At 46.6% G+C, this 72,089-nt stretch overlaps 1 protein-coding gene across 2 annotated transcripts; it reads left to right on the top strand.

The window, feature by feature from the left end:
- The first annotated feature begins 38,771 nt into the window (after positions 1–38,771).
- NAA30 (N-alpha-acetyltransferase 30, NatC catalytic subunit) lies at positions 38,772–58,650 on the top strand. Of its 2 annotated transcripts, XM_075329462.1 has the most exons (5): positions 38,772–38,853; positions 38,933–39,425; positions 49,144–49,267; positions 53,348–53,403; positions 57,699–58,650. In XM_075329462.1, the coding sequence occupies exons 2-5, from the start codon at positions 38,934–38,936 to the stop codon at positions 57,834–57,836; spliced, it is 810 nt and encodes a 269-aa protein (XP_075185577.1). In that variant the 5' UTR covers positions 38,772–38,853; position 38,933; the 3' UTR covers positions 57,837–58,650. The 2 variants fall into 2 exon arrangements, with proteins under 2 accessions (XP_075185577.1, XP_075185579.1); XM_075329464.1 differs by lacking the exon at positions 38,772–38,853 and having other exon boundaries at positions 38,860–39,425.
- The last annotated feature ends 13,439 nt before the right edge of the window (positions 58,651–72,089 follow it).

The raw sequence follows: 72,089 nt of genomic DNA, 5'->3' as shown, positions 1-72,089 counted from the left end.
TCAATAATTAGTCTGACTAACCTGCACGGGAGACCTAGTCCTTCAATGATAACATCCTGCTGATAAAACACTAACTACAGCAAGCTGCTATTTTCCTGTTTTCGTTGCTGTCGCAGTACTCTGAATGCTCAGCTGTGTATAACCCCACCCACATCACTGATTGGCTCCCTACTGTGCATTGTCAGCTGCCAGTCAGAGATGGGGGCGAGGTTAAACAATTAGTCAGACTAGCCTATATGTGAGACCTAGTCCTGCAATGATAATATCCTGCTGATAAAACGCTAAGTGTATTGAAAATACAGCAAGCTGCTGTTTTCCTGTTTCCTTTGCTGTAGCAGTGCTCAGAATGCTGAGCTGTGTATAACCCCACACACACCACTGATTGGCAGCTGACAATTCACAGTAAGCTACCAATCAAAGGTGGAGTTAAACAATTAGTTTGACTTGCTTGCAAGTGAGACCTAGTCCTTCAATGATAATATCCTGCTGATAAATCCCTTATTGTATTGAAACTACAGCAAGCTGCTGTTTTCTTTGCTGTAGCATGCTCAGAATGCTGAGCTGTGTATAACCCCATCCACACCACTGATTGGCAGCTTACTGTGCATTGTCAGCTGCCAATCAGAGGTGGGGGCAGGTCTGACTAGCCTTCACATGAGACCCAGTCCTGCAATGATAACATAGTGTTGATAAAACACAGATGATATTGAAACTACAGCCAGCTGCTGAGTATAAGTGACACATCACTGGAATCAGGCTCTCCGCCCCTATATTATGCCGCTCTCATATTACTTAGTAAAACCTGCTGACCGATTCCTTTTAAATCACATGTCTTAAGGCTGAGACGTTTTCACAGACAAAGAAAAAATATCCAGCAGATGTTTTCCACTTTTATCTCAGCGTTTGGCCAGCTATCACCAGGAAATAAAGATTTGGTCACTCCTTGTATTAGATGTAGCCCTACATGTCAATATTTTAGGTCCGAATTATCCTATGAAAGGTAAAGCTGAAGCTGTGTGCACGAGGCTGGAGGTCTAAACATGTCAAACCGTTCGTTGTACAGCACATATAGTGTTAATTAGATCCGTACAGCTGAGGTCTAAAAGAGCAAACTGGTTAAGTAGGAAATCATAATGAGAGATTTGCAGATAAGATGTAGATAAGGAGTTAATTTCCTTTGCACACTATCTCCATATATTAAGGAACCTTCATGTACCCTTACAACGGCTGATTAAAGCCTCATTCAGACGTACGTTTTTCACATACATGTTCTATCCATGTTTTCAACAGTTACGTGTTTTCATTATAGACTATGTGGCTGTTCATACATTTTTTTGTTTTTTTTAACAGAGTAGGTTTCTGCAAAAAAACAAAACTTTAATTTTTGACACTTTTTTGATGATGCAAGAAACTGCAATAATGCCGCAATATGTGAACACAGCCTAAAAGGTAGCATTCTATCAAAATCTTTATCTTATCATTTGGAGCCAAAATTGAACATTTTTCAAATCATGAATAATGCACCTTTTTGTTAGCTGCCCCATTCACTAACCTCCTATATATACTGGCTGTACTATTCCCTTGTAGCGTTGGATTACTACTTGCTTACTACGTGGCTGCGTCCTGTCTTTCCCCACTGTCGCGCGGTGGCCCACATGCTCTCTTGCCTCCCTCTCCTCCTGGGGCCTTTGCACACCGCACAGGATCCCCATGGATGCGCTTAGTGTGTGTGCATGCACACTTGTCCTCCTCTCAAAGGGATGGTACACTATTTGCAGAAAATGGCACTATGTATTTAAGGCATCCTCCCAATAGGGAAGGTGCCTGCGCAACACTTTCAGTTAGTCAATGTCTAGCTAGTTGTCAGGTCCTGTGCTCCTGCCCTGCATCCACTACCTATACTTGTACCTGTGATCGTCTTCCCATACTAGTCTGTCCCTACCATTCCTGTTAGTACCCGTTCTCCTGCCTGCCTCAGCCATCCTGGCTGCACTCACCTCACAGGTAAGACTGTACCTGCATCTACCTATGTCCATACCAGTGTCAATACCTGCCCTGAGGGAGTCAGCTGCCACAGACCTGGGCACTGTCCTGGGAGTGGTACCTGACATCCGCCTCTCACTAAAGGTTAAGCCCGGGTTCCCCCTGTGGTCCAATGGGTCCACTACTCCCACTCGCTGCCTCTATACCGACCGCGAGCATGACATCCCTTAATGCCAGCTATAGCTTCTCTATACTGGTCTGGTTAGGTGTTGTGATCCAGACTTACTGATGGTTGTAGTATTGCATTGCTGTGAGCAGTTGTGATGTTAACCCTTGTTGTTCTTTTATTGCTGCCTTACTTCTCTTGCTTTTCTCCTTAGTTTCTTACTGTTTGTGCCTGTGAGTCTGCAGTGTGTCTGAGATTTGATTTTTCCCTGTCTGTCTTATCTGTATTGCCATCACACTCCTGCCCCTTCCTTCCTTCCTTGGGGGGGAATAGTTTAGTTCTGCTCAGGAGAATAGTAAGGCACGGTACTCCGGCATCTCCACCATCAGGGGTAATCTGGAGGTTAGGTATAGCCTATGGTCCTCTAGTTACACAAAGGCTAAATATGGGCATCTGAACCATATATTAACAAATGCAAATATACCCTAAAAATGCTAAGCACCCTGCAGCCTGTACAGTGGGAGGACAATTAGACGTCACACTAGAAATGTTTTCCATTGACTTATATTGTAATTAGTAAATGACCTTACATTTCTGCACAGGTCTTTACCATCTGCACTGGTGTTTTTCTGATAGAAATATTCTGATGTGTAATAAAAAAATCTAGTAAAAAATAAAAATTGTACAAATATATACAGAATGAAACATTCGGCTTTTAGAGTCGGCTTTTTATTAATCCCTATGCAGCACTGCCCTCTAGTGTTAGTTGCTGAGAAGACATATAAAAGGGGAAATTATTATTATTATTATTCTCATTATTATTTATTATTATAGCGCCATTTATTCCATGGCGCTTTACAAGTGAAAGAGGGTATACGTACAACAATCATTAACAGTACAAGACAGACTGGTATAGGAGGAGAGAGGACCCTGCCCGTGAGGACTCACAGTCTATAGGGAATGGGTGATGGTACAATAGGTGAGGACAGAGCTGGTTGCGCAGTGGTGTACTGGTCTGAGGGTTATTGTAGGTTGTAGGCTTGTTGGAAGAGGTGGGTCTTGAGGTTCCTCTTGAAGCTTTCCACGGTAGGGGAGAGTCTGATATGCTGGGGTAGAGCATTCCAGAGTATGGGGGAGGCACGGGAGAAATCTTGTACGCGATTGTGGAAAGAGGAGATAAGAGGGGAATAGAGAAGGAGATCTTGTGAGGATCTGAGGTTGCGTGCAGGTAGGTACCAGGAGACTAGGTCACAGATGTAAGGAGGAGACAGGTTGTGGATGGCTTTGTATGTCATGGTTAATGTTTTGAACTGCAGTCGTTGGGCGATGGGAAGCCAGTGGAGGGATTGGCAGAGTGTCGAGGCTGGGGAATAGCGAGGGGAGAGGTGGATTAAGCGGGCCGCAGAGTTCAGGATAGATTGGAGCGGTGCAAGAGTGTTGGAAGGGAGGCCACAGAGCAGGAGGTTGCAGTAGTCGAGGCGGGAGATGATGAGGGCATGCACTAATGTTTTTGCTGATTTTTGGTCAAGGATAGCACGGATCCGGGAGATATTTTTGAGTTGTAGTCTGCATGAGGTGAAGAGGGCTTGGATGTGTGGCTTGAAGGATAGAGCAAAGTCGAGGGTTACTCCAAGGCAACGAGCTTGAGAGACTGGGGAGAGTGAGTGATGGAAAGGCTTGTTGGAGGAGATGAATGAGGAGGAGGAAAGACAATGAACTCTGTTTTGTCCATGTTAAGCTTTAGGAATCGTGCAGAGAAGAAGGATGAAATAGCAGACAGACATTGTGGGATTCTGGTTAGTAAGGAGGTAATGTCAGGTCCAGAGAGGTAGATTTGTGTGTCATCGGCATAGAGATGATACTGAAAGCCGTGGGCCTCTATGAGCTGTCCCAGGCCGAAGGTGTAGATGGTGAACAGCAGGGGTCCAAGAACTGAGCCTTGGGCGACACCGACAGATAGGGGGCGAGATGAGGAAGTGGTGTGAGAATGGGAAACGCTGAAAGTTCGGTCGGTTAGGTATGAAGAGATCCAAGATAGCGCAAAGTCTGTGATGCCCAGAGAGGAGAGATTCTGTAATAGGAGGGAGTGGTCTACTGTGTCGAAGGCAGAGGACAGGTCCAGGAGGAGGATAGAGTAGTATCGCTTGGCTTTGGCAGTTAATAGATCATTGGTGACTTTGGTTAGGGCAGTTTCAGTAGAGTGATGTGGTCGGAAGCCAGAATGTAGCTGGTCAAAAAGGGAGCAGGAGGAGAGGTATGAGGACAATTCAAGATGGACATGCTGTTCCAGTAGCTTTGAGGCATATGGGAGAAGGGATATGGGGCGATAGTTTGACACAGAGGAAGGGTCAAGGGAGGGCTTTTTGAGGATGGGTGTAATGGAGGCATGTTTAAAACATGAAGGGAATACACCACTTGTTAGTGATAGGTTTAAGAGATGGGTTAGGGCTGGGATGAGGACTGCGGTGATGTTGGGGATCAGGTGCGATGGGAGCGGGTCCAGTGCACAGGTGGTTAGATGTGATCTTGAGAGTAGAGTGGAAAGATGATCTTCTGTCATGGGGGAGAAGCTGGATTTGGAGGAAGAGGGCTGAGTAGCTATGATGAGGGGCCATGGTGATTGTGCTCTGATGTTGTCAATCTTCTGCTTGAAGAAAGAGGCAAATTCTTCAGCTGAGATGAGAGGAGAGGGAGGTGGTGCTGGAGGACGGAGGAGTTAATTGAAAGTGTTGAATAGCTGTTTAGGGTTGTGAGAGAGAGAGGAAATGACGGATGAGAAGTAGGTTTGTTTTGCAGCAGTGAGTGTGGACTTGAAGGTGGTGAGGGACTCTTTATATGCAATGAAGTGCTCAGTGGAATGAGACCTCTTCCATCTGCGCTCAGCAATTCTGGAAGCCCATCTCAGTTCTTTAGTCTGACTGGTGTGCCAGGGTTGCCTGTTGATTGTGCGGGTTTTGGTGTGTGTGAGGGGGCAGCTGATTCGAGAGCTGCAGAGATTGTAGTGTTGTATAAAGTTGCAGCAGCATCTGCATCGTGTAAAAAAGCAATGTCTGTGAGAGGGAGAAGGGACTGAGAAAGTGCATGTAAATCAAGGTGATTGAGATTTCTGCGGGGGTGTGAAAGTTTGTGGAGGGGGGGTTGTGTACTTGGAGAAGAGAGGGAAGAAAATGTTAGTAGGTTGTGGTCAGACAGGGGGAGAGTTGAATTAGAGAGGTTAGATAGGGAACAGAGGCGAGTGAAGGTGAGGTCCAGTGTGTGGCCATCTTTGTGAGTAGCTGCAGAAGACCATTGGGTGAGGCCGAAGGAGGAAGCGAGTGTTAGAAGTTTGGAGACAGATGAGTGGGAAGTGTCAATGGGGATATTGAAATCACCCATGATGATGGTGGGGATGTCGGTGGAAAGGAAGTGTAGTAGCCAGGTGGTGAAATGGTCAAAAAAGGCAGTGGCTGGCCCTGGAGGGCGGTAAATGACAGCCAGTTGAAGGTTGGAGGGGGCATAGATGCGTACGGAGTGCACTTCAAAACAGGGGAGAGTAACAGAGGGTGGTAGTGGAATTGGTGAAAAGGAGCATTGGTCGGACAGAAGCAAACCAACTCCTCCACCATGCTTGTTGCTGGGGCGGGGGGTGTGAGAGAGTTGGAGACCGCCATAAGAAAGTGCAGCAGGAGAGGCAGTGTCAGAGGGGGTGAGCCAGGTTTCTGTGATGGCGAGGAAGGAAAGTTTAGTAGTGATGAAATGATCATGAATGTAGGAAAGTTTCTTGCAGATGGAGCGAGCGTTCCATAGAGCTCTTGTTAGTGGGACTAGGGGACATAATAGCTATGAAATACAGTATATCACGAAAGTGAGTACACCCCTCACAATTTTGTAAATATGTTATTACCTCTGACCCTGTGATACAATGTACAGTATCAGTGTGCAGCTTGTATAACAGTGTAAATTTGATGACTTCTAAATAGCGCAACACACAGCCATTTATGTCTTTTCTGGCAACAAAGCTGAGTGCACCCCTAAATGAAAATGGCCAAATTGTACCCAATTAGCCATTTTCCCTCCCCGGTGACATGTGACTCATTAGTGTTACAAGGTGTCAGGCGTGAATGGGGGGCAGGTGTGTTACATTTGGTGTTATCCCTCACACACACTCTCTCATACTGGTCACTAGAAGCTCAACATGGCTCCTCATGGCAAAGAATTGTCTGAGGATCTGATAAAAAGAATTTTTGCTCTACATAAAGATGGCTGAAGCTATAAGAAGATTGCCACCACTCTGACACTGAACTGCAGCACGGTGGCCAAGACCATACAGCGGTTTAACAAAACAGGTTCCACTCAGAACAGGCCTAACAATGGCAGAACAAAGAAGCTTAGTGCATGTGCCCAGCGTCATATCCAGAGGTCGTCTTTTCACAATAGACGTATGAACGCTGCCAGCATTGCTTCAGAGTTTACAGGGGTGGGGGGTCTGCCTGTCAGTGCACAAACCATACACCACACACTGCATCACATTGTGTAATACTATTGTATGTTTGAGGATTTCGATAGCGTTAGGGCAATGACAGCCAGAGACGAGTTTGTGGTACAAGATGTTTTTATGATATGTAACCACGGTAGATACACAACGGAAATACACAGTATAACAAACACAAACAAATACCTTTCTGAAACGGAGCGAAGGGGATTCCCGGGGCCACGCACCGGACTCCCCCAGGGAGACCACCAGAGCGAACCCCTATACAGGGACTGTCCGGCAATCAACCCCGGAAGGCCTAAATGCGGTGCAGCCGGGACACAAGGGGCAAGCGGTAAAGTCCAGAAGTGTCCGTACGGAATGAAAGTCCAGAATGGTTATGAACCGGAAGAAACCGGGCAGACGTGCTGACAAAAGACGGCAGACGGAGTCCGGGCACAGTTGAAGAAACCGGGTATGGTCCAGGAGTCGGTCGGTAGATTTCCAGGAGGATCCAAAGGTAATCAAGTAGCAGCAGCAGCAAAGCAGGAGCACACAGCAAGCAGTATACTCAGGCACTGGACTAAGCTTAGAGGCGGCCTTTTAAGCAGCTGGACAGGAAGTAGGGCAACAGAACACAAAACTCCATGTTAACCGAGGGCAAGCTTTTTCAAAAGAGGACTGGAAAACCCGGAAACCTGACATTACTCCCCCCCCCAGAAACGGCCTCAGGACGGGTCAGGGCCCGGCTTGTCCGGGTACCGTCGATGAAACTGAGCGATCTTCCGTGGTGCTCGAATGTTACCCACCGGTTCCCAGGAATCGTCCTCGGGGGCGTACCCCTGCCAACGTACCAGATACTGAAGCCGACGACGATGAAGCCGGGAGTCAATAATGTCCTCAACCACAAACTGCTCCTCGCCGTCGACCATCACAGGCGGAGGAGGAGGCACGACACGACCATGAAACGTATTGGGAGAGACGGATTTGAGGAGAGAAACATGAAAGACCGGGTGTACCTTTAGATGGTGCGGTAACCGCAGCCGACAGGCCACAGGGCTCACGATCCCGGTGATCTTGAACGGACCGATGAATTTTTGTCCCAGTTTCTGCGAAGGAACACCCAATCTCAGGTTCTTGGTGGACAACCATACAGAGTCCCCTACCTTATACATGGGTGCCGGTCTCCGGTGAGCGTCTGCCGACCTCTTGTAACGCTCCTGAGCTGTAGCCACAGTGTCCTTCAGAACCTCCAGATTTTGTCGTAGCTCTGTTAATCTGTCCTCCACCGCAGGCACTGAGACCGCAACCGGTGACCTAGGCAAAATAGTCGGATGGTAACCCAAGTTAGCAAAGAAGGGCGTTACCTTAGTGGAGCTGCTCTGAGTGTTGTTATACGAGAACTCCGCCAACGGAAGCATCTTCAACCAATCGTCCTGCAGATGGCTGACATAACAGCGAAGGTATTGTTCCAGTGTTTGATTGGTCCGTTCGGTTTGCCCATTTGTCTGAGGATGGTATGGAGAAGACAAACAGACATCAATCTGGAGTGCCGTACAAAACCCCTTCCAGAACCTAGACGTGAACTGCACGCCCCGGTCAGAGATGATCTCGTCTGGTACCCCATGCAATCGGAATACGTTCTGGATAACCAGATCCACTGTCTCTGCGGCTGAGGGAAGACCGGCACACGGAATAAAGTGAGCAGCTTTAGTCAACCGATCCACCACCACTAAAATGGTATTGTGACCGTCTGAGACGGGCAACTCCACAATAAAATCCATTGAGATAGACCCCCAAGGGCGAGATGGCACAGGTAACGGTTGGAGGAGTCCTGTAGGAGCCACACGAGGGACCTTGCACCGGGCACAAACCACACATGAGTGGACATAGTCCTTTACGTCCTTTAAACAGGTAGGCCACCAGAAAAAACGGTTCAGAAATTCCTGCGTCTTCTGTACCCCCCTATGACCAGCCAACACGGAGTCATGGACCAACTTGAGAACCCGAAGTCTTACGGCCTCCGGGACATAAATGCGTCGCTCTCTCAACCACACACCATTCCGAAGAACAAGAGTTACATCATTCGGGGGGGCAGCAAGAAATACGTCACCATCATAGGCCAGCTTGATGTCCTTCCACAAGTCCTGGTCCAGAGATTAACGGAGATCCGTCAACCGTCTCCATGGTAACCGGTGAGGATCTTTGCTGAGTCCGGATACCGTGTTTCCTGGCAAAAGAGGAGTCCATGAAATTTCCCCCTGCCCCAGAATCTATCATTGCAGAGGTAGGTATTAGCTGTCCCTCCCACCGGATCTGAATGGGGAGCGAGCAATGGGTATATTTCCCTTCCGAGTCCTTCGGTGAGGTTGACATTACAGTCAAGGGAAATACCGCATCCAGGTGTCCACTTGCCTCAGAGATATCGGACTCTGCGTCCGTGTTGTCACACTCTGCCATGGCTGCCAATACCTTATTTGGGCGATTCGGACGTTTCGGGCAGTCGATCAAGAAATGGTCCGATTGACCGCAATAGAAACACAAACGCTCACGGAGCCGGTGTTCGCGACGTTCATTGGTCTCTCGCTTTTGCAGAGAGTCCACTTGCATAGGAACGTCCTCGGCCTCCCGTGGCGTCCTGAGAGCGGGTTCTCTGGAAGGAAAGGCAAAGTTGTTTACACGGTTTATAGCTGCCCATTTTTCCTGTCTACGTTCGGTCAAGCGGGTATCAATACGCACACAGTGCTGGAGAAACTGTTCAAACTCCCCTGGAGATTCGGAACGAGCTAACTCGTCTTTGATGGTACCGGACAAACCCTTTCTGAAAACAGACAATAATGCATTGTTTCCCCAGTCGGTGTCTACCACTAACCTCTTAAATTCAGTGGCGTATTCAACGACAGAACGCTTTCCCTGACGTAAGGAAAGGAGAGCCGATTCAGCGGTAGCACGGCGATTCGGATCATCAAACATCTGCGCCATTGCGGTCAGAAAGTCCTCTAGGTGATTTAAACGGATGTCCCGGTTCTCTATCATAGGATTAGCCCAAGCCAGTGCTCGTGAGGTTAATAACATGATTATACATAACACTTTGGACCGGTCAGAACGGTAATAATCAGCATGTACATCAAAAAACAGTATACATTGGTTCACAAATCCACGAAACTGACTACGGTCACCATTGAAACGGAATGGGGGTAACCTAGGCATACCGGCAGCTGATACGGACGTAGTGGGGCCGGCTTCCTGAGCCTCCACTCTGACTTGCAAATCCTGTATAGCCGGACCCAGTACCTGGTGATCATGGCCCAGCTGTGTCTCCACATCTCTAAGTTTAGTCTGCACCACCTCCATCTCCTGCTGCAAGGAGTTAATCATAGAAAAGAGCTGATCTACTCGTGTCTCAGTCATTGCCCCAGCGAAATCCTCTTATGGGCCTGAGTATAATGTAATACTATTGTATGTTTGAGGATTTCGATAGCGTTAGGGCAATGACAGCCAGAGACGAGTTTGTGGTACAAGATGTTTTTATGATATGTAACCACGGTAGATACACAACGGAAATACACAGTATAACAAACACAAACAAATACCTTTCTGAAACGGAGCGAAGGGGATTCCCGGGGCCACGCACCGGACTCCCCCAGGGAGACCACCAGAGCGAACCCCTATACAGGGACTGTCCGGCAATCAACCCCGGAAGGCCTAAATGCGGTGCAGCCGGGACACAAGGGGCAAGCGGTAAAGTCCAGAAGTGTCCGTACGGAATGAAAGTCCAGAATGGTTATGAACCGGAAGAAACCGGGCAGACGTGCTGACAAAAGACGGCAGACGGAGTCCGGGCACAGTTGAAGAAACCGGGTATGGTCCAGGAGTCGGTCGGTAGATTTCCAGGAGGATCCAAAGGTAATCAAGTAGCAGCAGCAGCAAAGCAGGAGCACACAGCAAGCAGTATACTCAGGCACTGGACTAAGCTTAGAGGCGGCCTTTTAAGCAGCTGGACAGGAAGTAGGGCAACAGAACACAAAACTCCATGTTAACCGAGGGCAAGCTTTTTCAAAAGAGGACTGGAAAACCCGGAAACCTGACACATTGGTCTGCATGGCTGTTGTCCCAGAAGGAAGCCTCTTCTAAAGATGATGCACAAGAAAGCCTGAAAACAGTCTGCTGAAGACAAGGGACATGTATTACTGGAACCAAGTTCTGTGGTCTGATGACACGAAGATAAACTTATTTGGTTCAGATGGTGTCAAGTGTGTGTGGCGGCCACCAGGTGAGGACAAAGACAAGTATGTCCTGCCTACAGTCAGGCATGGTGGTGGAGGTTCATGGTTTGGGGCTGCATGAGTGCTGCCGGCTGTGGGGAGCTACAGTTCATTGAGGGAACCATAAATGGCAACATGTACAGCGCCATAGTGAGGCAGAACATGTGTCACGGTCACCTGACTGTTTTTAGAGGCTAGTGACAGCTTTACGACTGAAGCCTCTCATTTCCATCTAGGACTCTACATTTAAATGAAGTTTCCTTTCTTTTGGTGCTTAATGAGTTAATGTCAGTTTAGTTGTCAGCAGCTCATTTTCAGTGCATGTCAGCTGCAGCTGCTTTGTAGCCACGCCCCTTTAGGCTTAAGTAGTTGTGTTTCCCAGCAATCCTTGCTGATTATACAATCTAGTTGTATTCTGGCCGCCTTGGTGGAAGGTTCTGCTGAAGAATTCTCCTGCAATTGAACTTTATTCTTTTTGTTGCTGTCTCCCCTGTTTGTCTTACCTACCCTTGCATCGTATTAGTGCAGCAGTGGGGCTAGCGTCCCTCACCTAACAGCGTCTTAGCCATGGTCTACAGGGTTCCTCAGAGTTTCAGGGTTCTTCTCGGCGACAGTTGAGGAGACTGTATAGGGCCTGGCTCGGAGAGTAGGGACGGTTGCAGGTGATTGCAGGAGGTATCCCATCTACCCCGCTCACTAGCGCCAAGGCCCACCATTGTTATATTGTTCCCAGTGTCCCTATTTTGTTTGTGGTGTTATTTGTTATGCACCAGTCGCTCTTTGATCTGTATGCATGTGTCCCTCGTGTGTATTCGGTCGCTCTACTCCCGAAGCATGACAGCATGATCTTCACACCTTCGTATTCCAACAGGATAATGACCCCAAACACTTCTAAGACGACCACTGCCTTGCTAAAGAAACTGAGGTCAAAGGTGCTGGACTGGCCAACCGTCTCCAGACGTAAGCCCTATGTAGCATCTGTGGAGCCTCCTCAAACGGATAATGGAGGGGTGCAAGGTCTCTAACATCCACCAGCGCCGTGATGTTGTCACGGAGGATGGAAGCGGATCCAGCGGTCCCTGTGAAGCTCTAGTGACCTCCATGCCCAAGAGACTTAATGCAGTGCTGGAAAATAATGGTGACCATGCAAAATATTTACACTTTGGGCTCAATTTTGCCATTTTCACTTAGGGGTGTACTCACTTTTGTTGTCAGCAGTTTATACATTAATGGCTGTGTGTCGATTTATTTAAAGGACACCACATTTACAGTCATACAAGCTGCCCACTGGCTACATTACATTGTATCAAAGCGTCAGATCTTCAGTGTTGTCCCATGAAAAGATATAAAATATTTTCAAAAATGTGAAGGGGTGTACAAGAATGTTGTCCCCCTTAAATTATTTTTTGGTTGCACACCCTGTGGAATAAATAACTGCAATCAATCTCTTCCTATAACCATCCACAAGCTTCTTACACATCTCACCTGGAATTTTGGACTCTTCTTTATAAACGGCTCCAGGTCTCTCATATATGAAGGCGTCTTCTTCCAACAGGAATGTTAAGATCTCTCCACAGATGTTCAATGGAATTTATATTCGGACTCTTTGCTGCCACTTTAGAACTTTCCAGCACTTTGTGTCCATTCATTTCTGGTGGCTTCTTGAAGTATGTTTGGGGTCACTGTCCTGCTGGAAGACCCATGACCTAGGACACAAACCCATCTTTTTCATACTGCGCATTATATTGCGACCCAAAATCCATCGGTAATCTTCAGATTTCAAGATGTCTTGCACATAGTCAGGCCCCTAGTGCCAGAGGCAACAGAATAACCCCAAACCATCTTTGGACCGCCACAATATTTGACTTGTAGGTACTGTGTTCTTTTCCACCTGGACTGTCCTGCGTTGCAACCTTTCATCAACTTTTCTCTGCCGTCCACGTCCAAGGAGATTAACTACAGTGGCATGTGTTGTAAACTTCTTGATTATGTTGCTCACAACGTGGACAAAGGAACATCAAGATCTCTGGAGAGACAAATAACCTTGAGATTGTTGATATTTCTCAACGAGTTTGGTTCTCGAGTCCTCAGACAGTTCTCGTTTCCTCCTTTTTTTTTTTAAACTGTTTATTTATTAACAAGAATTTTCATTTAAACATCACAAAATTGTATAGATAGACAGTACTCGGGGAAGACACAGGGAATGAAGGGGACGGGAAGAGCGGGAAAGGACAATCAACATATGAGCCATGGAAAACACCTGTACGAATTATTAAAGTATGTGCATCTTTTGATCTGACAATTAGTTGCGACTGTCCATAAAAAAATCCCATGGTGTCCATATTTGTTGAAACTTTTGCAGCCGATTGCTTATACAAGCAGTAAGGTACTCCATCCGCTTTGTTTCTTGTATCCGCAATTCCAAGTCCTGGAAAGTGGGGGGAAGGGGTTTTTGCGAAAATGAGGCTATCAAACACTTTGCCGAATTCCGTATGTGGAGGAGCAACCCGGACGAGTTTTTTGAGGTCCCTAAAGGCGGGACATTGAGAAGGTAGTTAAATGGATCTAGAGCTACCTCAAACCCCAAAACTTCATGGATCAATCTCTCCACCCCTCTCCAGAAGGGGGCAAGAACTTCATAATCCCAGAAGATATGAGTGAGAGATCCCTTCCCCCCCCAGTTGATTTAATTGTGGATATGGCCAGGTGACGTATTCACGCATATGTATAGAAAGCATCTTTAGGGATTCCAAATGTCTCCCGCAAGTTTGAGAAGGGTAAGATCGCATGTGTGCAGGGATCCACACTGTGTGCAGAATTATTAGACAAGTTGTAATTTAGAGGATTTTTTTTATTATTGATCAAACACTGTTCTCAATCAACCCAAAAGACTCATAAATATCAAAGCTTAATATTTTTGGAAGTTGGAATGTTTTTTTTTTAGATTTGGCTATCTTAGGAGGATATCTGTTTGGGCAGGTAACTATTACTGTGCAAAATTATTAGGCAACTTAATAAAAACCAAATATATTCCCATCTCACTTGTTTATTTTCACCAGGTAAACCAATATAACTGCACAAAATATTGAAATAAACATTTCTGACATGCAAAAACAAAATCCCCCAAAAAATAGTGTCCAGTGTAGCCACCTTTCTTTATGATGACACTCAGCAGCCTACCATCCATAGATTCTGTCATTGCTTGATCTGTTTACGATCAACATTGCGTGCAGCAGCCTCCACAGCCTTCACACACTTCTCCGAGAGGTGTACTGTTTTCCCTCCCTGTAGATATCAAATTTTATGAGGGACCACAGAATCTCTATGGGGTTCAGATCAGGTGAACAAGGGGGCCATGTCATTATTTTTTTTCACCTTTTAGACCTTTATTGGCCAGCCACACTGTGGAGTAGTTGGATGCATGTGATGGAGCATTGTCCTGCATGAAAATCGTGTTTTTCTTGAACGATACCGACTTCTTCCTGTACCACTGCTTGAAGAAGTTGTCTTCCAGAAACTGGCAGTAGGTCTGGGAGTTGAGCTTCACTCCATCCTCAACCCAAAAAGGTCCCACAAGTTCATCTTTGATGATACCAGCCCATACCAGTGCCCACCTCCACCTTGCTGGCGTCTGAGTCGGAGTGGAGCTCTCTGCCCTTTACTGATCCAGCCTCTGGCCCATCCATCTGGCCCATCAAGAGTCACTCTCATTTCATCAGTCCATAAAACCTTTGAAAAATCAGTCTTCAGATATTTCTTGGCCCAGTCTCGACGTTTTATCTTATGATTCTTGTTCAGAGGTGGTCGTTTTTCAGCCTTCCTTACATTGTCCATTTCCCTGAGTATGGCACACCTTGTGCTTTTTGATACTCCAGTAATGTTGCAGCTCTGAAATATGGCCAAACTGCTGGCAAATGGCATCTTAGCAGCTTCACGCTTGATTTTCCTCAATTCATTGGGCAGTTATTTTGCGCCTTTTTTGCCCAACACGCTTCTTGCGACCCTGTTGGCTATTTGCCATGAAACTCTTGATTGTTCGGTGATCACGCTTCAAACGTTTGGCAATTGCAAGACTGCTGCATCCCTCTGCAAGACATCTCACAATATTGGACTTTTCAGAGCCCATCAAATGTTACTTCTGACCCATTTTGCCAAAGGAAAGGAAGTTGCCTAATAATTAAGCACACCTTATATAGGGTGTTGAGGTCATTACACCGCACCCCTCCTCATTACAGAGATGCACATCACCTGATTTACTTAATTGGTAGTTGGCTCTCAAGCCTATACAGCTTGGAGTAGGACAACATGTATAAAAAGTATCATGTGACCAAAATACTCATTTGCCTAATAATTCTGCATGCAGTGATATAATGAAAAAGCCGTGCATGAACACATGGGTCAACCACCTTATTTTCAGTACTGTCCTTCAAAGCTGGGGTATATAAAAATGTCCTCAATGAGGACTTGGTTGAGATGAGTGGAAAGAATTTGGCAGCCATCCGTCAAATACGCCTAGTGAACGCCATAGGTCCCAACAGGAGTGCGTCGGGGGTACACAAGGAGATCATCCATAACAAAGCAGCAGGATGAACAGGGGCCAACCAGACTAGTTTCCCTTCCATCCATTTACCCACCAAGGACAGGCCAGACCAGGCAGGAATACGTCTTAAATGCGTGGTTATGTAGTACTTCCACATGTTTGGAAAAGCTAGGTCACCCATCTTTCTAGAGGCCAACAGCACCGTCTGTGCGATTCGATGACGTTTATATGCCCAGACATATTCATTTATCCATCTATGGAATCTCCTGATCACCAACCTAGGAATCGGTACGGGAAGTGTCTCCCCTCTTCTCCTCTTTCTGTTCTCCAAGCTTAGTGTGGCCCACACAGACACACAATGCAAAGATTGAGTCAACTTCTCCCCTTTCTATCCCGTTTCAGGTGTGATTCTTCATATTGCCCACATCAGTTACTTGCCACAGGTGAGTTTGGCACAATTTTGGAAAGGTGGCAACAATTTTGTTTGGCCCATTTTTGGGGTTCAGTGTGAAATTATTTTCAATTTTTCTTTTTTTTTGTTTTGTTCCAATACACACCAACAAAATAAACATGGGTATAATGAAACGCGTAATTGCAAAAAGTTTCTGGGAGAAATACTTCATTCTCTGGAACAATCTCAAGCGTGCCAACATTTTCAAGCAAGACTGTATGTTTGCATAATGCTAGTCATGTTTGGATGTTCTCCTCTACAGGACTGTCTGGAGGTGGCAATGGCAACTTATGGAATTCTTCACTCCAGGTGGATCTTTGGCTGCCCCTCTAAAAAGCTCTTGGAGGGCTCTGATGAAGTCCTCCGTGTCTGCAATCCCCTTCCTTTGCATCATTCAGACTAAAGCAGCATTCACAAAATCTAGGGCTAAGAGCCCCCCAGTTTTTGGACTCATTTAAAAACTGCAGGTTTTTCAGGCAGGAAATCTTAAATCAAAGAAATACTCCTTTCTCAGGGAAGAATTTGGAACCTTTCTTTTCCTGAAATATTTTGAAAGAGTTTTATTTCCGGAAAAGTGATTTTGTGAAGCAATACAAGGGGCTGCTGATAAGTCTATGGCTTTGTGATCTTATTTTGTTTCTATGGTAACGAATGTTACATCACATGAAAGCCTTATGTGTCTAATATATGTTTTCCGTGTTTGTTGCTTATGGCAACAGTGATCTACGCACGCGGGAAAACAAAATGGCGGAGTCTAATGCGATATTCACAGCAACTGAGAGCAGAGGAGGGATAAAATTCTTGTTTCTGCAAGATAAGTCCGAGAAGGATATTCATGGTGATATGTCGCAGATATTGAGGGATCAATGCCCTTCATATTCCACAGTAAGAACTGAGTTGCCAAGTTTAAAACGGGCCACTTCAGCCCCAATGATGAGGAACGTCCTGGGTGACCGAGAGTGGTTGTTGTTCCGGAGATCGTCGATGCTGTGCACAACGTTATACTGAAGAATCAACGAATTTCAGCTAAACCAATAGCAGACATCATGGGGATTTCCCGTGAACGTGTTTGTGTCATTATCCATGAACTTTTGGACATGAGGAAGCTTCTGCAAAGTGGGTCCACAAATGTTTGACAACAGATCAGAGAAGCAGCGAGTGACAACTTCCCGGTCCATTTGTCAGCATTTCTGGACTGATAAGAACTTCCTGGATCGACTGGTCACTATGGATGAGACCTGGATTTATTTGTATGACTTTGAAAAGAAGCAGCAGTCAAAAGAGTGGAGGCACAGTGGTTCTCCTTGTCCAAAGAAGTTCAGGGTGCAAAAATCATCCACTAGGGTGATGGCGTCTGTGTTCTGGGTTAAGAAGGGTGTGCTGCTAGTGGACTACCTTGAAAAGGGTTCTACCATCAATGCAAGGTATTACACTGAACTTTTGGACCAATTGAAGGCAGCTCTGAAGGCCAAAAGGCGCGGCAAGCTGTCCAAAGAAATCTTGTTCCTGCAAGACAACACCTCTGCTCACACTGCACAAGCGACCACAGCTAAATTGGCAGAGCTGGACTTCCAGTTGGGTGACCACCCACCTTATTCACCAGATCTAGCTCCGTCTGAATATGATCTGTTTCCAAACCTGAAGAAACACCTCAAGGATACCAAATTTCACACCATTTCTGATACCATGGCTGCTACGGATCCTGGTTTGAGGCACAACCGAAATCCTTCGTTTTGCTAGGCTTACAGACATTGGAATACCGATGTAAGAAGTGTGTTGTCATCAGTGGAGAGTATGAGGAATAAATGTAAAGTTTCATCATCCTATCTCATTTCTTTATGGGTAAAGCCAAAGATTTATTATCAGACCCTCGTATGCATTGTGGGAGCGTTCACACCAACTGATGTCTGACGCATAATGAAAAACACACCACTATAACACCACAAACAAGGGGGACACCGGGAATACAATTACAATGGTGGGCCCTGGCTCTAGTGAAAGGGTAGATGAGACACCTCCTAACCTCACCTGTAGCTGTCCCTACTCTCCTAGCCAGGCCCTATACAGTCTCCTTAACTGTCGCCAAGCAGCACCCTGAGACCCTGGGAAACCCTATAGATGCCCTGACTAGTGAGAGGCGAGTGAGGTTAACTAAACCCACTGCTGCACTAATAAGACACGAGGGTAGATGAGACAAACATGGAAAATAACCAAAATGGCGAAGATAAGATACCAGGACGAATCCACAGCAGCTCCTTCCACCATGGTGGCCAGCATACAAGTGATTTTGTATAATCAGCAAGGATTGCTGGGAAAACCCTCTACTTAAACACAAAGGGGGTGTGGCTACAAAAATGCTACAGCTGACATGAACTGGAGGGAAGATGCTGACAGCAATACTGACATTAACTGTTTAAGCACCAAAAGAAATGAAACCAAGTTTAAATGCAGAGTCCAAGATGGAAATCAGGGATTCCAACCCTGAAACCGTCACTAGTCTCCAAAAATGGAGAGACAACCGCTACAGATTTGCAACTTTTGAATTTGACAATGCCCTGTTTGGAGAGATTTCCTTTTTTAACACTTTTTTTTAACACCAGTCATTTTCCAAACTATGTTCCCAGAAACTAAAAAATGCCATCTGTGTGCTGTACGTGTTTACACGGACCTATAAACTTCTGTTGGCCCTTGTCATCTGTGATGCCGGATATGTCTCCGTGTGGTTCACGCAGACACATGGTTCATGAGAAACAAGGACATATGAAGATCACCATAGGTTATAATGGATACATGTGGTATTTGTGAAAAGAAATGGATGCCACACGTACCGGAAACACAGCCATGGGATGGAGACATAAGGCATCAGATTATCTCCTATGGGAGGAACACGCATGTAAAATCCAACACCTGTCAGGAGAATCAGTGACCCCCATACACAATAGATGGCCGGCCAGGTTACTCAACTGAGGCTAGGTTGATATTTGTACATCTGCAGATGTATGGTGTGTGTGTGAGGCATACAGTGGACAAAATAAGTCTACACACCCCTGTTATAATGCCAGGTTTTTGTAAAGTAAAAATAAATCACACCAAAAAGAAAAATTTCAGAACTTTTTGAACCTTCAATGTCTCCCATAATCTGTGCAATTTAATTGAAAAATGAACTGAGGTGGAAAGAGAAAAATAAAGAACTAAGTAATGTGGTTGCGTAAATATGCACATTATTACACTAATAATACTTTGTTGAAGTGCCCTTGGAATTTATGACCGCATTCATCCTTATTAGTTTGGAGTCTATAGGGTGCTTTACACGCTGCGACATCGCTAACGATATATCGTCGGGGTCACGTCGTTAGTGACGCACATCCGGTGCCGTTAGCGACATCGCAGCGTGTGACACCAAGGAGCGACGTACAACGAGCACAAAAATGTGAAAAATCGTTGTTCGTTGACACGTCGCTCCTTTTACAAATATCGTTGATGTTGCAGGACGCAGGTTGTTCCTCGTTCCTGCGGCAGCACACATCGCTACGTGTGACACCTCAGGAACAACGAACTTCTCCTTACCTGCGTCCACCGGCAATGAGGAAGGAAGGAGGTGGGCGGCATGTTCCGGCCGCTCATCTCCGCCACTCCTCTGCTATTGGACGGCTGCCGTGTGACATCGCTGTGACGCCGCACGAGCTGCCCCCTACTTTCACACATCCGGTTTTTGCTCTGCGGCACAATACGGCACTCTGCAGAAAAACCGCAACCGTTTTTTTTTGCCGCCGGTTGCGTTTTTTTTGCATAGACTTACATTAGTGCCGTATTGTGCCGCATGGGCCTGCGTTCGGTACGGTTTTTGCCGCATGCGGCAGATTTAGCCGATGCCGCGGCCGGATGGAACGTTGCCTGCAGCGTTTTTTGCTCCGGCAAAAAAAAACGCATCGTGCCGCATCCGGCCGCTGCGGCGTATTTTCAATGCATGCCTATGGACGCCGGATGCGGCGCGATGCGGAAAAAAACGCATCTGGCCGTCGAAAGCGGTTTCTTCCACTGCGCATGCTCAGTAGCGTGCCGCAACTGGAAAAAAACGGACCGGCCGCATGTAAAAACTTATGCAAAGGATGCGGTGTTTTCGCCGCATCCGTTGCATAGGTTTCACAGCCGGATTGAGCCGCAGAGCTCAAACCGGATGTGTGAAAGTAGCCTTAGAAAGGAGGCGGATTGCCGGCCAGAGCGACGTCGCAGGGAAGGTAAGTCCGTGTGACCGGTGTTAGCGATGTTGTGCACCACGGGCAGCGTTTTGCCCGTGACGCACAACTGACGGGGGCGGGTACGCACGCTAGCGATATCGGTACCGATATCGCAGCGTGTAAAGTACCCTTATCAGCATGGCACATCTAGAATGGACAATCGTTGCCCACTCTTCCTTGCAGTACCTTAAAATCTGTCAGATTGTGATGGCATCTCCGGTCACACCAGATTTACACTTGGATTCAGGTTTGGGCTCTGGCTCGGCCATTCCAAATCTTTCATCATCTCCTGGCAAAGCCATTCTTTTGGTAATTTGGAGGCATGCTTAGGGTTATTGTGCTGATTTGAATTCCTCTTCAGCTTTTTATCAGAGGCTTGAAGGTTTTGTTGACAGATATTTGATCCTGTTCATAAATCCCACCACCTTGAGTAGAGCCCCGATCCAGCTGCCATAAAAAGCTCCAAAGCACAATATTCACCAAAATACACCATACCCACAGTGAAGCATGGTGGAGACACTATGATTCACTGTGGGTATGGTGATTTTTTTTGTGATGCGTAGGGTTGGCTTTACGCCATACTTTTTGAAATTATTGCAAAACAAGTTCAACTTTGCTCTCATCAGACAATATAATATGTTTTCCCACATGCTTTATTCAGACCTGATTTAGGTTTTGGCAAAAGAAAGCCAGGCTTGGATGTTTGTCTTTGTAAGAAAAAGCTTGCATCTTACCACCTTATCCCATGGGGCAGAGATATGAAGAATATAGAAGATTGTTGTCACATGCAGTACATAACCAGTACTTCCTAGAATTCCCGCAGCTCCTTTAATGTTGTTGTACACCTCTTGGTCGCCGCGCCAAAATTTTTGTTTTGTCTTTTTAGTGACCATTCCTAAATAATGTCATTGTTGTGACAAATTTATGACATTTTCAAAGTGCTCCATGATATATATATATAATGCAGTGTAAAAAATGTTTGTATCCATTCTGTCTAATAACTTTCAACAATGAAATCCCTTTGCTGTGTTGTCAGCTGTTTACAGACCATGGCTTCTGGTGTAAATGTAAGTAAGAAAATGTCAGGATATCCAACTGGAACAGCTAAACATGATATGGGGTTAATCAGAATTGATGTAAATGATAGCAGCCGTGTACTGATTACTATGTAACATGAGTTTAACACTAGAAGTCCCAGGAATTTTGAGCTCCATAGGATTCCAATGGTAGAAATGTCAAAAGACCCCTCTCTGGGACTTCTAGTGTTAAATGTTATAGACAAATTCTGTACACAACCACAACCCCAATTATGAGAGGGTGTTCACACTTATGCAGCCACATTAATTTAGTTGTGTTATTTTAATTTCCTCCTCAAAATAATTTGTTTCTTTCTGAATGGATTTACACAGATTATTTATGACATTAAAGTGTCATACGGAGTTTTGCACAAACTTCACCGACTGTTATGGCGACACTGGGCTCTGTCCAGATTTCAGATTCTGACACTACGCTTCTCTGGTGTCTGAAGGGGGAATCCGTTCAGGACTGGTCAGGAAGCTGGGCCAGGAAGGAGGCTCAGGCCTCTCCACCATCAGGAGTATCAAGTAAAGGGTCCCCTAGCTTGAGGGACAGTTTAGGAGCCCTGGTTCCCCGCTATCCCAAAGTGATCGTGACATAAAGGTGGACAAGGTTCTGAAATGATTCGTTTTGGTACGAGATTGTTTACATGACAAAAATCTGGCATTTTAACAGGGGTGTGTAGACTTTTTACATCCACTGTACATCTTTCCCATACTGATAATAAATCCCATCTCCACAGGATATACCATAAATGTCTGATCCTACCACCGGGACCTACAATTTTGAGAATGGGCTCTCATTACATACCTGTCAGTGCAGCGGAGGCATCACATGCTTGGCTAAATATATTCATTACACTAGGAGCGTCAAAACATGTCAAAAAGAGAAGCCGCCATGTTCCAATGGAAGTCTCCTGATGGACAGGTCCACCATGTAAGGAAGAAGGCTGGATCAAAACATCTACATGTGAGACATGATATGTCCACCTACATCTGTATATGGATTTTTTTCCAACTATTTGTTTCTTGTTTACACGGGCACCCTCCCCTCCCCCATTGATGGTCACGCCAACTCTATGGGGTGGTACAAAGGGCAGGTCCAGATCAAAGCAGATGGAAAATTTTATTTTTGCCCAAATAACCCCTTTATAGACCTTTTACACTGGTCAGTGGTCGGCTGAATGAAGATGTATAAGACTCCTTGTTCCAGATCATTGCTCCATGTGAACCCAACCATGTCTGTATGGAGCACTGTCATGGGGAACAAAAAAAGGACGTTCCCCAACCTGTCCCCACAAAGCTGGAAGCTACAGTCTCCCAAAATGCCTTGTGCTGAAGCATTAAAGTGAACCTGTTGGAGGCAATATGCACAGTACCACGAGCAGTTCTGGGTGTATATTGCTAATCCCTGCCTATCTGTCCCTGTATACACTAGTATTGATAAAGGGATCTATAGAAAAAATATTTCTAAACATCCTTTATGATATGCTAATGAGGCCAGGGACTAGTCACAAGTGCGTTACTTACTGCGCTCATTCCGCCCGCTTAACAATTTCATTACCCAGAGTCATCAGCTGTGACGCGCGTCCCTGTGTCCGTTGCCACCGCATCAGATGCCAAGGTTAGGGTCAGTGTGCATGATCATAAGTCCCCGGTACTTCCAATCATACGCACTAGACCTCTCTGAAGCCGGGAAGCATACACCCGGCTTCATAGTGCGCATGACCATAAGTGCTGGGACTTTGAATCATGCGCACTGATCCTAACCTTGGCATCTGAGGCGGTGACAACGGACACAGGGCCGCGCGTCACCGCTGATAACAATGGACATTGAATAGCATGTTAGTATGCCTTTAATGGTGTGCTAACATGTTAAGAGAGTGGAATGAGCACAGGAAGTAACACCCTTGTGACTAGTCCCTGCGCTCATTAGCATATCATAAAGGATCTTTAGAAATCCTTTTTCCAAAGATCTCTTTATCTATGCTACTAGATACAGGGATGGTTAGGCAGGCATTAGAGGTACGCAGCCAGAACTGCTCGTGGTTCTGGGTGTACATTGCACCTGACAGGTTCCTTTTAAGATTTCCATTCACTGGAACAAAGAAGGTGAGGTCGACCAAGGGTCGTTACAAAGGGGCACAATGCAGTCAAGGGGTAACGTTCTCCAAACCCAGGCTCCTCCATTAGACGCCAGGTAGACATGTGTGATCGCGCTTCTCTGTGGCCATCTAAGGGACGAGTCTGGTTTTGGCAAATGCAAAGTGTCCGACCACAAAGAAGATGGAGCCTCAGTGAAGGAAGATGGATGCTGGATACTAAAGGTGACGTAAAAAGCCGAGCAGGTCAGGGGCCAGAGGTTAGACCTCTGTGGCAATGGGACTAAATGGAAAAACCTGGATTCAGTGATAAGGCCTGCGTCCAGATACTTTACTCCATACACAGTACAGACCAAAAGTTTTGGACACACCTTCTCATTCAATGAGTTTTCTTTATTTTCATGACTCTGAAAATTGTAGATTCACATTGAAGGCATCAAAACTATGAATTAACGCATGTGGAATGAAATACTTAACAAAAAAGTGTGAAACAACTGAAAATATGTCTTATATTCTAGGTTCTTCACAGTAGCCACCTTTTGCTTTGATTACTGCTTTGCACACTCTTGGCATTCTCTTGATGAGCTTCAAGAGGTTGTCACCGGAAATGGTTTTTCAACAGTCTTGAAGGAGTTCCCAGAGATGCTTAGCACTTGTTGGCCCTTTTGCCTTCACTCTGTGGTCCAGCTCACCCCAAACCATCTCGATTGGGTTCAGGTCTGGTGACTGTGGAGGCCAGGTCATCTGGCGTAGCACCCCATCACTCTCCTTCTTAGTCAAATAGCCCTTACACAGCCTGGAGGTGTGTTTGGGGTCATTGTCCTGTTGAAAAAGAAATGATGGTCCAACTAAACGCAAACCGGATGGAATAGCATGCTGCTGCAAGATGCTGTGGTAGCCATGCTGGTTCAGTATGCCTTCAATTTTGAATAAATCCCAACAGTGTCACCAGCAAAGCACCCCCACACCATCACACCTCCTCCTCCATGCTTCACGGTGGGAACCAGCCATGTATAGTCCATCCGTTCACCTTTTCTGCGTCGCACAAAGACAAGGTGATTGGATCAAAGATCTCAAATTTGGACTCATCAGACCAAAGCACAGATTTCCACTGGTGTAAAGTCCATTCCTTGTGTTTTTTAGTCCAAACAAGTCTCTTCTGTTTGTTGCCTGTCCTTAGCAGTGGTTTCCTAGCAGCTATTTTACCATGAAGGCCTGCTGCACAAAGTCTCCTCTTAACAGTTGTTCTAGAGATGTGTCTGCTGCTAGAACTCTGTGTGGCATTGACCTGGTCTCTAATCTGAGCTGCTGTTAACCTGTGATTTCTGAGGCTGGTGACTCGGATAAACTTATCCTCCGCAGCAGAGGTGACTCTTGGTCTTCCTTTCCTGGGGCAGTCCTCATGTGAGCCAGTTTCTTTGTAGCGTTTGATGGTTTTTGCACTGCACTTGGGGACATTGTCAAAGTTTTCCCAATTTTTCGGACTGACCTTCATTCCTTAAAGTAATGATGGCCACTCGTTTTTCTTTACTTTGCTGCTTTTTTCTTGCCATAATACAAATTCTAACAGTCTATTCAGTAGGACTATCAGCTGTGTATCCACCAGACTTCTGCACAACACAACTGATGGTCCCAAACCCATTTATAAGGCAAGAAATCCCACTTATTAAACCTGACAGGGCACACCTGTGAAGTGAAGACCATTTCCGGTGACTACCTCTTGAAGCTCATCAAGAGAATGCCAAGAGTGTGCAAAGCAGTAATCAAAGCAAAAGGTGGCTACTGTGAAGAACCTAGAATATAAGACATATTTTCAGTTGTTTCACTTTTTTGTTAAGTATTTCATTCCACATGTTTTAATTCATAGTTTTGATGTCTTCAGTGTGAATCTATAATTTTCAGTGTCCTTAAAATAAAGAAAACTCTTTGAATGAGAAGGTGTGTCCAAACATTTGGTCTGTACTGTATGTCATATTAATGCGCTTTATTTATGGTTACCACTGAGTATAATCAGATTTTATTCTGCTCCTTGTCATTCCATAGACCGTCCAGTGGGGGCAGCAGAGAGTGAAGTGTGATGTCATCTGCATGGAATGCCGGGAAATGTAGTTCTAGTGAAGCAGCTGTCAGAGAAAGAGAGAAAAGCAGCCAATCAGTTGCAGTGGAATCCACAGCAGCTCCTTCCACCATGGTGGCCAGCATACAAGTGATTTTGTATAATCAGCAAGGATTGCTGGGAAAACCCTCTACTTAAACACAAAGGGGGTGTGGCTACAAAAATGCTACAGCTGACATGAACTGGAGGGAAGATGCTGGCAGCAAAACTGACATTAACTGTTTAAGCACCAAAAGAAATGAAACCAAGTTTAAATGCAGAGTCCAAGATGGAAATGAGGGATTCCAACCCTGAAACCGTCACTAGTCTCCAAAAATGGAGAGACAACCGCTACAGATTTGCAACTTTTGAATTTGACAATGCCCTGTTTGGAGAGATTTCCTTTTTTAACACTTTTTTTTAACACCAGTCATTTTCCAAACTATGTTCCCAGAAACTAAAAAATGCCATCTGTGTGCTGTACGTGTTTACACGGACCTATAAACTTCTGTTGGCCCTTGTCATCTGTGATGCCGGATATGTCTCCGTGTGGTTCACGCAGACACATGGTTCATGAGAAACAAGGACATATGAAGATCACCATAGGTTATAATGGATACATGTGGTATTTGTGAAAAGAAATGGATGCCACACGTACCGGAAACACAACCATGGGATGGAGGCATCAGATTATCTCCTATGGGAGGAACACGCATGTAAAATCCAACACCTGTCAGGAGAATCAGTGACCCCCATACACAATAGATGGCCGGCCAGGTTACTCAACTGAGGCTAGGTTGATATTTGTACATCTGCAGATGTATGGTGTGTGTGTGAGGCATACAGTGGACAAAATAAGTCTACACACCCCTGTTATAATGCCAGGTTTTTGTAAAGTAAAAATAAATCACACCAAAAAGAAAAATTTCAGAACTTTTTGAACCTTCAATGTCTCCCATAATCTGTGCAATTTAATTGAAAAATGAACTGAGGTGGAAAGAGAAAAATAAAGAACTAAGTAATGTGGTTGCGTAAATATGCACATTCTTACACTAATAATACTTTGTTGAAGTGCCCTTGGAATTTATGACCGCATTCATCCTTATTAGTTTGGAGTCTATAGGGTGCTTTACACGCTGCGACATCGCTAACGATATATCGTCGGGTCACGTCGTTAGTGACGCACATCCGGTGCCGTTAGCGACATCGCAGCGTGTGACACCAAGGAGCGACGTACAACGAGCACAAAAATGTGAAAAATCGTTGTTCGTTGACACGTCGCTCCTTTTACAAATATCGTTGATGTTGCAGGACGCAGGTTGTTCCTCGTTCCTGCGGCAGCACACATCGCTACGTGTGACACCTCAGGAACAACGAACTTCTCCTTACCTGCGTCCACCGGCAATGAGGAAGGAAGGAGGTGGGCGGCATGTTCCGGCCGCTCATCTCCGCCACTCCTCTGCTATTGGACGGCTGCCGTGTGACATCGCTGTGACGCCGCACGAGCTGCCCCCTACTTTCACACATCCGTTTTTTGCTCTGCGGCACAATACGGCACTCTGCAGAAAAACCGCAACCGTTTTTTTTGCCGCCGGTTGCGTTTTTTTTGCATAGACTTACATTAGTGCCGTATTGTGCCGCATGGGCCTGCGTTCGGCACGGTTTTTGCCGCATGCGGCAGATTTAGCCGATGCCGCGGCCGGATGGAACGTTGCCTGCAGCGTTTTTTGCTCCGGCAAAAAAAACCGCATCGTGCCGCATCCGGCCGCTGCGGCGTATTTTCAATGCATGCCTATGGACGCCGGATGCGGCGCGATGCGGAAAAAAACGCATCTGGCCGTCGAAAGCGGTTTCTTCCACTGCGCATGCTCAGTAGCGTGCCGCAACCGGAAAAAAACGGACCGGCCGCATGTAAAAACTTATGCAAAGGATGCGGTGTTTTCGCCGCATCCGTTGCATAGGTTTCACAGCCGGATTGAGCCGCAGTGCTCAAACCGGATGTGTGAAAGTAGCCTTAGAAAGGAGGCGGATTGCCGGCCAGAGCGACGTCGCAGGGAAGGTAAGTCCGTGTGACCGGTGTTAGCGATGTTGTGCACCACGGGCAGCGTTTTGCCCGTGACGCACAACTGACGGGGGCGGGTACGCACGCTAGCGATATCGGTACCGATATCGCAGCGTGTAAAGTACCCTTATCAGCATGGCACATCTAGAATGGACAATCGTTGCCCACTCTTCCTTGCAGTACCTTAAAATCTGTCAGATTGTGATGGCATCTCCGGTCACACCAGATTTACACTTGGATTCAGGTTTGGGCTCTGGCTCGGCCATTCCAAATCTTTCATCATCTCCTGGCAAAGCCATTCTTTTGGTAATTTGGAGGCAGGCTTAGGGTTATTGTGCTGATTTGAATTCCTCTTCAGCTTTTTATCAGAGGCTTGAAGGTTTTGTTGACAGATATTTGATCCTGTTCATAAATCCCACCACCTTGAGTAGAGCCCCGATCCAGCTGCCATAAAAAGCTCCAAAGCACAATATTCACCAAAATACACCATACCCACAGTGAAGCATGGTGGAGACACTATGATTCACTGTGGGTATGGTGATTTTTTTTTTGTGATGCGTAGGGTTGGCTTTACGCCATACTTTTTGAAATTATTGCAAAACAAGTTCAACTTTGCTCTCATCAGACAATATAATATGTTTTCCCACATGCTTTATTCAGACCTGATTTAGGTTTTGGCAAAAGAAAGGCTTGGATGTTTGTCTTTGTAAGAAAAAGCTTGCATCTTACCACCTTATCCCATGGGGCAGAGATATGAAGAATATAGAAGATTGTTGTCACATGCAGTACATAACCAGTACTTGCTAGAATTCCTGCAGCTCCTTTAACGTTGTTGTACGCCTCTTGGTCGCCGCTCCAAAATTTTTGTTTTGTCTTTTTAGTGACCATTCCTAAATAATGTCACTGTTGTGACAAATTTATGACATTTTCAAAGTGCTCCATGATATATATATAATGCAGTGTAAAAAATGTTTGTATCCATTGTCTAATAACTTTCAACAATGTGAGACTGTGACCGGGGTTATCTATGACGGCCGGTATGTCTCGCCCCGGTTGTGCTCACTCTATGATAATCCACTATAGGGTTAATGCTGTTTTCCCTACAGGCTGAAGGGAGGGATAAATAGATTCAGGAACAAGGGCAGGTGTGCCGGGTGTGAGGGAGTGATCACATCTCCCTGAGTTCTCTGCCGGAAAGGCACATATGTACTATTATGGACTTTTTCTTTGGAATAAACCGTGTGCTGTGAACCTTGGTGCCTGGATCCCGTGTCTTCTGCAGCGCAGCCGACGACGCTACCTCACATATGGTGGAGAATGCGGGCATGACAGCCGGTGAGGTGTAGCATTCATCCCTGGTGACCCAGCTGCGCATGTCCTGGATTCGAGCGGCTATACTACAGCCCAAACCCGGCGACGCCATGGAGGACATAATAAAGCATTTGGCTCAGGCTAATGCACAGCAACAACAGGCTAATGCACAGCAGCAACAGGCTAATGCACAGCAGCTACAAACCAATGCACACCTGCTCCAATCCTTGCAAGTGCAGGAAAAAAAATTCCAAGAACAGATGGATCAGGCCAATGCACGTCAGCAGCAAGCCTTGCAATTGCAGGAAAAAAGGCACCAAGAACAGATGGTTCTCCTGGCCAAGTCGATCCGTGCCGGACCGGCAGCAACAACCCAGGGACCGGGTAACGACGGCAGCGTCCGGAAAGCGGTGAGACAAGCGTTGCAAAAGATGACCCCGGGTGATGATGTGGAAGCGTTCCTGGCGGTGTTTGAACGGGTGGCCGAGCGGGAAAAGCTGCCGACCCCGCAGTGGGCTGAGGTATTGTCACCTTATCTAACGGGGGAACCCCAAAAAGCATACCTGGACCTCTGTACCGAGGACGCCATTGACTATGTGACCCTGAAAGCCGAAATACTGGCTCGGTTGGGGGTGAATACCTATGTACGGGCTCAGCGGGTAAATCAGTGGTTCTATGAGGAAGCCAAACCCGTACGCTCCCAGGCCTATGACTTGTTACATCTTGTAAAAAAGTGGTTGCAGCCTGACACTCTGAGCCCGGCGCAGATGGTGGAAAGGGTAGTAGTGGATCGTTTTGTGCGCACTTTACCCGTCACCGTTCAACGGTGGGTCGGACAGGGTGACCCGAGTACCCTGGACCAATTAGTGTCCCTAGTAGAGCGGCATGTGGCTACGCAGGACTTGATACGGGACACTGAGACTTTGCGTACCGCCCGTCGGTCCGGCCCCTCCAAGCCTAGGGCCAAGGACCCACCGCTGACACCGGTGAGGGAGTCCGCTACCGTCCCGTCTGAAGCCGCACCCTCCGTCCCTGAGGTCCGGAAAACTATGTACCCTAAACGACAACTCGTCAAGGGGGTGTCCTTCCCTATTAGATGTTGGCGGTGCCAGCGGGTGGGACATATGGAAGCCCAGTGTCCACTCACCACGGAGCCCATGGATTGTGGGGTTACCCGACGGGGTTCAATGTATGCTCAGGTGGTGTGTACCGCTGACCTGGTCTACCCAGAGACTGAGCCCCACTTGTGCCAAATTCAGGTGAATGGATGTCCGGTTACAGGCTTGTTGGATTCCGGAAGCTTAGTGACCCTCGTGCGATCAACCCTAAGGGCTAAAGTAAAGGCCACCGGACGTACCGTGGGGGTGGTTTGCATACATGGGGACCGCCGAGACTATCCCACGGGGATAGTCACCATCACAGCACCTTGCGGTCAGGTGCAACATGAGGTGGGACTTATTAATACTCTTCCCTATGATGTGATCCTAGGAAGGGATCTGCCCTATTTTTGGACTTTATGGAAGGGACCTCCTAAGTCCCCTCAGATATTGGTCAGTCCGGGACCTGAGCCCTACAATCCTGAATCCGGGACGCCTGCCGTAGGGGTCCCCATGATAGGGACAGGATGTGAACCTGATAGGTCGCCCCTAGAGGTATTGGCAGGAGAGGCTGAGACGGTCGAGCCCATCCCGGAGTTGGAGGCGTCCCCGGATACGTTTGGGACAGCCCAACTCCAGGACCCTACATTAATACATGCCCGGAGTCGGGTGACAGTAGTTGACGGGGTGGCACAGCTGCCTGGTGCCCAGGTAAGATACCCCCATTTCGCTCTTAAGCAGGATTTACTCTACCGGGTAGATGAAATACGGGGCGTAGGGGTAGAGCAGTTGGTGGTGCCCCAGCCGTATCACCGGCGGGTCCTCGACTTGGCTCATAAACACCTGATGAGTGGTCACCTAGGGGTCAAGAAAACGCAGGAGCGAATATTGCAAAGGTTCTATTGGCCCGGGGTCTTTGGGGAGGTAAAACGGTTCTGCGAAACCTGCCCGGAGTGTCAGCTTACCGCACCCCTGACCCACTTTCGCAGTCCGTTGGTACCGTTACCCATTATAGAAGTCCCTTTTGAACGGATAGGGATGGATCTGGTGGGGCCCCTCGTAAAGTCTGCTCGAGGGCACCAGCATATCCTAGTGATCGTTGACTATGCCACCCGGTATCCAGAGGCGATACCTCTCAGACATACTGCAGCCAAGCTTATAGCTCGGGAGTTGTTTGTTTGCTGTGTTCTGCCGGGTGGGGTTGCCCAAGGAGATCCTTACGGATCAGGGGACCCCATTCATGTCTAAAGTGACCAAAGAGCTATGCCGGCTACTCCAGATCAAGCAGTTGCGTACGACTGTGTATCATCCTCAGACGGATGGTTTAGTGGAACGATTCAATAAAACCCTGAAAACCATGCTCAAAAGGGTGATTTCCAAAGACGGGAAAGACTGGGATATGATGCTTCCCTATTTGATGTTTGCCATACGAGAGGTGCCACAGGCATCCACGGGGTTTTCGCCTTTTGAATTGTTGATTGTTGGACCTGGCAAAAGAAACCTGGGAGCAGGAGCCCACCCCCCATAAAAGTGTGATTGAACACATTTTGGGTATGCAGAACCGCATAAGCGCGGTCATGCCAATTGTGAAGGAGCATTTACAGGAGGCTCAGGCCGCGCAAAGCAGCCGCTACAATAGACAAGCCACCGTGCGGACCTTTAATCCCGGGGATCGGGTGTTGGTATTGATTCCCACGGCAGAGAGTAAATTCCTGGCTCAGTGGCAAGGCCCCTACGAGATAAAGGAAAAAGTCGGGGTGGTTAACTATAAAGTGTTGCAGCCCGGTAGGCGGAAACCTGAACAAATATACCATGTCAACCTATTAAAACCTTGGCAGGAACGGGAAAACCTGATGGCTGTTTTTTCCCCACCTCCCTCCTCTTCGGGTCGTTCACATCCGGCTCCAGCGACCTCCGGAGAGGACGAACCGGAAGTAAGGATTGGAGAAGCCCTCACCAAGACACAGAGGCGAGAGGCCAGACGGTTGGTTCAGCAGAACCCCGATGTCTTCTCCGAGCTGCCCGGTAGGACCAGTCTGATACGACATGATATTGTCACCGAGCCCCACCTGAAGGTACGCCTGAAGTCATACCGGGTACCGGAGGCTCGACGACAAGCCATATCAGAGGAAGTAAAGTCAATGTTACGCCTGGGGGTCATCGAAAAATCCCGGAGTGAATGGGCTAGTCCGATTGTCCTAATACCAAAACCCGATGGCTCCTTAAGGTTCTGCAATGACTTTAGGAGATTGAACGAAATATCCAAGTTTGATCTCTACCCCATGCCCCGGGTGGATGAGCTGATTGATAGGCTGGGACAGGCGCGATATTTTACCACGCTCGACCTGACCAAGGGGTACTGGCAGGTGCCACTAACGGAGTCCGCCAAGGAGAAAACCGCTTTTGTTACGCCGGAGGGTCTCTTCCACTATGTTGTCTTGCCTTTTGGGTTACATGGCGCTCCGGCCACGTTCCAGAGGTTGATGGACTTAGTGCTGGAACCGCACCAGGCGTATGCATCAGCGTACCTTGATGACATCATCATTTACAGCTCCGATTGGCAGACCCACTTGGAACAGGTACAAGCGGTGGTGGACGCGCTTCGAACAGCCGGATTGACAGCCAATCCCAAGAAATGTGCGTTGGGACTCACGGAAGCCCGCTACTTGGGCTACGTAATAGGCCAAGGAGTGATTAAGCCCCAAATTAACAAAGTTGAGGCGATCCAGAAGTGGCCTAGACCCCTGACCACGAAGCAGGTTAGGGCCTTCCTGGGTATCGTGGGGTACTACAGGAGGTTTGTAAAAGATTTTGCGGGACTATCAGCCCCCTTGACGGACCTTCTCAAAGGCAAGAAGTCCGTCATGGTGCACTGGACTCCGCAGGCCGAGGACTCCTTCCGGGCCCTGAAGGGGGTCCTGTGCGGACAGCCCGTTCTTGTAAACCCTGATTTCCGGAAAGAGTTCATAGTACAGACTGACGCCTCGGAGGTCGGCCTGGGGGCAGTGCTGTCTCAGGTGGTTCAGGGGGTGGAACACCCCGTCACCTTCTTAAGTAGGAAGCTCACCCCTCCCGAGCGGAATTATAGCGTAGTGGAGAAGGAGTGCCTGGCGATCAAGTGGGCCTTGGAGTCCCTACGCTATTACCTGCTGGGACGTCAGTTTCGCTTGGTGACTGATCACTCTCCACTGGTCTGGATGAGGTCCGCCAAGGAACGGAATGCCCGGGTTACCCGGTGGTTCCTTTCTCTGCAGAACTTCCGGTTTACGGTTGAACACCGGGCCGGTAGGTTGCAGGGCAACGCCGATGCCTTGTCCCGCGGCCCGTGTTTGATGGCAGGAGTTCAACCCCGCACGCTTGAACTGAGGGGGGGGGTATGTGAGACTGTGACCGGGGTTATCTATGACGGCCGGTATGTCTCGCCCCGGTTGTGCTCACTCTATGATAATCCACTATAGGGTTAATGCTGTTTTCCCTACAGGCTGAAGGGAGGGATAAATAGATTCAGGAACAAGGGCAGGTGTGCCGGGTGTGAGGGAGTGATCACATCTCCCTGAGTTCTCTGCCGGAAAGGCACATATGTACTATTATGGACTTTTTCTTTGGAATAAACCGCGTGCTGTGAACCTTGGTGCCTGGATCCCGTGTCTTCTGCAGCGCAGCCGACGACGCTACCTCACAACAATGAAATCCCTTTGCTGTGTTGTCAGCTGTTTACAGACCATGGCTTCTGGTGTAAATGTAAGTAAGAAAATGTCAGGATATCCAACTGGAACAGCTAAACATGATATGGGGTTAATCAGAATTGATGTAAATGATAGCAGCCGTGTACTGATTACTATGTAACATGAGTTTAACACTAGAAGTCCCAGGAATTTTGAGCTCCATAGGATTCCAATGGTAGAAATGTCAAATGACCCCTCTCAGGGACTTCTAGTGTTAAATGTTATAGACAAATTCTGTATACAACCACAACCCCAATTATGAGAGGGTGTTCACACTTATGCAGCCACATTAATTTAGTTTCGCTATTTTAATTTCCTCCTCAAAATAATTTCAGTCTCTTTCTGAATGGATTTACACAGATTATTTATGACATTAAAGTGTCATACGGAGTTTTGCACAAACTTCACCGACTGTTATGGCGACACTGGGCTCTGTCCAGATTTCAGATTCTGACACTACGCTTCTCTGGTGTCTGAAGGGGGAATCCGTTCAGGACTGGTCAGGAATCTGGGCCAGGAAGGAGGCTCAGGCCTCTCCACCATCAGGAGTATCAAGTAAAGGGTCCCCTAGCTTGAGGGACAGTTTAGGAGCCCTGGTTCCCCGCTATCCCAAAGTGATCGTGGCATAAAGGTGGACAAGGTTCTGAAATGATTCGTTTTGGTACGAGATTGTTTACATGACAAAAATCTGGCATTTTAACAGGGGTGTATAGACTTTTTACATCCACTGTACATCTTTCCCATACTGATAGTAAATCCCATCTCCACAGGATATACCATAAATGTCTGATCCTACCACCGGGACCTACAATTTTGAGAATGGGCTCTCATTACATACCTGTCAGTGGAGAGGAGGCATCACATGCTTGGCTAAATATATTCATTACACTAGGAACGTCAAAACATGTCAAAAAGAGAAGCCGCCATGTTCCAATGGAGGTCTCCTGATGGACAGGTCCACCATGTAAGGAAGAAGGCTAGATCAAAACATCTACATGTGAGACATGATACGTCCACCTACGTCTGTATATGGATTTTTTCCAACTATTTGTTTCTGGTTTAGAAGGGCACCCTCCCCTCCCCCATTGATGGTCACGCCAACTCTACGGGGTGGTACAAAGGCCAGGTCCAGATCAAAGCAGATGGAAACTTTTATTTTTGCCCAAATAACCCCTTTATAGAACTTTTACACTGGTCAGTGGTCGGCTGAATGAAGATGTCTAAGACTCCTTGATCCAGATCATTGCTCCATGTGAACCCAACCATGTCTGTATGGAGCACTGTCATGGGGAACAAAAAAAGGACGTTCCCCAACCTGTCCCCACAAAGCTGGAAGCTACAGTCTCCCAAAATGCCTTGTGCTGAAGCATTAAAGTGAACCTGTTGGAGGCAATATGCACAGTACCACGAGCAGTTCTGGGTGTATATTGCTAATCCCTGCCTATCTGTCCCTGTATACACTAGTATTGATAAAGGGATCTATAGAAAAAGTATTTCTAAAGATCCTTTATGATATGCTAATGAGGCCAGGGACTAGTCACAAGTGCGTTACTTACTGCGCTCATTCCGCCCGCTTAACAATTTCATTACCCAGAGTCATCAGCTGTGACGCGCGTCCCTGTGTCCGTTGCCACCGCATCAGATGCCAAGGTTAGGGTCAGTGTGCATGATCATAAGTCCCCGGTACTTCCAATCATACGCACTAGACCTCTCTGAAGCCGGGAAGCATACACCCGGCTTCATAGTGCGCATGACCATAAGTGCTGGGACTTTGAATCATGCGCACTGATCCTAACCTTGGCATCTGAGGCGGTGACAACGGACACAGGGCCGCGCGTCACCGCTGATAACAATGGACATTGAATAGCATGTTAGTATGCCTATAATGGTGTGCTAACATGTTAAGAGAGTGGAATGAGCACAGGAAGTAACACCCTTGTGACTAGTCCCTGCGCTCATTAGCATATCATAAAGGATCTTTAGAAATCCTTTTTCCAAAGATCTCTTTATCTATGCTACTAGATACAGGGATGGTTAGGCAGGCATTAGAGGTACGCAGCCAGAACTGCTCGTGGTTCTGGGTGTACATTGCACCTGACAGGTTCCTTTTAAGATTTCCATTCACTGGAACAAAGAAGGTGAGGTCGACCAAGGGTCGTTACAAAGGGGCACAATGCAGTCAAGGGGTAACGTTCTCCAAACCCAGGCTCCTCCATTAGACGCCAGGTAGACATGTGTGATCGCGCTTCTCTGTGGCCATCTAAGGGACGAGTCTGGTTTTGGCAAATGCAAAGTGTCCGACCACAAAGAAGATGGAGCCTCAGTGAAGGAAGATGGATGCTGGATACTAAAGGTGACGTAAAAAGCCGAGCAGGTCAGGGGCCAGAGGTTAGACCTCTGTGGCAATGGGACTAAATGGAAAAACCTGGATTCAGTGATAAGGCCTGCGTCCAGATACTTTACTCCATACACAGTACAGACCAAAAGTTTGGACACACCTTCTCATTCAATGAGTTTTCTTTATTTTCATGACTCTGAAAATTGTAGATTCACATTGAAGGCATCAAAACTATGAATTAACGCATGTGGAATGAAATACTTAACAAAAAAGTGTGAAACAACTGAAAATATGTCTTATATTCTAAGTTCTTCAAAGTAGCCACCTTTTGCTTTGATTACTGCTTTGCACACTCTTGGCATTCTCTGGATGAGCTTCAAGAGGTTGTCACCGGAAATGGTTTTTCAACAGTCTTGAAGGAGTTCCCAGAGATGCTTAGCACTTGTTGGCCCTTTTGCCTTCACTCTGTGGTCCAGCTCACCCCAAACCATCTCGATTGGGTTCAGGTCTGGTGACTGTGGAGGCCAGGTCATCTGGCGTAGCACCCCATCACTCTCCTTCTTAGTCAAATAGCCCTTACACAGCCTGGAGGTGTGTTTGGGGTCATTGTCCTGTTGAAAAAGAAATGATGGTCCAACTAAACGCAAACCGGATGGAATAGCACGCCGCTGCAAGATGCTGTGGTAGCCATGCTGGTTCAGTATGCCTTCAATTTTGAATAAATCCCAACAGTGTCACCAGCAAAGCACCCCCACACCATCACACCTCCTCCTCCATGCTTCACGGTGGGAACCAGCCATGTATAGTCCATCCGTTCACCTTTTCTGCGTCGCACAAAGACAAGGTGATTGGATCAAAGATCTCAAATTTGTACTCATCAGACCAAAGCACAGATTTCCACTGGTGTAAAGTCCATTCCTTGTGTTTTTTAGTCCAAACAAGTCTCTTCTGTTTGTTGCCTGTCCTTAGCAGTGGTTTCCTAGCAGCTATTTTACCATGAAGGCCTGCTGCACAAAGTCTCCTCTTAACAGTTGTTCTAGAGATGTGTCTGCTGCTAGAACTCTGTGTGGCATTGACCTGGTCTCTAATCTGAGCTGCTGTTAACCTGTGATTTCTGAGGCTGGTGACTCGGATAAACTTATCCTCCGCAGCAGAGGTGACTCTTGGTCTTCCTTTCCTGGGGCAGTCCTCATGTGAGCCAGTTTCTTTGTAGCGTTTGATGGTTTTTGCACTGCACTTGGGGACATTGTCAAAGTTTTCCCAATTTTTCGGACTGACCTTCATTCCTTAAAGTAATGATGGCCACTCGTTTTTCTTTACTTTGCTGCTTTTTTCTTGCCATAATACAAATTCTAACAGTCTATTCAGTAGGACTATCAGCTGTGTATCCACCAGACTTCTGTACAACACAACTGATGGTCCCAACCCCATTTATAAGGCAAGAAATCCCACTTATTAAACCTGACCGGACACACCTGTGAAGTGAGAACCATTTCCGGTGACTACTTCTTGAAGCTCATCAAGAGAATGCCAAGAGTGTGCAAAGCAGTAATCAAAGCAAAAGGTGGCTACTGTGAAGAACCTAGAATATAAGACATATTTTCAGTTGTTTCACTTTTTTGTTAAGTATTTCATTCCACATGTTTTAATTCATAGTTTTGATGTCTTCAGTGTGAATCTATAATTTTCAGTGTCATTAAAATAAAGAAAACTCTGTGAATGAGAAGGTGTGTCCAAACATTTGGTCTGTACTGTATGTCATATTAATGCGCTTTATTTATGGTTACCACTGAGTATAATCAGATTTTATTCTGCTCCTTGTCATTCCATAGACCGTCCAGTGGGGGCAGCAGAGAGTGAAGTGTGATGTCATCTGCATGGAATGCCGGGAAATGTAGTTCTAGTGAAGCAGCTGTCAGAGAAAGAGAGAAAAGCAGCCAATCAGTGCGCTGCTGTGCATGTGTCCCCGCCAGCACATGGTGGTTTACTGTGCAGATCCCTCGCCTCATTGCTCGCTGGGACTTGTAGTGCAGCTGCCATCAGACGGTGATCATCTGCTGTAGGACATTACAGGCACTACAAGTCTCAGCCAGCACATGGTGCAGGGTCATCTGACCCTTATCTCCCCTCTTCTGATAACCCATAGGGGTCTCAGCGGCCGGACCCCCCCCCCGCGATCAGACATTATCTCTTATTATACGGGGTTTCCCGTACACTGCAGGGGTCGGCCTCCACATTGTGACATTACATAACCCTGCACCCGGGGGGAGGGGGTCTCAAGGTCGTCAGGTCATCAGCAGCACCATCCGCGACCCCCGGAGCTCAGACAGCTGCTGTTAACCCTTTAGACGCCACGGTCAGCTGCAGGCGCGGAATCTAAGCGGTTAGGTAACAATCTGATGAGTATTTCAAGCAGGAAATGCTGATTTTTAGGGGGAGAGGTGTTTTTTTGCAGCCCTGTGATTGGTCAGTGCTTGGTTTGGGGCACATTCCACCATTAAGGCAGCTCCTGGTATAGACAGACCCGTAGAAATGGACTTATTGGGGGATTCCGCAGCGGATCCGCACCCCCGGAGTGTGAACGCCGCCTTGTACAGAAGGAGATCCTCGGTCTGGAGAGCAGCGGCATCGTACGACAGGCAGCCGCTTATCTCCGCTCTCTCAATGGCGGATGGACCCCACACTCCTGTAGAAGTCCCTGGAGCTGTGCGATATAACCTAGAATTGAAGCAGCCCAACCCAATTATGGGAAAATCGCCCGATCCAGTCCAATTAGATCGGCCGATATTCAGCCCCCGCCTTTGAGCGCACAGCTCGGCCTCACGGGCACTGACGCTCCGTCCCGATCACTTCCCCCCTCCACCCGGAGCTGCACTGCCGGAAGTGTCGTAAAAGCCAGGCGGAAACGCTGCGTCCTGACTGCCGGCGGCGGCGGCTTCCCTTTACGGCCGCGGGTGAGCGGAGCTCCGGGTGGGTGACGGGTCGGGCGGGTGTGCCGGGCCGGGGTGTAACGCCGCCGCTTTCTCTCCGCAGGATGGCTGACGCTCCGTCTGGGCCTAGCGTGCTCTCCCACTACCCCGGGGCCGGCCTCGCCCTGCCGCCCGGAGACGAGCAGGAGGACGGGGAGGAAGAAGAGGAGGAGGAGGAAGCTCGGTACGAACCGTGCCGCGGACACCACCATCACCACCGCCGCCGCCATCACCAGCAGCTCAACGGCCTGATCAGCCCCGACCTGCGGCACATCAAGGCCCTGAAGAGCAAGCTGCCCCCGCCGCTCAGCGATGGCCGGACCGCCGCCCCCAACGGACTGGAGCGGCTGCAGGAGGCGGAGGACGAGGCGCTGCCCTCCCGCATGGCGGCCGCCTGCTCCCTGCGCCCCGGGGACGGCGGCATCCGATACGTGCGCTACGAGTCCGAGCTGCAAATGCCGGAGATCATGAGACTGATCACCAAGGACCTGTCCGAGCCCTACTCCATATACACCTACCGATACTTCATCCACAACTGGCCGCAGCTCTGCTTCCTGGTGAGTGCCCGACCCCATCGTACGACCGACTCCTCAGTGCAGTGTGCTGCAGAGCGGCATTCACCGTGCTGCACTCTCCCAGCATCTGATCATACAATCTACACCGGCTAACTGCAGAACTGCATTCACTGTGCTGCAGAGCGGCATTCACCGTGCTGCACTCTCCCAGCATCTGATCATACAATCTACACCGGCTAACTGCAGAACTGCATTCACCGTGCTGCAGAGCTGCATTCACCGTGCTGCACTCTCCCAGCATGTGATCATACAATCTACACCAGCTAACTATAGAACTGCATTCAATGTGCTGCAGAGCAGCATTCACCGTGCTGCATCCTCCCAGCATCTGATCATACAATCTACACCGGCTAACTGCAGAACTGCATTCACTGTGCTGCAGAGCAGCATTCACCGTGCTGCATCCTCCCAGCATCTGATCATACAATCTACACCAGCTAACTATAGAACTGCATTCACTGTGCTGCAGAGCAGCATTCACCGTGCTGCATCCTCCCAGCATCTGATCATACAATCTACACCAGCTAACTGCAGAACTGCATTCACCGTGCTGCAGAGCGGCATTCACCGTGCTGCACTCTCCCAGCATCTGACCATACAATCTACACCAGCTAACTGCAGAACTGCATTCACCGTGCTGCAGAGCAGCATTCACCGTGCTGCATCCTCCCAGCATCTGATCATACAATCTACACCAGCTAACTGCAGAACTGCATTTACCGTGCTGCAGAGCTGCATTCACCGTGCTGCACTCTCCTAGCATCTGATCATACAATCTACACCAGCTAACTATAGAACTGCATTCAATGTGCTGCAGAGCGGCATTCACCGTACTGCACTCTCCTAGCATCTGATCATACAATCTACACCAGCTAACTATAGAACTGCATTCAATGTGCTGCAGAGCAGCATTCACCGTGCTGCATCCTCCCAGCATCTGATCATACAATCTACACCAGCTAACTGCAGAACTGCATTCACCGTGCTGCAGAGCAGCATTCACCGTGCTGCATCCTCCCAGCATCTGATCATACAATCTACACCAGCTAACTATAGAACTGCATTCAATGTGCTGCAGAGCAGCATTCACCGTACTGCACTCTCCTAGCATCTGATCATACAATCTACACCAGCTAACTATAGAACTGCATTCAATGTGCTGCAGAGCGGCATTCACCGTACTGCACTCTCCTAGCATCTGATCATACAATCTACACCAGCTAACTATAGAACTGCATTCAATGTGCTGCAGAGCGGCATTCACCGTGCTGCACTCTCCCAGCATCTGATCATACAATCTACACCGGCTAACTGCAGCACTGCATGCAATGTGCTGCAGAGCGGCATTCACCGTGCTGCACTCTCCCAGCATCTGACCATACAATCTACACCTGCTAACTGCAGCACTGCATGCAATGTGCTGCAGAGCGGCATTCACCGTGCTGCACTCTCCCAGCATCTGACCATACAATCTACACCAGCTAACTGCAGAACTGCATTCACCGTGCTGCAGAGCAGCATTCACCGTGCTGCATCCTCCCAGCATCTGATCATACAATCTACACCAGCTAACTGCAGAACTGCATTTACCGTGCTGCAGAGCTGCATTCACCGTGCTGCACTCTCCTAGCATCTGATCATACAATCTACACCAGCTAACTATAGAACTGCATTCAATGTGCTGCAGAGCGGCATTCACCGTACTGCACTCTCCTAGCATCTGATCATACAATCTACACCAGCTAACTATAGAACTGCATTCAATGTGCTGCAGAGCAGCATTCACCGTGCTGCATCCTCCCAGCATCTGATCATACAATCTACACCAGCTAACTGCAGAACTGCATTTACCGTGCTGCAGAGCTGCATTCACCGTGCTGCACTCTCCTAGCATCTGATCATACAATCTACACCAGCTAACTATAGAACTGCATTCAATGTGCTGCAGAGCGGCATTCACCGTACTGCACTCTCCTAGCATCTGATCATACAATCTACACCAGCTAACTATAGAACTGCATTCAATGTGCTGCAGAGCGGCATTCACCGTGCTGCACTCTCCCAGCATCTGATCATACAATCTACACCGGCTAACTGCAGCACTGCATGCAATGTGCTGCAGAGCGGCATTCACCGTGCTGCACTCTCCCAGCATCTGACCATACAATCTACACCTGCTAACTGCAGCACTGCATGCAATGTGCTGCAGAGCGGCATTCACCGTGCTGCACTCTCCCAGCATCTGACCATACAATCTACACCTGCTAACTGCAGCACTGCATTCACTGTGCTGCATCCTCCCAGCATCTGATCATACAATCTACACCAGCTAACTATAGAACTGCATTCACTGTGCTGCAGAGCGGCATTCACCGTGCTGCACTCTCCCAGCATCTGACCATACAATCTACACCAGCTAACTGCAGAACTGCATTCACTGTGCTGCATCCTCCCAGCATCTGATCATACAATCTACACCAGCTAACTGCAGAACTGCATTCACCGTGCTGGAGAGCGGCATTCACCGTGCTGCATCCTCCCAGCATCTGATCATACAATCTACACCTGCTAACTGCAGCACTGCATTCACTGTGCTGCATCCTCCCAGCATCTGATCATACAATCTACACCAGCTAACTATAGAACTGCATTCACTGTGCTGCAGAGCGGCATTCACCGTGCTGCACTCTCCCAGCATCTGACCATACAATCTACACCAGCTAACTGCAGAACTGCATTCACTGTGCTGCATCCTCCCAGCATCTGATCATACAATCTACACCAGCTAACTGCAGAACTGCATTCACCGTGCTGGAGAGCAGCATTCACCGTGCTGCATCCTCCCAGCATCTGATCATACAATCTACACCTGCTAACTGCGGCACTGCATTCAATGTGCTGCAGAGCGGCATTCACCGTGCTGCACTCTCCCAGCATCTGATCATACAATCTACACCAGCTAACGATAGAGCTGCACTCACTGTGCTGCAGAGCTGCATTCACCGTGCTACACACTCCCAGCATCTGATCAAACAATCTACACCAGCTAACTATAGAACTGCATTCACCGTGCTGCACTCTCCCAGCATCTGATCATACAAACTACACCACGTAACTGCAGAGCGGCATTCACCGTACTGCAGTCTGCCAAAATCTGATCTACACCACCTAACTGCAGAGCTGCATTCACTGTGCTGCACTCTCCCAGCATCTGATCATACAATCTACACCACCTAACTGCAGAGCTGCATTCACCGTGCTGCATCCTCCCAGCATCTGATCATACAATCTACACCTGCTAACTGCGGCACTGCATTCAATGTGCTGCAGAGTGGCATTCACTGTGCTGCACTCTCCTAGCATCTGATTGTAGGCACTACACCAAACTGCTATACGCTGTCTGCTGCAGAGCTGCATTCATTGTGCTGCAGAGCTGCACTCTCTCAGCATCTGATCATACAATGTACACCGCCTTGCTGCATAGAGCCTGTCTGATGCAGAGCGACTCTCCTTGCATCTGATCATACAATCCACACCACTTAACTTCAGAGCTGAATTCACAATGCTGCAGTTTCCCAGTATCTCATCATATCATCCACACCACCTAACTGCAGAGCGGCATTCACTGTGCTGCACTCTCCCAGCATCTGATCATACAATCTACACACCTCACACCGCACACGGACGGGGTCCAGCACCAACATACAACATATTAAAACTTCACTTTATTAACCATTTTAGAAGGTCCATGATAGCGAAATAGTATCTAAAATAATCCATGAATAAATGCAAGGTAAACTGACATGTTTCAGAAGGGCTCGTCCTTACTCATAGGCACCTACAAATAAGGAGGCACGTCCGAAACACGTTAGTAACCCTGCATTTATTCATGTATTATTTTAGATACTATTTCACGATCAGACCTTCTACAATGGTTAATAAAGTGAAGTTTAATATGTTGCTGCTGGACCCTGTCCCTGTGCCACTTACTTTACCATTTGTGGACCCCGGCCATGAAGAACCACGCACCTACCGTGAGAATTCAGGACTCCTTCAGTGATGCATTCATTTGGACAAGGTGGTGAGGGGATGCAAAAATTCTTATTTTCTTTACGGAGTACAGTCTGTCCGCCTCAGAGCTGCATTCACTGTGCTGCAGAGCTGCATTCACTGTGCTGCAGAGCTGCATTCACTGTGCTGCAGAGCTGCATTCACTGTGCTGCAGAGCTGCATTCACTGTGCTGCAGAGCTGCATTCACTGTGCTGCAGAGCTGCATTCACTGTGCTGCAGAGCTGCATTCACTGTGCTGCAGAGCTGCATTCACTGTGCTGCAGAGCTGCATTCACTGTGCTGCAGAGCTGCATTCACTGTGCTGCAGAGCTGCATTCACTGTGCTGCAGAGCTGCATTCACTGTGCTGCAGAGCTGCATTCACTGTGCTGCAGAGCTGCATTCACTGTGCTGCAGAGCTGCATTCACTGTGCTGCAGAGCTGCATTCACTGTGCTGCAGAGCATACAATCTACATGCCTCACTGAGTACAGCTGTCCATTGCAGAGCTGCATTCACTGTGCTGCAGAGCTACTCCCTCCCAGCATCCAATCGTACAATTTTCATGTCTCACTGAGTACAGCCTGTCCGCTGCAGAGCTGCACTCACAATTCTGCCGGCCTGAGAATGGTAATTGCTGACTCCAATATCTTAGACTGGCTTGCAAAGTCTCCTTAAGGAGAATAGTGTTCCCTCGTGGTTCCAATATCTTAGTAATTTGTTTCCAACTACAACAAGCAGAATTGTGAATACAGCTCTGGGCTATGATACTAGGTTTCCCTAAGTTACTGGGATGCTAGTGGCAACTGTAGCACAAATGGGACCCCCTAAATTCAAGGGGAGGTACTTGACCGTGATCCTCGCAGGGACTCCTCTGAGGGTTAATGACTTTACTTTGTAACCACTTCTAGCACTTGGGTGACAGATGAGTGTCATGTATTTTCAGAGCTGAACTCTTCCAGCAGTCAGTACTGACTCAGAATCTGGTAAATGTTGGGAATTATATTCTTAACATCAGAAACTACAATCATCAGGTTTGTTCTTGTTGATTGTTTCCAGTGAAAATGAGTAGAAGTATGATTTCAGCTCTGGGCCATAAAACTAACTTATACTCTGAATTGGGGGGCGCTTAGCTGGCGGCTGATGGAGCACATATGGGACTCCCCAAAGGTGGAGGGGAGACGCTCGATCCTGACCCTCGCAGGGGCTCCTGCTTAGCAGTTTTGGTGACAGAAGGGGGGCTCCTACCACTCGTGTAAATCCCTCCGCAAACCCCCCCCCCCCTCCCCTCGTGCGGAGCACCTGATAATGCAGTGTGCTGCCTGTGCACATGGCTGCTCTTAGGACTTTGCTATTTAAAGGATACACAAGGTTGTTTTTTTGTTTAGTGGGTTGAGTCATGTCAGAAGTTATGATCGATGGGGGCTGTGTCCTGAGACCACCACTGATCATTAGAAGTGAGGAGCCCCCTTTGTTTCAGTTCAGCGCTGATTGTTTAGAGTTTCCCTATGATTCCATATTCTGCAAGAGCCAATCAGAAATGAAAGGGCGCTGCGCTTCTGCCCCATTACTTAATTATTGGTGTCCACCACCGTCCAAAACCTAGAAATGTCGGAAGTTTATGAACATGACTGATACCTGTTGGGCTATGTTCACACTTCCGTTTTTTTTTTTGTTTCCGTCGTTTTTTAGATTTAACTGACGCAACAGATGTGTTATTTCACAGGATTCCGTTAGCAGGAATCCTGTGAAAAAACTGATCCGTCGCGTCCGTTACATCCGCTGTGCGTCTGTTTTTTGACGGGTCAGTCGTGATCCGTTTGTGTTTGGGACAGCCCAATGGGCATGCTCAGTAGAGCATGACGGAATCCAGCGCTGGATTCCATCGTGTGACGGGTTACAGCGGAATCCAGCACCATGGACCTCCATTATAGCTTGTGACGGATGGCGGCGGACACCTGCGCAGTCCGTTTTTTTTTTTTTTTTTTGCTGCTCCAAAAAACAATACATGCAGCGTTGCTCCCGCCTGACGGTCCGTCACTAATCTACTGATCCGTCATGTGGCAGATGCAACGCAGGGCCATCAGTCACAATCCATCGCTAATCGCAGAAAGTAATAGAGATGGGTTTTCAGCACCGCGCCAATGACCAAAGACGGCTTGAATATAAGATTAATGTTGCTTTATTTTCATGCACAGGTCAACGCGTTTCAGGAGTCTCAGCTCCCTTCATCAGGACTAACAGGCAAAAGAACATCAAATTGAGATTTGTCCTGATGAAGGGAGCTGAGACTCCTGAAACGCGTTGACCTGTGCATGAAAATTAAGCAATCCGTTTTGGTCATTAGCGCGGTGCTAAAAACCCATCTCTATTACTTTCTGCTATCAGCCAATTTGGGGACTGCAGCCTTGACCTGGTGTGTACATGCTTATATAGGAGTTGTGACTGGCACAACCTCTATAGGTGAGTTTAATCTTATTATTTAACCCCTTCCCTATTGGGGTAAGACCCTATTGCACTTTCTGTTTCCACAGTTATGTAAAATCCATCGCTAATAGAAGTCTATGGGAAAAACGGATTCCTGCAAAATATTTAGCAGGATACCGTAATTCCTCAAGGCGACGGAAGCAAAACAACGGAAGTGTGAACATAGCCTTAGGCCGGGTCAGACGGGCGTATGTGATGATCCGGGTCTCCGTGGTCTGCACAGGTCTGGGGGTCCACTGTCAGCCGGGGCATTGTGGTGTATATGTGGGTTATTAAATACGCCTGGACCCGGCCTTATTCGTGGCGGGTCACTCAAGGCCTCCGTTTTGAGCAGGATACACCTTGGCCCCTGACATGTCCCTGGCCATCCCCCTGCTGTACTTCAGCCCATCTGGAGCTTTCCAAAAATTTTCCATCTACAGTTTTGACAAATTTTGCAGATATTTTTTCCCATATAATTTGTGTTTTGCTCTGTTCTTCCGTTATAGCATCTAATAGTACATTTTTGAGGGGCACATGTGACTCTCGTGGGGAGTTCTTCTTGCACAATGTCCACCTCTGTTACATGGAAGTGACGTCTACTTTCTAGAAATCCGTAACTTAAGGCTTCCAGATGCCTCCCTGACACATGAGCCCTGTCGTCAGCTGTGCTACCCCCCTCCACGCTGGAGGGGGGGCTCCGGCATGCACTTAGTCCCCTTTTAGGCTGACGGCTCTGACCTTACCCCCTCCCGTCCTACCTGACCTGCATCATCTGAATGTTATCAGGAGTATATCTCCATTCTGCCAGCAAGCAGAGATCTGATGAATGACAAGCACAACGTATTAGAAAGTTGCAGAACTTCTCATCGGATTTGGGTTACCGGATAAAACCTGTCCCCTCCACTTTAGGGATTGGTGTAGGTCCGGGCATTGGCCCCCACCAGTCAGTAGATGATGGCTCATCCTAAGACTATAGCGTTATTCCATTCTCAGGATCCTCGTCCACAGACCACATCTGTGTCCATGGCTGACGTCTCTCCGACTCCTCTTGTCACGTCACAATGGTGAGGCCATGATAGGCCGGCTAATCGAGAGGAGCCGGAGATGCCGGCAGGTGGGTTTGCAGCCTCGGACCAGGTCCTGGCAATGTACTTGCTCATCTATCTGGTATACGATTTAGTAGGTCGGCAGGTGCGGTACACAGTCGGCACCAAAGCTTGGTTTGAACAGTCAGTTTGTGCTGGCGTTCCTTTTATTAGCAGGAGGTGAATTTAGTCTAATGTTGGCCGAACCCCGCCAATATCGATGGATTCGGCCAACAGGATTTATGGCTGCTTTGACAGATGTCGCGGGAATTGAGGGTCTGATTTGAGATGGCCGATCCTTCATGTTCTTCTTGAGATAAGCCGCCACCAAGGAAACGCCTCTTTCATAGAGAACACAGGAACGCTCGTCATAATTCTGGATACGTTTTTCTCATCGTGGACATCGGACATGTTGAAATCGGCCACATAAACAGTTGATGGCTGATTCGGCCATTGTTTATCTAATATGTAGACGAGTGAATACATTTGTCGGACCCTAGTTTAGCGCATGTGCATAGTCCGTAGCCGCCAGACGAGAGTCCTGTGATCCACAGGCTGGAGTCAATGACGCCTCTTCTGATTTGTAGGCCTAGCTTGGCGCACACATGGCTTTCTTGTCAAAAGAGGCACCAAGAATGCCCCCGGGGGTACACAGGAGTCTTACATGGGGGGGCCACAGACTATGACCACCTTGATACAGAGCCCTCAGCATGGGCGGCTTCGATACTCCTCACTCGGGTGTACGTATGGAGCCAGTTGATGCTGCCCGGTTGCATTGTGCTAGTGGCGAAGCACCAGAGTCACCGAATGAGATCCCCACCACTGTGTGTACTTGTCTCACGCCTCACTGAAGCCGTGGCAAAGAAATATTCTTAGACTGTTGCCATCTGTAGCCTTCAAAGGCAACAAGTATGAGATTTTGCATATCTGCCGTCGAGCGCACATACCCTTACTGTGGCGTACGGCCGGGCCCCTGACCGCTGCACGTGTTTGGGATTTCTTTGGAGTAACGTGATACTTCAATGTCAGATAAGGGCAGAAGATAATGAGATGCCACCACACAGGTGGCTTCATGAGAAGTCAAGGAGCTACTTGGTGGCCTGAATCCATGACGTGATGCCACTCTGGGGGCCAGCGTGCCCAAACTTGCACAGCCCTGGTCTGTTCCTGCTGCATTCCATAGAGATGTACCCGCTGCTCCGTGATGTGCGGGCACGGTGCCCTCCAGCAGGGTGGAGTAAACACGCAGCTATCATTTTTCACTTCTGTGCGTCTCGCCAGACAGATGGAGAGCGGTGCTCAGTGTCACAATGACAGCGCTGCTCATTCTCTCGCTTTGACAATTCACCACGGTTTGCGAGTCTTTAGTAGTGTTTAAAGGGGCGACGCGTCCCTCCAATGTAAGGTGCATTCATGGTGAATCTGAGAGCACATACGTTTTCTGACACCGCACTGTATTTATAAAATCTTCTTCACCTGTCGTAGAAATGTGACATTAGATTGGCGGCGGTCTGGGTGCTGAGACCACCACCGATCAATAAGATAAAGGAAGACGTGTGCTGCCGGGGGCTGATCTCGTATAAGGACACTTCCTATTCAGTCCGTTTTTAGTGTCGGAGAAGAAGCGGCACCCTTGTATATTCATTTTAAAGGGATCTGTAAGCAAATAAAGTGGGCAGTTCAGGTGCTTATTGTATTCTTGTTGCCCCCCCAGATTGGTGTTTTTTGTTTTGTATCCGTGGGAATAGAATAAAGGCAAAAACTGTCCGTTTATATAAAGTGCCATCCTCTGTACCAGAATCCTCGGCCGCCCTTGCATGCCTGTCGGGAATCCCCCGGCCGCGCCTTTCGCCTGCCTGTCGGGAATCCCCCGGCCGCGCCTTTCGCCTGCCTGTCGGGAATCCCCCGGCCGCGCCTTTCGCCTGCCTGTCGGGAATCCCCCGGCCGCGCCTTTCGCCTGCCTGTCGGGAATCCCCCGGCCGCGCCTTTCGCCTGCCTGTCGGGAATCCCCCGGCCGCGCCTTTCGCCTGCCTGTCGGGAGTCCCCATACATTGCCCCATCCCATGTATGTAATTTGCATTGTGCTTTCTCTTCCAGGCCATGGTAGAAGAGGAGTGTGTCGGTGCCATTGTCTGCAAGTTGGATATGCACAAAAAGATGTTCCGAAGAGGTTATATAGCCATGTTAGCCGTGGACTCCAAGTATAGAAGAAAGGGCATCGGTAAGACTGGTGTTCCCACTTTATTTTTTTTCTTAGCGAACAAAAATGCTGTTTTGAATAAAAAATGCATTTTTGTTTTTACCTTTCCCGTTAACGTCTGTTGTAAAGTGTTCAGCGTCTTCCTAGTGTAAAGCGCCTGAAGAAAGGCCGTGCTACTTCTTTTAAACACTTGGTGTCTTCAGAAGCCTGAAATGTTTAAAAGACGCTCAAAAGCCTGAGGTGTTTTCCACTGCAAACTAATAGGACCATTCTTTTGATCTTTTTATTATAGCTTTTTCTTTCAATTGGTTAAAAAAAAAAAATGCCCTCCAAAAAAAAGCAGTGTGAACATATCCTAAGGGTATGTGCCCACGGGACTCTGTACCCGTGGATATTGCCGTGGAAAACCTGCAAATTTATCTGGCTTTTCTATATAAATCCGCAGGTTTTAGCAAGTACAGACACGCCCCATGTTATCCTATAGGACATGGGGAGTGCTGTGTCCATGCTGCGGTATGTGCAGCTGCGGAATATGCTGCGGATGTTCCGCAGCCGCACATAATTGCATGTCAATTATTCCTGCGGAGATACCTGTGGATGTCCCGGCTCTCCACTATGGAGATAGAGGCTGGGACTTCCGCAGGTAAGTCGCATGAATGTCCGCAGGTTTACCGCAGATATTGCAATGTATAGCTGCGGATTCCGAGGATCAGCTGCGGGAAACCTGCGGACGTACCTGCCGATATATCCGCGGGTACATTGTCCCGTGGGCACATAGCCTAAGTGCATCTCTTAAGGCTACGTTTACATTGCGCTTTTACTTGCGTTCAGTGGTCCCGTCTGTGCATCCGTCCGAACCACCCCTCCCCGGCAAATTGTGTTTCGGACGCATGCGCCGACAGGGCCATTGCCTATAATGGAGAAGACTCCGTTAGCGTGTTCTCTGTCTTGCGCCATTTTTGCACATATAGGTTTTCTGCAGGCGGACACCGGACTGTTTTGCAGGGTGGGGGAGGGGCGGTTCGGGCGAATTCCCCCTACGGGACCACTGAACGTAAGTAAATGAGCAATGTGAAAGGGGCCTAAGAGTCAACACACCCGCCGAAGTTTTCCTAGGTGAAGAAGCTTGCGGTCATTTTTCCGAAGCAGCTTTGCTGGTGGTTTTTGCAGCGACAGATTTTTTTTTCCATCCCCCCCCTATAATTCACACTAATAATAATAATAATAAATTAATTTATTCATTTATATAGCGCTATTAATTCCATAGCACTTTACATACATTGGCAACACTGTCCCCATTGGGGCTCACAATCTAAGGTCCCTAACTGTATGTTTTTGGAGTGTGGGAGGAAATCGGAGACCCCGGAGGAAACCCACGCAAACACAGGAAGAACATACAAACTCCTTGCAGATGTTGTCCTTGATGGGATTTGAACCCAGGACCCCAGCGCTGCAAGACTGCAGTGCTAACCACTGAGCCACCATACAGTGCTAACCACTGAGCCACCGTGCCGCCCACACTATAATAGGTTTCCTAACCCTGGAGCGTTTGGAACAATGGACTGAGCACATGCACAGTAATGTTGCTATACGTTGTGGGGTACATGAAGTTCACTTTTTGCCGCACGTTCTCAGTTGGATCCCCGGTGGAATGTGTGCCACGGCCTCTACACTTTCTCTGTCTCCGCTTTATCAGGGGGTTTGCAGATTCGGCCGCCTCCCCGTGCGCTCTGTTCTCTATTAGACGCTGCTGACAGCCCTGACATTTTTCGTGCTCTTATTGGATCACACCCCAAGTTATTTTCATATGCGGATTGTTACCATAAACTGAGAGCCGTGATCTCACTGGGATTCTGGGAAGAGAGAAGAAAAATGTAGGCAGACTTATACATTTGTCTAGTCTTGCAAACTTTTATTTATTTTTGTAATCTACAGCACTTTTACATGTGTTTTACTATTATAGTAGCATGTCTCCCTTCCAGATTGGTGACTTTCCCCAGAATTGAGGAAATCTGTCGACAGGTTTTTGCTATGCAATCTGAGATCAGCATGATATAGGGGCAGAGATCCTGATTTCAGCGATGTCGCTTACTAGACTGTGTTTTGCTGTTTCACTAAAACAGCATTTTATCAGCAGGAGATTATCATATTATATATATATATATATATATATATATATATATAATATTATTTAGATATAGCTATATTATATAGATATAGATATATTATATAGATATAGATATATTATATAGATATAGATATATTATATAGATATGGCACGGAGGCTCAGTGGTTAGCACTGCAGTCTTGCAGCGCTGGGGTCCTGGGTTCGAATCCCACCAAGGACACCATCTGCAAGGAGTTTGTATGTTCTCCCTGTGTTTGCGTGGGTTTCCTCCGGGTACTCCGGTTTCCTCCCACACTCCAAAGACATACAGATAGGGACTCTAGATTGTGAGCCCCAATGGGGACAGTGTTCCTGATGTATGTAAAGCGCTGCGGAATATGTTAGCGCTATATAAAAATATAGATTTATTTTTTTTTATATATATATAATTAGTTATTGATTCCACAGCGCTTTTACATACAATGGCAACACTGTCCCCATTGGGGCTCACAATCTAGGTTCCTATCAGTATGTATCAAATGCAGGACTATATGAATCATGCTTCCTGGTCCTACCCCACCCATACCACTGATTGGCAGCTGTGTACACTGTATATTGAGAAAAGCTGCTAATGGGTGGTGGGGGCGGGGTTATACACGGCTCAGCATTCCAAGCTCTGCTAAATCTGCAGCAGAGAAACTGATTCTATCACAACTGCTGCACCCAGTAAAGTAAGTACCACATTGCTGGAATCAGGGTCTCTGTCCCTACATCAGGCTGCTGTTACATTACATAGCAAAAACCTGATGACAGATTCCTTTATTTTAACTAAACTCTTAGGCTATTTTCACACATCCGGTTTTTGCCATCAGGCACAATCCGGTGAAAAAACATATCCGCTGCATCCGTTTTTTTTCCATCAGTTCCTTCAGTTTTTGGACGGATCCGTTGTGCTACTAAGCATGCGCAGTATAAAAAACGCAATCCGTCGCTGTAATGCGTTTTTTGCCGCATTATGATGGATCTTGCGCCCATAGGCTTTCATTGTACATGACGCCGGATTCGGCACGGTCCGTTTTTTTTGCTGCAGCCAAAAAACGTTGCATGCTGTGTCCTTTCCGGCAGCTGGACACAGAAATTTCGCCGGATACGGCGCACGATGGATGTAACGCAAGGACATCAGGCACAATCCGGCGCTAATACAATTCAATGAGTGAAAAAACGCATCCGGCGACTGATCTGTTTTATCAGTTTTCCACCGGATTGTGCCTGATGGCAAAAACCGGTTGTGTGAAAGTAGCCTTAGTCTTCTTGGTGTTTAAACCCCTGTCCCCATGTGTAGTGGGTTTGTGTTTTGTTTTTTTGGTTTTTTTTTTTCGCCCAGAAAAAAAAAATCATGGCACTTTTCTCACAGTGGAGTCAAAGTGCAGAACTGCGCTTTACTCACCCTCCCCGGGTCCAGCTTTCTTTTTCCGCCACTGCTCCCTGTGTGTGATTGTCTGCAGAGCTGACGTAACATCATCAGATTTGGACATTGATCAGGCTACAAAATATAAAAGAGGCTCCAAAGTTAATTTCCACTTTTACGGTACGTGCCCACGATCGGGGTTATGTGGCTTTCTTGCTCCAGCATATTTTCTCTGCGTTCTCCTGCGCAGGAGACTCAAGTGTCTCCGCAGAAGATATTAACATGCTGCGGATAGGAAGCCTGCACCGTAGGTCAGATTACGCAGCGTTATTACAAGCAGAGGCAGGAGATTTCTATAAATCCCATTCACTGTGCTTGTTACTGTACAATGCAGCAAAAATAACCTCTACTAACGCTGATGGCGGGCCCTTACACTTTGATTCCTGTGGCTCCTTCCTGCTCTTTCAGTGCTGAGCCGGCGGATGGAGTCCACATCGGTGTAAATCTGAGGATAGGCTCGCACTGATGGCATATCCTTGTCAAAGTAGAAATACTGGGAATTGTTCACATTGTATTTCTCTTTTAGGTACAATTTTGGTGAAGAAAGCGATTTACGCCATGGTGGAAGGGGATTGCGATGAGGTAATGACTTCTCAGTGTCATTTCTAATTCCATGTTACAGATGTGCGCACACATTCTCTGCAGCGCTCTGCCATTGGGCCATGCTTACTCCATCCCGCCATATGGTGCTTTGTTCAGGGTTCCAATCACACACAGCACAGCTATATATAGTAGAAGACTTTTCAGCAGTTTCATTGCTCTATATACAACCCCTGGCAAAAATTCTGGCCTCCCCTGGCTCTGAGGATGTTCATTCAGTTGTCTACTTTTGTGTAAATAAAGCAGATCACAGACGGCACCAAACTAAAGTCATTTCAAATGGCAACTTTCTGGCTTTAAGAAACACTGAAAAAATCCTGAAAACATAATGTGCAGCCAGTAACGGTTACTTTTCAAGACCAAACAGGGAGATATCATGGAATCACTCAATTATGAGGAAAAAATTATGGCATCATGAAAAGCAAACAAAAGAACCTTCCTGTAATACATCACTAGTATGTTGTTGCACCACCTCTGGCTTTTATAACAGCGTGCAGTCTCTGAGGCATGGACTTAATGAGTGACACACAGTATCTTCATCAATCTGGCTCCATCTTTCTCGGATTGCTGTTGCCAGATCAGCTTTGCAGGTTGGAGTCTTGTCATGGACCATTTTCTTCAACTTCCACCAAAGATTTTCAATTAGATTGAGATCCTGACTATTTGCAGGCCATGTTATTCACCTTATGTGTCTTCTTTCAAGAAATGTTTTCGGATTTTGCTCTATGGCAGGATGCATTATCATCTTGATAAATGATTTCATCATCCCCAAACAGCCTTTCAATTGATGGGATAAGAAAAGTGTCCAAAATTTCAATGTAAACTTGGGGATTTATTGAAGATGTAAAGACAGTCATCTCCCCAGTGCCTTTACCTGACATGCAGCCCCATACCATCAATGACTGTGGAAATTTACATGTTCTCTTCAGACAGTCATATTTGTATTGTTTAGCTTTTCTGTATGTAAATCCCATTTCCTTTAGGCGGTTTCTTACAGTTTGGTTACATACATTGACTCCAGTTTCCTCCCATTCGTTCCTCATTTGTTTTGTTGTGCATTTCCTGTTTTGGAGGCATATTACTTTGTTTCCTGTCTTGACGCTTTGATATCTTCCATGGTCTACCAGTATGTTTGCCTTTTAACAACCTTCCCATGTTGTTTGTATTTGGTCCAGATTTTAGACACAGCTGACTGAACAACTAACATCTTTTGCAACATTGCGTGATGATTTACCCTCTTTAAGAGTTTGATAATCCTCTCCTTTGTTTCAATTGACATCTCTTGTGTTGGAGCCATGATTCATGTCCGTCCATTTGGTGCAACAGCTCTCCAAGGTGTGATCACACCTTTTATATGCAGACTAACAAGCAGATCTTATCTGATGCAGGTGTTAGTTTTGGCAATGAAAATTTACTCTGTGATTCCATAATTTTTCCCCGTTTGGCTTTGAAAAGTAACCATTACTGGCTGCACATTGTTTTCATTGTTTTTTTTTGTTTTTTTAGTGTTTCTTAAAGCCAGTAAGTTGCCATTTGAAATGACTTTAGTTTTGTTCCTTGTCTATGATCTGATTTTTTTTTAAACAAAAGTAAACAACTGAATGAACATCCTCAGAGCCAGGGGAGGCCAAAATTTTTGCCAGGGGTTGTAGAAGTTTAATTGCAATCCTGTCTGTGGAGAAGAGACTGACAATAAGGCTACTTTCACACATCCGGTTTGAGCAGTGCGGCTCAATCTTCTGTGAAACCTATGCAACGGATGCGGCGAAAACACCACATCCTTTGCATAAGTTTTTACATGCGGCCCGTCCCGTTTTTTCCGATTGCGGCATGCTACTGAGCATGCGCAGTGGAAGAAACCGCATGCGGCGGCCGGATGCGTTTTTTGCCGCATCTGGCGTCCATAGGCATGCATTGAAAAATGCGCCGCAGCGGCCGGATGCGGCGTGATGCGTTTTTTTTGCCGGAGGAAAAAACGTGCCAGGGTACGTTCCATCCGGCCGCAGCATCGGCTAAATCTGCCGCATGCGGCAAAAACCGGACCGAACGCAAGCCCATGCGGCACAGTACGGCACTAATGTAAGTCTATGCAAAAAAAAACCCGCAACTGGCGGCAAAAAAAACCTGTTGCGGTTTTTCTGCAAAGCGCCGGATTGTGCCGCACAGGAAGAATCGGATGTGTGAAAGCAGCCTAAGCGTACGGTTCTACTGGCGTATAGCCATACTGCTGTGTATGACAAAAATGATTATCTCCTATGAATGTCGTCGTTCAAAGGAAGTTCGTCATGACAGACACAGGAGTCCTCAGCTGACCCTTGGCTGTTTTGACAACCCATAGCTGTCTAGCGATAACATCACAGGGTCGCCAATGGGAACAGGAAATGACGCCCCCGCCCGTACCGGCGCGTCTTAACCCTCAACTGGTCAGGTGGGATTTTTGTCACGTAACTGGTGATGTGGGGCTTCCTAGACCCCAGTGTTTAGAAATCTCTAATTTTTACAGAAAATGCAATGATCACGTATGTTTTAATCGTTTTCTTATTGGCGATTGATTACACATGAGTATACCAAATTTTTGACACCCACAAGTATCGATAAATGTAATAAATTGATGATTCATTGGTATATTCTAGGTTCTTCACAGTAGCCACCTTTTGCTTTGATTACTGCTTTGCACACTCTTGGCATTCTCTTGATGAGCTTCAAGAGGTAGTCACAGGAAATGGTTTTCCAACAGTCTTGAAGGAGTTCCCAGAGATGCTTAGCACTTGTTGGCCCTTTTGCCTTCACTGTGCTGTCCAGCTCACCCCAAACCATCTCGATTGGGTTCAGGTCTGGTGACTGTGGAGGCCAGGTCATTTGGTGTAGCACCCCATCACTCTGCTTCTTAGTCAAATAGCCCTTACACAGCCTGGAGGTGTGTTTGGGGTCATTGTCCTGTTGAAAAATAAATGATGGTCCAACTAAACGCAGACCGGATGGAATAGCACGCCGCTGCAAGATGCTGTGGTAGCCATGCTGATTCTGTATGCCTTCAATTTTGAATAAATCCCCAACAGCGTCACCAGCAAAGGACCTCCTCCTCCATGCTACACGGTGGAAAACAGTCATGTAGAGTCCATCCGTTCACTTTTTCTGTGTCGCATAAAGACACGGTGGTTGGATCCAAAGATCTCAAATTTGGACTCCTCAGACCAAAGCACAGATTTCCACTGGTCTAATGTCCATTCCTTGTGTTCTTTAGCCAAAACAAGTCTCTTCTGCTTGTTGTCTGTCCTTAGCAGTGGTTTCCTAGCAGCTATTTTACCATGAAGGCCTGCTACACAAAGTCTCCTCTTAACAGTTGTTCTAGAGATGTGTCTGCTGCTAGAACTCTGTGTGGCATTGACCTGGTCTCTAATGTGAGCTGCTGTTAACCTGCGATTTCTGAGGCTGGTGACTCGGATAATCTTATCCTCCGCAGCAGAGGTGACTCTTGGTCTTCCTTTCCTGGGGTGGTCCTCATGTGAGCCAGTTTCTTTGTAGCGTTTGATGGTTTTTGCACTGCACTTGGGGACACTGTCAAAGTTTTCCCAATTTTTCAGACTGACTGACCTTCATTTCTTAAAGTAATGATGGCCGCTCGTTTTTCTTTACTTAGCTGCTTTTTTTCTTGCCATAATACAAATTCTAACAGTCTATTCAGTAGGACTATCAGCTGTGTATCCACCAGACTTCTGCACAACACAACTGATGGTCCCAACCCCATTTATAAGGCAAGAAATCCCACTTATTAAACCTGACAGGGCACACCTGTGAAGTGAAGACCATTTCCGGTGACTACCTCTTGAAGCTCATCAATAGAATGCCAAGAGTGTGCAAAGCAGTAATCAAAGCAAAAGGTGGCTACTGTGAAGAACCTAGAATATAAGACATATTTTCAGTTGTTGCACACTTTTTTGTTACGTATTTCATTCCACATGTGTTAATTCATAGTTTTGATGCCTTCAATGTGAATCTACAATTTTCAGCGTAATGAAAATAAAGAAAACTCTTTGAAGGAGGTGTGTCCAAACTTTTGGTCTGTACTGTAGTTTTAAACAATAAAGAAAGGAAAGGAAAACTGACCTATAGTGGTAAGGGTAATAACTACTTTATAGATGTTTTGACCTTTTTAGCAAATATCTTAACTATCCGCCCTGTTTTATTACCTTGTGACATTGACAATAGCTTTTATCAATCACGTTTTCTTCTTTCTCTTGTTACTTTTTCTTTTTTTTTTTTTTTTTTTTACAAAGGTTGTCTTGGAAACAGAAATCACAAACAAATCTGCTTTGAAACTTTATGAAAATCTTGGCTTTGTGCGAGATAAACGCCTGTTCAGATACTATTTAAACGGAGTTGATGCGCTGCGCCTCAAACTATGGCTGCGCTAAAGGCGAGACGGAACAAACCCCCCTCCTCCGAGGCGTGTTCAGGACCTCAGTACATGCAGCGCTCTCGTCAGTATCCCATTGCGTGTCGCGCTATTTGTTGCACTAAGGCGCAAGCGCAGACGTCCCGAATTCAACCGGATTCCTTACTTCCTTTCGACATCAAGAGGACTTTCATTTGGTACCAGCAAGACGTGCCAGTTGTTAGCCAAGACGCATTCATTCATTTGCAAAATCTACTGACTGTGTTATATTAAATATATTAAAGAAAAAAAAAAACTAAAAAAGGAAAAAAAAAAAGCAAAAAAATGAACATTTTATCAAAAAACCAATGTGAGAACTGTAATCTTTGGTTCTCTGGTGGGGTGGGGGGGATTACAGCAGCCAATGTAAATGTCAAATTCTATAATTGTGCTAACATCGCTACCAATCTTGCCATAATTTTCCGAGGAAGGCAAAAAATAGAAATTTCGGTGTTTTTGGATTTTTTTTTTATTTTTTTTTCCATTCTTGGTACCTCAACAGTAAATACAAGAAAATAAATGCTTAAATTCCAATGTTCTTAAAGGGTGGGGTGTGATATAAAAGAAATTTCATCTGCCAGTGCCTGTACAATAAAGGATACTCCATTCCCCCCCCCCCTTTCAAAGTTAAAAAAAAAACGCATGTTTCCCCATTTAACCTGTCTTCCCTGAACTTTTTGAAAGGAAATCATATTTGGGTTTTTGTTTTTTTTTTTTTGTTTTTTTTTGTTTTAGTTTTGAAAGTAAATTATTTCAAGCTTTTTATAATTTTGACTTTTTTTTGTCAATTGACTGCCTCTATTTTATTTTTTATATATATTTTTTAAATAAAATATATTTTTTTATTTTAAATATATTTTTTATTTAAAAAAGAAACATTTTTTTTTTAAATAAAATAAATTTAAAATTATATATTTAAAATAAATGTTTTTTAAAATATATATTAAATATATAATTTTAAAATCTTTATTTTATTTAAAAGAAAATGTATACATTTTATTTTCTTTTTCAAATGAAATAAGTATATATTTAAAATAAAAAATATATATTAAAAAATATATATATATTTTTTTTTTTTTGTTTTTCCCATTCAAAAAGTGTAAGCTATCTAGTAGGGAAATAAAATAATCTTTTAGCTGCTAAGAAGAATAAAAAACAAAACTATTAAAATTATGCTGGTTCTGGATGCACTTTTCTGTAGGCGCTTGGGATTTTAAAGAAATTATTGTAAATTGGTATTTTATTTAAAACAGATGTAGCTCTAAAGAACCGCTCTACTATATATTTTTTTTTTCCTTTTTTTCTTTTTAATAAATTTCTTGTCCTGATTTGATTTTGGCGTTTTTCAGCTTTTGCTTCACGTTCAGAATTTTTATTTCAATCCTTTTTACTGTACTTTAGGAAAGAAAGCCGAATACAATGTTAACGAGTAAGATCATTTCATTTTTTTTTTTTTCTCCTCATGGGGGAAATCTTTACCGATGCAAAGTAAAAAAAAATCTTATTTTGCATGACTAATTAATTTATGTATTTTTTTTTTATTTTATTTTCTTAAAGCTTGTTTTGATTTTTGGAGTTTTGTAGTATTTTTTTTTTCTTCCATAAAGTAAAATCTTGGCAAAGTTTTTTTTTTTTTTTTTTTTTTTTTTTTTTTCCCCCCTCTGGTAAAATGTTCCATTGGCCTTACTGCTGTATTATAATTTCTATATCATTTTTTTATGTAAGCTATGGAGATCACTTCCCAATAGAGCTGTTTTATATTTCTTTTTGTGTTATTCAGTGTCCATCACAAAAATATTTGGTATATTATTACAACTTGTTTTATGGACAACCATGTTAAAAGGAATCTGTCAGCAGGTTTATTTCTCCCCTATAATGTGGGGGGCAGAGACCCTGATTTCAGAAATGTCACTTTTTCTCAAAAGCTTGTACTTTAAATGAGTGTTTTATCAGCATGAGATTATCACTGCAGGACTAGGTGTTATGTGCCAGGCAGTCCAGTTAAACTTTGTAACCCTGCCTCTACCACCAATTGGCTGCTTGCTGACAGTTTACATAGGAAGCTGCCAATCAGGGGTGTGGGCGGGGTTATGCTCGGCATGCTGACCACTACTACATCTATAACCAAGAAAGTGGGGATTCTATCAAAATAACATCAAGGAGTCCAGTAAGTGACATCACTCAAATTGGGGTCTCTGCCCCTACATCATGCTGCTCTCAAATTACATAGCAAACACCTGCTTTACAAAAAAAAATTCAAAAATCATGAATGATCAAGAAGTTACTGAGGCCTTCTGCAAATCATGTCTGAAAGGATGGGTTCAGAGAGCTGTATTAATACTGCAAGTCTGCCCATGCCATTCTACGAAACAGAACTTTAGGGTTTCCTTTCTAACTACAGTTTATTTGATACAGGGTGGGCATAATACAGTTGTCTAAATCTCCGGTAACGGATCTTTGAGTGGCTGTATGGAGGTAGACAAGCCTCCAGTACCTTCATATGGTAGCTTGGGCTGTATGGAGGTCGACAAGCCTCCTGTACCCTAATATGGTGGCCCAGGCTATGGGGAGGTAGACTAGTCTTCTGTACCATCATATGGTGGCCTGGGCTGTGTGGAGGTAGGCTAGTCTTCTGTACCGTCATATGGTGGCCTGGGCTGTGTGGAGGTAGGCTAGTCTTCTGTACCGTCATATGGTGGCCTGGGCTGTGTGGAGGTAGGCTAGTCTTCTGTACCGTCATATGGTGGCCTGGGCTCTTTGGAGGTAGGCTAGTCTTCTGTATGATCATATGGTGGCCCGGGCTGTATGGAGGTAGACTAGTCTTCTATACCGTCATATGGTGGCCCGGGCTGTATGGAGGTAGACTAGTCTTCTATACCGTCATATGGTGGCCCGGGCTGTGTGGAGGTAGACTAGTCTTCTGTACCGTCATATGGTGGCCTGGGCTGTATGGAGATAGACAAGTCTTCTGTATGATCATATGGTGGCCCAACAGCCATAGCAATGCACCTAGGACTAAATTTGTCCATTTCATGGCATCCAATGGAATATGCCATATTTTTTTTTTTTTATTCCATAGAAGTCAACATAGATGTTTATGGGTAACATTTAGTATTGAGAAAAAAATTAATTTCAGGCTCAGTGGTTGAGTTACAAAGTACTATTTAGAGTTCAGCAAAAAAACATTTACTGTACTCTTGTCCACACCGATAGTCCATGGGCACAGACGAGCCCTGCATTCCCGGTGGCTCTTCTGATTAGTAGGTCTGCCGAAAGATCGTTGCAGCGTGATGCATACATTGACGTGGTATCTACCTACTAATCAAGAAGTGTTGGAGATGCCGGCAAGTGCTGAGCAGGGCTATGAGTTGTGGACACGGTCTACCAATGTGGTCACCTAAGCAATCTTTTTGTTGAACTCTTCATATTACTGTTCTGTACGACTTGGAGGTTGTAGGTGGTATCGTCAGGCTTATTCTAAATATGGCTGCTACTACAGTAATTTGGCAACCAATGGAACTTGCCACAATATTATCTTGGGGTGCTACCAAGAAATATGCAATCCAAGGTATTTATGGATATATCATGACTTCCATACAAGTTAAGTGCCATCTCACTGCCCCATATAAGCGTGTCCGTGACATCGCCTTGTGTGTGATTTCTTATACAAACGGCTTCCTTGGAGGTAGGTCTTCAACTTTCCTAGACCCTCTGAACCATAAATTGGTCTAGTTATGTTGCCGAAGTACAAGAAAAACGAGCCACCAAATCGGAGGTCTGGGAAAGTTGACCTTTGGACAATTCATGGACTTGTATTGTTTTATGTTTTTATTTCTGTTTTCTATTCTCTTTTAATAGGGTCTTATTTGACAAAACCTTGAACTCTCATCTGTTTGATGGCTGCTTTGGTTCTTGCTTCTTTTTTTTTTCCTGCCATGCTCATAATACATTGTATTAGGAGGGTCCTCCATGGTTATATTTGGTATCTTATTTTAAAAATAATAAAGTGATGATTTTCCATTCTCTGCTTCTCATATGTCCTGTTTTGGTTGCTCCGTCTGAGTTTGTAGTGTATGTCCTGAACAAATCATGGAAACCGATCACTTTTTACCCTTTGCCGAGAGTGTACGATCACCTCCGATGTCCAGATTTGCATCTCCGCCCAGGATTACTGTAACGTCTTTGGACTTTTTAAGACTTGTGGCAACTCACTGCATTTTACCTGTACTTGAAATGCGTTAGGAGGCTGGTCTCTTAAATATCATTTGGTATATTTCATATGATGTTGGACTGATGAATTGATGATTATATATGTTGTTGTGTTATTTTCATCTGCCTTAATCCTTCTCAGTGCTGAACGATCACGGTGCATTGGGCGGTCATGTCACGCGGCTCCTTTTCCAGCACTGGCATGGTGGATACGTTCCGGTGCTGGAGGAGGCTGCAGAACCTCGCCTTGCAATGTTTTACATGCCATGTTTCGCACTGAAGCTTTAGATAAAAAAAAAAAATAAAAATTTACGTGGGGTTGTTCAATGTGTGAGCTGTAAAATAAAATAATTCTGTTGTTTATGTATTGTGCTCTACATAAGCTTTATGTTCTGTTCTTTACTGTGGCAAACTGGCTTTTGGTATATTCAAGCTACTGGGAAACTGGGGCATGAACCGAAAAAAAAGTGCGGTCCGGAGCAGGGCAGATCAAAGTGCGCCTGCGCAGGACCTCACTGTTGGCTAGTGTAGATCACGTAGAACGCATCCTCCACACTAGCTTCAGAAGGAGGACAAAGATGGCGCACGGGACTCTGAGAACTGAGACGCCCATTTGACCAGTCTCCTCCGCACCAACCATTAGGTAAGTGTTATAAACATCCGGTGACCGGTTCCCTTTAAGCACGTTATCATCTTAGGGCCTGTTCACACAATTTGAGGAGGATTCTAAATGTTCTTCATTTAGAAGGAAAATCCACTTTTATGTTCATAGAGGGAGTTTTTTTTATTTTTTTTTTATAAAAAACTTCTGAAAAAAGTGACCACCTCTGTTGCTGAAAGGCTCTTAGCTCTTCATGACCTTTTGACGTATGTTTACGTCATGGTCCGGAAGGGGTTCACAATCTATGATGTAAACTTACGTCATGGTGATCATGCGGGCACAGGGGCTGTGGCTGCGCAATCGCAGCAGGGAGCTAGGTGTAAAGGGTGCTTTACACGCTGCGACATCGCTAGAGATCTCGTTAGCGATGTGACACGCTAGATCGCAGATAAGATTTGCCGAGATCGCTCATGTGACCGCCGCAGAAAACACGACCTATGAGCGATCACGGCAAATCGTATGTGCGATCTGGCGTGTTACATCACTAACGAGATCGCTAGCGATGTTGCAGTGTGTAAAGCACCCTTTAGTCATAGCCGAGCTCTGGCTGTCAAAGATAGGGACAGTCCCTGCCGTAGCTCCTGGTTGTTTAACCCCCTAAATGTCACCATCAATAGTGATCGTAGCATTTGGAGGCTGAGAGGTAAAAGAAAATGGTATGTGACCAAGAATAGTACCAATAAAAACGTCAACTCATCCCACAAAGTAACAAGCTCTCAGCAAAAAAATTTAAAAAGCTATAGCTCTCAGAATATAACCATGCAAAAAAATTCTATAAAAATTAGTTTTTATTGTGTAAAAGCCACAAAATATAAATTATATAAATCTGGTATTGCTTTAATCACAGTGGCCTGAAGAATAAAGTCATCCTGTCAATTATAGTGCATGAGGAATGATGTAAAAATTAAAATCTAGAGCTGCTGTTGATTTACTTTGCCTTACAAAGATCTCACGTGCAGCGCGCTCACATTTATCTTGCATTTTACGCTGAGCGCTTACATCGGGGTTTACATATAAATCTCTGAAATATGTGATTCAGCCAAAAGACCGAACGGAAGATTCTGTATAGTGAGACAGTAAAAGCTTCAACTCTGTCCACAAAAAAACAAGTCCAAACTCGGGTCCATAATCTGTCACTGGAAATATACGGGGTTTCCACATTACTGGAAACGCAAAAGTTTCGGCAAGAAATCCGGTGAATTCTGCGTTCCCAAATCCAAAGGTCCCTCCACCTTCTGAGCCCCATAGTGTGCCTCAACCACAGCTAGCATTCACATGATTGTCAATACTGTAGCAATAAGTGTCCTCTTAATTTACGGGGTCCATGTCTCCAGAAGCACGAGCTGGACACTACAATGGGCAATACAATGGCAGATTTGCAATTTGTTACTTGGCAACTTTCACTGCGTGTTTGTTTCTTGAAAACATCCATGGAGTCAAAATTGTCACTATACCTGGAGATAAATTCCCAGAGTGTTGTAATTTCCAAAATGGGGTAACTTAAGGGGGAATTATGCTCCTCTAGCACTTAGGGGCTATGTATATGGAGTCTGCAAACAATTCTACTAAAATTTGGTCTGCAGAATAAAATTGTGCACTCTCTCATGACTTTTGCTGTGTGGCTAAGCAATACTGTACAGTCACATATGGGGTATTGTCACGCTCAGCAGAAATTGCCTGACAAATTCTGGTAGTATTTTTACCCATTTCCCTGTGTGAGAATATAAAATCCTAGGCTAAAACATAATTTTTTTTGGTAAAATGTAATTATTTTTTCTTCACCGCCCAATGGTAAAAAATTCTGTGACACATCTGTGGTGTCAATATCATCACTGCACCGCTAGATGCCTTAATTGTGTATTTTGTAAAATGGGGTCACTTCTGGGGGTTCTGCTGCTCTGGCACCTCAGTGGCTTTGCAAATGTGATATTGCACCTGCAAACCATAACCGCAAAATCTGCACTCAGATATGGTGCTCCTTCCCTTCTTCACTTAGCACTGTGCCTCAAAAGTGGTTTTCAACCACGTATAGGGGTATTTTTGTAGTCAGGAGAAATTGCGTAACAAATTATGCGGTTAATTTTCTCCTACTTCCCCTTTTGAACCTTAAAAACTTGGGGCCAAATCAACATTTTAGGGGAAAAAAATGGTAATTTTTCATTTACTCAGCCCAGTGGCAAACAATTCTGGGAGTTGCCTGAGGGTTAAAGAAGCTCACTACTCTACTAGATTAATTCCTCAAGAAGTGTAGTTTCCAAAATGGGGTTACTTCGGAGGTTTCTTCTGTTTTGGCATGTTAGGTATTCTTCAAATGTGACATGACATCCACAATCTTTTCCAGACAAAATGGAGCTACTTTCCGTCCGAGCTTGGCCTTGCGCCCAAACAGTAGTTTTTCACCACACATGGAGTATCCCTATACTGAAGAGAAATTGCACAACAAATTGTATGGTCCATTGTTTCCTGTTACCCTTGTGAAAATGAAAATTTTTTGTCAAAAGCAACATGATTGTTTGAAAAATTTATTTTTTCAATATTCTGGCTCAATGTTATAAACATTTGTGAAGCACCTGTGGGTTCAAGGTGCTCCCCTCACTTCTAAATAAATTCCTTGAGTTATGTAGTTTCCAAACTGGGGTCACTTGCGGGGGTTTCCACTATTTCGGCACTTCAGGTGCTCTGGACTGCATCTACTATCTATTTCAGGCAATTTCTGGGCTCCAAAAGTTAAATACCGCTCCTTCCCTTCCGAGCCTTGCTGTGCGCCAAGAGATGGGCAGGAACTGTGACTGGCTGGGTACGTCATGGGTCCTTAACCAGGGAGCTATGTCGTACCCAGTACGTCATGGGTCGCTAAGGGGTTAACATGTTTTCAGGCTCTAGGGGCCCGCTCCCGCTTGGGGCCCCTGTGCGACTGCAGGTGCTGTAAGTGCAACGCCGCCACCCCCTGCCCCATGGGGCCCGGTGAGCAGAGGAATGAAAGGGGAGGGGCCCGGGCTGTCAGCGGGTCCGGGCCCCCCCTCCTGCCTGCTGCTCACTGCACGGCCAGCCCTGCAAAATGTACTGTGAATGCCCCCCGCCCCTGGAGCCCGCTGAGCAGATGAATGAAAGGGGAGGGGCCTGTCAGCATGTCCGGGCCCCACCTCCTGCCCGTTGCTCGCCCAGTACAGGAGTCCCAGTAGTAATGCCCTGATGGCGGCCCTGGTGACTGCACTAGGAATGACGTTAAAAAAATTAAAACAATTGTTGAACTGCTTTAGATTTGTTATTGTGTCTCCCAAAGATCTCAATAAGGTGCGGCTCACATTTATTCTGCGCTCTACGCTAAACGCCTACATCGGGATCATGTAAATCGCTGAAATATGTGATTCAGTCAAAAGACCCAATGGAACATTCCGCATAATGAGACAGTAATAATTTCAACTCAATCCACAAGAAAACAAGTCCCCACTGAGGTCTATCATCTGTCAATGGAAATATAGGGGGTTTCCACGTTACTGGTAGCGCAAAAGTTCAAAATGCTCACCACACTTCTAAATAAATTCCTTGAGGGGTGTAGTTTCCAAAATGGGGTCACTTGTGGGGGTTTCAACTATTTAGGCACAACAGGGACTCCCAATTGCATCCAATATCTATTTCATCCAATTTTTGGGCTCCAAACGTTGAGCAGTGCTCTTTCCCTTCCGAACCCTGCTGTGACGTCCCTGGCACCACTCACCTGGTGCTTGAGTGGAGCCGGGTTACAGCTTTTATAAGGTGTCAATTATTTGATTATATTAGGGTGAACGGTCTCTGAAGTTTAGTTGTTTCAGGATATGTCCTTATGAATATATGTCCTATCCTGAGTGGTGATGTATAAGAGTCACACCGTTTTATAGTGTGTGGATCCTGTTTGGTTACTGAAAGGGTTTTTTTTCTGCTTGTTTACCATGTAATTGCACATTTTGTCCTCTAGGAGGCAGCACACACCATTGTTTGTTATAGCATTCTCTTGCTCAAGCAGTTTACTGTAATTGTTCCTCAATAGCATGTCATACTGTACTAAGACCGGGATGAAAAGCAATAATTTGGAATAATCCTGAAATATTGAAATACTTATGTAATATATCACTACCTAATAAGGATTAGACTGTATTTTGTCTTGTTTTATTAAGAAAGGCAACCAAAAATAAGTATCCATTGCTGGGTTCAGCTGCCAATGACCTGTTCAATTCCTTCACAGCGCTCCCTACAGGTAAAATGATGCATTGCATGGTGCCCACTCTGCACTTGGCAGGCATCTCCACCACCAAGTGGCTCCAGTGACTTTTTTGTTGCTTCACTTCTGAATAATTGATGGAGGCCATGTATGTTAGACTGTAAAACACACCGGCATTTCAGAGAAGAACCGGTGGCCACTGTGGACCGAGCCGCAGGGGCGGAAATATCATTGGTGCAACCTCTGCACCTGCACAGTGGTCCAAAAGGTAAGAGGGACTATTTCTACCTCCAAAGAAGAGGGAATTTGTGCATCATAATGAATTATTGGGCTGCAAAGGGCCCATATATTATTCTTACATAGGGGACCTTTTCTGTCTGTGTCCATCAATGCCAAGCCGCACAGGCAACTAATTGAAAAAAGTGGGTTTCGCCCGCTCTTCATGAGTGACAGGTCTCTCCTTGCTTACATGTATAGGGAGAGACCTGTGAGTCACTGACAGCTGTCGAGCACAAGCCCCCAGGGACCCACCTATCTGTCTGGTCTCCAGCTTTTCTCAGTCAAACGTACATGCTGAAATCATGCAGCCAATATCTCTGGATCAAAAGCATATATCAGGTGTCAAGTTCCTTTTAAAAGGGTGGCCCAGTCCCTGAAATGAAGGTCACTAATGATGCTTCATTTGAGGAAGGGGTCAGAGGCTGCAGCGGTGACCGTAGTCTCTGCCCCCAATGACGCTTCATTTCAGGGAGGGTACAGAATCTGCAACAGTGATCACAGGCTGTTACCCTTGATGATGCTTCTTTTCAGGTAGGGTATAGAGGCTACAGCAGTGACCACAAGCTCTGCTCCATGACGAAGCTTTGTTTCAGTGAGGGGACAGAGACTGCAGCAGTGACCACAGGCTCTTCCCCCTGATGATGCTTCGTTTCAGGGAGGGTACAGAGGCTGCAGCAGCAGTGACTGCAGTCGCTGCCCCCTGATGATGCTTCATTTCAGGAAGGGGACAGAGGCTACAGCAATGACCACAGGCTCTGCCCCCGATGATGCTTCGTTTCAGGGAGGGGACAGAGGCTACAGCAGTGACCACAGGCTCTGCTCCCGATGATGCTTTGCTTCAGGGAGGGAAGAGGCAGCAGCAGTGACCGCAGACTCTGCCCCCTTATGATGCTTTCTTTCAGGATGGGGCAGAGGCTGTGACAGTCACCGCAACCTCTGCCCACTGATGATGCTTCATTTCAGGGATTGGTCAGAGGCTGCAGCAGTGACCATAGGTTCTGCTCTCTGATTATGCTTAATTTTAGGGAGGGGACAGAGGCTGCTGCAGTGATCACAGGCTCTGCCCCCTGATGACACTTTGTTTCAGAGAGGGTCAGAGGCTGTGTCAGCAACTGCAGTCTTTGCCCCCTGATGATGCTTCATTTGAGTATCCCAGCATGCACTGTGATTTTCAAAAGAAGCGTCATAAAAAAATAGTATTAAAACCAGAAAAGCAGTTAGACAGTGTAGTTAGAGAAGGATAAGGATTTTTTTCTTAAAGTATATTATTTGAAAGTATTTTAAATTATGATATTAGCTAGGGATTTAGAAAGAAAATTACTTTTTATTTTGGACCATCCCTTTAAGTTAATTAGTTGTGAGGTGGATACTCTCTTTGAATCAAACATATTTTTTCTGCACATTTTACAGTTTTTAAAATTAAGATTTGGGGACTTTGGACTCTGAAATCGTTTTTACCGATGCGTCAGGATGATTCTACTATAAGAGGCTATGGCAATTAGTGAATACCATTAAACCTAACTAAACTCTTCAATCTCTCTCTCTCTTCTGGTCTCTTCCCCTCCTCCCTCAAACACTCTATCATTCCATTATTAAAAAAAACCTTCCCTTGATCCGTCCTGCACAAGCAACTACAGACCAGTCTCCAATCTCCCCTTCATCTCCAAACTCTTGGAGCGCCTGGTCTACTCTCGCCTCACCCGCTACCTTTCCACTCACTCACTTCTAGATCCATTACAGTCTGGCTTCCGCCCTTTACACTCAACAGAAACTGCCCTTGTCAAAGTGACCAATGACCTATTGACAGCAAAACGTAACGGTGACCACTCTCTGCTTATCCTTCTTGACCTCTCTGCCGCTTTCGACACTGTTGACCACCTTCTCCTTCTCTCTATGCTCCATTCTGTTGGCCTAAAGGACACTGTGCTTTCCTGGTTCTCTTCCTATCTTTCTGGCCACTCATTCAGTGTATCATTTGCTGGTTCCACATCTTCTCCTCTTCCTCTCACTGTTGGGGTCCCTCAAGGTTCAGTCCTTGGCCCTCTTCTTTTCTCCCTCTACACTACCCCAATTGGAATGACCATCAGTAGATTTGGCTTTCAGTACCATCTTTATGTGGATAACACACAACTATACACCTCATCCCCTGAGCTCACCCCCGCTGTTCTACAGAACACCAGTGACTGCCCGTCTATCTGAAACTTAACCTTTCCAAATCTGAACTACTTCTTTTCCCTCCGTCTTCCAATCTACCTAAACCTGACATCTCCCTCTCTGTGTGTGGCACAACGATAAGTCCTAGGCCGCAGGCCCTCTATCTGGGTGTTATACTTGACGCTGATCTCTCCTTCACCTCCCACATACAATCTCTTGCCCGCTCCTGCCACTTGCACCTCAAGAACATCTCTAGAATCCGCCCCTTTCTCACCATGGAAACGACAAAAACCCTCACCGTGGCCCTGATCCACTCCCACCTTGACTACTGTAACTTTCTATTAATTGGTCTCCCCTTAACTAGACTCTCTCCTCTACAGTCCATCCTTAATGCAGAAGCCAGGGTCACCTATTTGGCCAACCGCTACTCGGATGCCTCTGCTCTGTGCCAGGCATTACCAGGGCTGTATTTTGCCTTCATGCTGCCCTAGGCACTTTAAGTGGTCGCGCCCCTTAGTGACAACGTAAAACTGAGTTTTCGCACACGACATCTGTTTAAGGCAGATCCACTCTGTAGCACACTTTGAAAAGTATCAATAAGAAACAAACCCCCCCCCCAATGGGAATCACCACAGGCACATCAAAACATAGCATGAGTATAAAATATTCCCACCACACCGTCCCCACTTATATACTGTGACTGTGACACTGCCCCTAATAAACACCACACTGCCCTCCCTTATAAACTACTGTATATGCACCACACCTTCCTCGATTATGAAATATGATCTGTACATTGTGAGGAGGGAGCAGCATGATGTGAGGACAATGTCCCATGCATGCTGCCCCCTCCTCACAATGTCCCATGCATGCTGCCCCCTCCTCACAATGTCCCATGCATGCTGCCCCCTCCTCACAATGTCCCATGCATGCTGCCCCCTCCTCACAATGTCCCATGCATGCTGCCCCCTCCTCACAATGTCCCATGCATGCTGCTCCCTCGTCACAATGTCCCATGCATGCTGCTCCCTCCTCACAATGTCCCATGCTTGCTGCCCCCTCCTCACAATGTCCCATGCATGCTGCCCCCTCCTCACAATGTCCCATGAATGCTGCCCCCTCCTCACAATGTCCCATGAATGCTGCCCCCTCCTCACAATGTCCCATGCATGCTGCCCCCTCCTCACAATGTCCCATGCATGCTGCTCCCTCCTCACAATATCCCTTGCATGCTGCCCCCTCCTCACAATGTCCCTTGCATGCTGCCCCCTCCTCACAATGTCCCATGCATGCTGCCCCCTCCTCACAATGTCCCATGCATGCTGCCCCCTCCTCACAATGTCCCATGCATGCTGCCCCCTCCTCACAATGTCCCATGCATGCTTCTCTCTCCTCACAATGTCCCATGCATGCTGCCCCCTCTTCACAATGTCCCATGCATGCTGCTCCCTCCTCACAATGTCCCATGCATGCTGCCCCTCCTCACAATGTCCCATGCATGCTGCTCCCTCCTCACAATGTCCCATGAATGCTGCTCCCTCCTCACAATGTCTCATGCATGCTGCCCCCTCCTCACAATGTCTCATGTATGCTGCTCCCGCCTCACAATGTCCCATGCATGCTGCTCCCTCCTCACAATGTCCCATGCATGCTGCTCCCTCCGCACAATGTCTCATGCTTGATGCTCCCTCCTCACAATGTCCCATGCATGCTGCTCCTTCCTCACAATGTCCCATGCATGCTGCTCCCTCCTCACAATGTCTCATGCATGCTGCCCCCTCCTCAGTGTCCCATGCATGCTGCCCCCTTCTCACAATGTCCCATGCATGCTGTCCCTCTCCATGAGCTCCTAATGCTGCCTTCCTCTTTTCCATAATGAGACCTTCATGTTGCCCCACTCATGCTAAGACCACCACACTAACGCTTATGCTGAGACCCCCCCCCCCACACACACTACCTCACTCTTGATATTGACTCCCCTACATTGCTCCACTCCATACTGATCCCACACATGCTGCCCCTTCTTCACAATGAGCTCCCAATGCTGCCCCCTCTTATTCTGAGTCCTTACACTCCCCCCACCCAATCGATTTTGTCATTGCACTATCCCTCATCCCTTGTCCTCTGTCTCTAGCATTAGCCCCTCTCTCCCACTCCCCCAACATCAGCCTCTCTCCCCCAGCATCAGCCTCTATCTTCCCTCAGCATCAGCCTCTCTTCCCCAGTCTCAGCCTTTGCCTCCCCCCAGCCTCAGCCTGCCCCAGTCTCCGCCTCAGCCTCCCTCCAGCCTCCCTCCAGTCTCAGCCTCAGCCTCCCTCAAGTCTCAGCCTCAGCCTCCCTCCAGTCTCAGCCTCAGCCTCCCTCCAGTCTCAGCCTCAGCCTCCCTCCAGCCTCCCCCCAGTATCTGCCTCTGCCTCCCTCCAGCCTCACCCCAGTCTCTGCCTCTGCCTCCCTCCAGCCTCCCCCCAGTCTCAGCCTCAGCCTCCCTCCAGTCTCAGCCTCAGCCTCCCTCCAGCCTCCCCCAGTCTCAGCCTCTGCCTCCCTCCAGCCTCCCCACAGTCTAAGCCTCTGCCTCCCTCCAGTCTCAGCCTCTGCCTCCCTCCAACCTCCCCCCAGTCTCAGCCTCTGCCTCCCTCCAGCCTCCCCCCAGTCTCTGCCTCTGCCTCCCTCCAGTCTCCCCCCAGTCTCAGCCTCTGCCTCCCTCCAGTCTCAGCCTCTGCCTCCCTCCAGTC

This window comes from Anomaloglossus baeobatrachus, chromosome 12 (assembly GCF_048569485.1).
Source record: "Anomaloglossus baeobatrachus isolate aAnoBae1 chromosome 12, aAnoBae1.hap1, whole genome shotgun sequence".
NCBI classification, from domain to species: Eukaryota; Metazoa; Chordata; class Amphibia; order Anura; family Aromobatidae; genus Anomaloglossus; species Anomaloglossus baeobatrachus.
Note: the sequence above shows the minus strand (reverse complement) of the source record. Positions and strands in the feature narration are given on the sequence as shown.

What these genes read in the sequence shown, in the direction of transcription:
- NAA30 (XM_075329462.1), top strand. Translation starts at nt 38,934, where the DNA reads ATGGCTGACGCTCCGTCTGGGCCTAGCGTGCTCTCCCACTACCCCGGG. An exon ending in GGCCGCAGCTCTGCTTCCTG is followed by an intron (nt 39,426 to 49,143) that starts GTGAGTGCCCGA and finishes TTTCTCTTCCAG; the next exon opens with GCCATGGTAGAAGAGGAGTG. An exon ending in GTATAGAAGAAAGGGCATCG is followed by an intron (nt 49,268 to 53,347) that starts GTAAGACTGGTG and finishes TTTCTCTTTTAG; the next exon opens with GTACAATTTTGGTGAAGAAA.